We start from the raw sequence: 72,089 nt of genomic DNA on the forward strand, positions 1-72,089 counted from the left end.
TTTACAATATAAAATATGTCGAGAATTCCAAATCGACATGGAGACGGGTGCAAACAGAAAATACAATGTCTGTCCCTAACTCACAGTAACAGAAAACAGATGCAGCAAAGGAATTCTGGTTAATATGTTCTATGTAACATGATTTCAGCTTCCGGAAACTGGCGAAACAGTAGAGATTTATTGACCAGAGAATGCATCAATGCAAAGCATCAGTAGGCCAAGCAAGGCTTAGATGAAAGGCTGTATACACTTTTGCCATCGCTTCTGTATTGTTCCAATGCATAATTAAATGACGCAAACTAGAAACAAACTGCCTGTGTAGTCGGATCTTGGAGTCGCACAGTATATTCTTTTTTTCCTAATTTTTATTTATTGTTTGTGGGTAATCAAAAAGAGGTGGAATAAAAAAAAGTGAGTACAACATTAGTGAAAATCTAACACAAAATGCTTTAATTTTCTACTTTAAATGCATTGGAGATGTTCAAAAAGTTGCAAAAGTGTACATGGCCTTTACTTTTCAAAAGTAACTTTCTTGGGGGACACCCAGTTTTAGACTATCCATTCATGTTTAGGTTTTTGGAAATTCTATATAAAATAGTTTTAGGTAATTCATGTTTTATAAAATATGTTGTTTATTAGTAACTAAGATTAATATTGGGTCACAAATTGAGTGGCATTGGGTAATTGGCCTGATAATAGCGCATGGTCCTTCTTCATGCACAGTTATGAGATGTTCAATACATATGGTCTTTATTATGGATACCAAGGAATGTGTTTGTATTAGACATCAGCGGTCATTAAAGAAGCTCTCTAATCACAGTTTTTATCCCCTTAATATATTGCAGTCATCATATTATATAGCACTGGGTATTTACAATTGCTCATTTTGCCTTTCTACCCAGCTAATTCTTCTGCTTTACTTTAGGTCTAGGACATCACGTGATTAAAAAAGGACTAGCTGAATCATTCTAAGCTCTATGTAAAACAGGAGGTCTCTTTTCCCTGCATGAGTCAGCACTAGAACTACATGTCTACATCACTGCAAAGTGACTGACAGCGGGAGGAGCAAAGCAGCTGGGTCAAGAAATGAAGAGGAGGTGGAGCTGGGTTATCAGGGACTTTGCAGTGATGTAGAATTGTAGTTCTAATGCTGACTTATGCAGGGAAAAGAGACTTTCTGTTTCTACATAGAGCTTAATAGGATTCAGCTAGTCAGTTTTTAATCACGTGATGTCATAGATCTAATGGAGTAGAATTAACTGGGTACAAAGGCAAAATGAGTAATTGTAAGTACACAGTGCAATATAATATGATATTAAGAGCTTGAAAACATTTATTGGAGTGTTTCTTTAATGGCCATTGAATTGTACGTGAATGCAATTTGGGACCATATACTCTGTAAAATATTGTGCAATTAACCAGATATTGCAGCATTTTGTTACAATTCACACAACTGCTTATCTCATTTCTCAAGACCACATCACGAATAATACATGACAGCTGTCACTCCATTCATTTTACACATAGATTAGTAACAGATTTGCCTTAATAGTAACAGGTTCACCTAAATAAATACACAAAGTGTAAATCTTCCTCTTAGAGCCACTAAATAACACTCCAAAGCACTACGTGTACCTAACGTTTACGATACCATTTATGCAGTGGATGGATATGTTTTAATATAAGGTGGGTTACAAACAATAAGTGTAGCAGATACAAAACTGAATGCTGACCAATATCATCTCCCCAAGACTTAAGGCAACTATGTACATAGACTAAAAGGGCAATTTTGAAGAAATGCCTATAAACCATCTAAAAATAAGGATTCTGCGGAGAAACAGTTTTGTGTAAGTTATATACCCTTTTAATATAAGTCTTTGCATAAACAAAGAATATAAAACAGCTTCTAGGTATAAAAGTGTGCATCTCACAGATCTAAATGAGACTGGTATCTCATGTATTATCTCCGTTCTGCTTCTCATAACAATAGGATTAGAATATTTGATGCTAGAAGTAAAGACCACTGATCCCTATAAAGCCCTGAATCCATTGTGTGTGCAAATTGTATCAGGTAAACAGATAAAGACCCGAGACCAAATTGTATTAAGGTGAATCATTAAACTGCCAGAAAAAGAGGAAGTAGATATTACACACTGTACGTAATAATGCGAGCCGTCACCTACTGTATGAAGCCGACTCAAAAGTAACATGCAATACAAGGGTTAGTTAAATACTGACTTAAATAAATGGCCCACTAAGTAAAAATATAACAAGGCCTGAGATATAAACGTGGATACAACTGTATGATAGAAGAAAATACTAAAAAAAAGTGTCACTGTATTAAAATTATAGGAATTTTTTTTTTATACATGTGCGACCTGTGCAATCTCCTGATTTCAATAAAATTGTTTGGTTATTTCTTTTTTATCTTTTATCAAGTTTTTTTTCTTATTGGAATTTTCAAAAGTTTAAACGGAATATCTACTACGGAAACAGCTTTATTAACGTATTTGAAAATGGATTTTGTAAAGCAGGCGACCACTTTAACAAAGAATATACATTATTAACTGATGTAACAAAGTAAGAAAGGTTAGTTTCTCTTAATCACAAAAGGATAATGAATTGTAAATCATCTTTAGAATACTAAATATGTATTAACTGACATGTAAATCACATGACTTTGAAATAACATGAATGGTTTTTGTTTTATAACATTTGCTGCTTTTTTAAATTTAATTTACAAAGTCTGTTAAGCCTTTTTTACAAGTAAAATACAGATTACTTATGCTTGTCCACCATGTACTTATGAGAGAGAGAGAGAGAAAAATTTTGGGGGAAAATGGGGGTGCATCTTATAATGTGTATATACCTTCCCGGCCGCGGTGGAGCAGGGTCCCAGGGTCACTGCTGGAGGAGGAAAGAGTGGCGTGTTGCTGCAGGCTGGGATGAGGGGGTGTTCCGGTGTGCACCGCCGCGGGTGAAAATGGCTGCGGTTCTCTATGATGCGGGGGAGGGGCTCCGCCAGCAATTTGTGAAAGCTCAAAGTCCCCCCGCATATCCATTACTGCGATGCAGTGGCCTCTGGGAAAATGGGTACCGGGGGCGGTACATGCGCAGATTGAGTTCTCGGCAACGAGGTCTCGTCCTGATATCTTGGGACACGTGATCTCCGCACCAGAGATCTCAATCTGAGCATGTGCCGCCCCCCCTGCGGCCATTTTCCAAGAGTCCCCCACACATACGTTACTGTGATGCGGTGGCCTCCAGAAAAATGGCCACCGGGGGCGACGCATGCTCAGACTGAGATCTCGGCAATGAGATCTCAATCTGGGCATGCGACACCCCCGGCAGCCATTTTCCCGGAGGCCACCGCATTGCAGAAATGGATATGCGGGGGGGTGGGGCTCTGGGCTTTCACAAAATGCCGGCAGAGCCCCCACCACCATAGTCATTTTCACCCGCAGCGGAATACCCCAGTCCGCAGCAACGCGCCACTCTTGCCTCCTCCTGCAATGACCCTGCTTCACCGCAGCCACCACCCCCGGTAAGCAATAAGATGCATGGATTATAAGAGGCACCACCATTTTATTAAAGAAAGCGTTTTTTTTTTTTTACTATTTTTCTCCTCAAAAATTGGGGTGCGTCTTATAATCCGGTGCGTCCTATAATCCGCAAAATATTGTATGTATTGTATATATATATATATATATATATATATATATATATATATATATATATATATATATACACACACACATATGTGTGTGTTTGTGTGCAGTTAATATATATATTTTGACAAACTGATCAAATCTTTTTCCGTTGACATGCTAAATGTAACAGAATACGTATTGTTGTGCAACAGATATACCTAGCTATTAAAGAATATGAGAAAAAGATTGTTTTATATATATATATATATATATATATATATATTTAAAAAAATCCACCTATGTTTTGATATATTTAGTTTTGATATATATATATATATATTACCTCCACATCTTACTGACCAATTTGACCTGTTATCGGGGTTTTAGACCTATGAGAGGAGGTTCTTTCAAGGTTATAATATTAAAAACTAACGTCTAGGTAGCTATAATGCTCGGTGGAATTTGATTGCTCCTGATATCAGATTCCCAAAGAATTCCATTTTTCAAAAGCAGTACAAACCTATAATGCCTTAGTACCCCAGTGACCAGCAGCACAGAAATGATGGCCGTTTTGTTGTAATATTGAAGTTGAAAGCATTAGACAAGAGGAATACGATCAATATCATCTATCAGGGCTCTTGTAATGCATGTGACTTGCCCCTAAATTCTGCCTCAGGCGTATGTAGTGGATAACCTGTTTACACTACTGTCATCGTATCTACAGTATTTGTCACGGAGTTAGGCTGGTTTCACACTAGCGTTTTTTAGCGCAGCGCATCGTGCGCGTCCATGCGCATGCGTCCTACGCCCCTATCTTTAACATGGGGGCGCATGGTCTAGCATTTGCACGCGTTCGTATGCGGGTTTTTTTGTAGTGTGCGCCTAGGCGCGCCGGACGCAACCTGTTGCATTTTTGGTCCGTCCGACCCGTGTCAAAAAAACGCATACGTATGCTTGCGCACAGAATGCGCCAAAAAAATCACATTACATTCTATGGGAACGCAGACGTGCACATGGACATAAATTAATAAGTTTTGTTGTCAATTTGCATGAACATGGAGGTTGTCACCCAACAGATTTGAGAATATTTCTATTTACCATTAAATACAATTTTTTTCTTATTTTTTATCTATTTAGATATGTGAGATGATTTAATCTCCAAAGAGAAGTCCAACAATACTAGTATCAGGTAGAATACTTTGATTTAAAGGGAATCTGTGACCATTTTTGTCCCACCTAATCTGAGCACATGATGTAGTGGCAGAGACCCTGATTCCACTTAATGTACTGCTTTGATAAAATTAGTCTTTTATCACCAGGAGATCATTGCTAGATAACTAGTAAACTTGCTGTAATGTAATCCAACCACGTCCACTCCACTGATTGGCAGCTTTCTGCCTATGCACACTGTACACAAAAAGCTGCCAATCATTGGTGTTGGCGGGGTTATACATAGCTCAGCATTCAGAGAACTGCTAGATCGGCGGCTGATAAAACAGTGATTTTAACAAAACTGCAAAAAGCAGCCCAGTAAGTGACACATCACTGGAATCAGGGTATCTGTATCTACCCCTACATTATGCTGCTCGCAAACGGGGTAGGAAAAACTTTGTGACAAATTCTCTTTAATTATATAGGCATTTTAGTATAATTTCAAGGGTACTAGTGTAACAAAATGACTAAACCTTGTAGGAAACAGGATACAGGCACAGTATAGGCACCATGAAAAAACACCTTGACTTCACCAAAACCAGTACATAAAAGGTTTAGCTAACAAATTCATCACAAAAGTATAGAAAATAAGGAATATAGTTTTATAAAAAGCCTTATAGGAAGAGATTGCAGGTTACAGCTAAACCATCCGATAAAGAAAATAGCACGTCTCCCAACAGATTCCAACAGCACCGATGATGAGCCTTGTTACCAGTTGTCAAGGAAATCAAATCCAGACTTCAAGAGTACACTGCTAGTGTTAATCTGCGGAGGAAAGAAGAATTGTCGGAAAACGGTGACTGATTAAATTATTCATTGACATGTGAATGGTTCTGAAGCATTGTACATGGCTGTGTATGCTCTCAAATGCTATGCAATATATCTGATCCTCCTACAATGGGAATCGGCTAATGATTTCTGTCAATACTATGACTGTCTGAGGGTGGGGGTAAAAAAACTTGGATTCCACCCTGCATGTGAAAATTGGGTCTATAGGATGGGTCAGTGTTTAACTGTAAAAAAAATGATATTTTATCACAAAAATATACTTGTGACATGTTAAAGGAAACCAGTCACCAGTTTTTTGCCTTATAAACCATGACCACCACCTTTACAATCAGGTAAATAGGGGTTCTATAACCTTTACACCCACATAGGTGCCTCTGCACATTCTCCAAAAAGTGCTTTATTCATGTCCCCCACTGCATGCAAATTGTGTGGTCTGGTCCAAAGGGCGAATCTAGGTCACATTCAGCGCCGCCCCGGTCTTTTCAAATGCAGCCTCTTTTATTAGGATGTAAGTAGATGACATCTCCTACATCATCCACACGGTGGTCTCGTGCCTGCACAGTGGAAACAGAAACTGTCAGCACACTGTCATGTAATGTGCAGGCTCTGGCTTTACTTGTATGTCCCCAGCTCCCTGGCTGTTCAGTAAAGCAGAGTTAGTCGTGCCTGCGCAGGTCTCTGACTCCACTGCGCAGGAGCGAGATAGGAGATGTCATCATAATAAAAGAGGCGACATTTGAAGGGCCGAGCGCAGCGTTGAGCACGATCTAGATCAGGGGTGGGCAATTAATTTTCCCAATAGGCCACATGAGAGACCATGACTGTTGTGGATGGCCGAACCAATAGCATGAAATTCTACTCAATATTAATTTATTAATATTAATTGTATCACTTAATATTGAGCATAATTAAGAATGCTGACACCCCCCTATATATCTTTGAACCCCCCACAGCCCCTTATATTCAGCATGAGCCTCACACAGCCTACTACATATGCGGCATGAGCCCCACACAGCCTCCCCATGTACAGCATGAGCCCCACACAGCCTCCCTATATACGGCATGATCCCTACACAGCCTCCCTATATACAGCATCAACCCCACATAGCCTCCCTATATACGGCATGATCCCTACACAGCCTCCCTATATACAGCATTAACCCCACATAGCCTCCCTATATACGGCATGAGCCCCACACAGCCTCCCCATGTACAGCATGAACCCCACACAGCCTCCCCCATATGCGGCATGAGCCTCACACAGCCTCCCTATATACGGCATGAGCCCCACATAGCCTCCCTATATACGGCATGATCCCTACACAGTCTCCCTATATACAGCATCAACCCCACATAGCCTCCCTATATACGGCATGATTCCGACACAGCCTCCCTATATACGGCATGAGCCCCACACAGCCTCCCCATGTACAGCATGAGCCCCACACAGCCTCCCCATGTACAGCAGGAGCCCCACACAGCCTCCCCATGTACAGCATGAGCCCCACACTGCCTACCCATGTACAGCATGAGCCCCTCACTGCCTACCCATGTACAGCATGAGCCCCACACTGCCTACCCATGTACAGCTTGAGGCCCACAAAGCCTTCCCATTTTACAGCATGAGCCCCACACTGCCTACCCATGTACAGCTTGAGGCCCACAAAGCCTTCCCATTTTACAGCATGAGCCCCACACAGAATCCCCATGTACTGCATGAGCCCCAGTTTCTCCATATACTGCATGATGCCCCACACTTTGTCCCCATAAACTGCATGAGCCCCACATAGCCCTCTTATATACAGCATGAGCCACACAGTCTGTCCACATACTGAATGAGGCCCAACACAGCCTCCCATATACTGCATAAGGAACCCACTGCCTCTCCATATACTGATTGAGCCCCACACAGCCTCCCTGTATATTGCATGACAGTATACAGCCTTCCCATAGCCTCCCATTGTGCAGCATGTCACCCCCATAGCCTCCCCATGTGCAGCATGATACCCCCATAGCCGCCCCATGTGCTGCATGTCACCCTCATAGAATCCCCATGTTCACTCCCATATTCATACATACGAAAGAAAAAAAAACAAAACACCACATACTCACCTCGGTGCCGTTCCCAGGCGCCATGCTTCTGCTGCTGTCTCGACTCTCTGGCGGTACACAGCTGACGAGATGACATGACGTCATCGCGTCAGCTGTTTCACACGCTGATTGGTGGAGGAAGTGGCCAATGCTGACTGCGGGAGACAGCAAGCGGGCGGGCCGCACTTTGCCCAGGTCTGATCTAGATTCACCCATTGGGCCGGACCACACAATTTGCATGCAGTGCGGGACATGAATAAAGCACTTTGTTGTAGGTATGCAGAGGCAACTATGTGGGTAGAAAGGGGTTGTAGGAACCCGTTACATGATTTTAAAGGTGACGGCAGGGTATATAAGGCAGAAAATTGGTGACCTGCTCCCTTTTAAAGATTTTCTTTCTGAAATTTCTAGAGCTTTAGGTATAACACTATTTAGCTAGATATTTTCAGTCTCGCCACAAAAGTGCTACAAATTTAAATAAAATCTTGGTATTAGAGTAATCGGAGGAGAGACATAACATTTCATTTACAGCACAGCTAGCATGACTGCATTGCTAATGGGCACTGGCAGGAGATTACAGTCATTACGTTCCCAGTGTTTAAAATCGTATCTGCCAATTATGAACAGTCATTTCCTTCCACGAGGCACGCTGGCCAATTATCCCAGACAATTCTATTTCGCTGTGTATTTATTTATTTTGTGGATAACAAACCCTAGGAAAATTAGATTTCAGGGACCATGGATGTTGTGGCATCACAATGAAGACTCCCCAGTACAAAGCAATAATGAGCAGATGGCAGCTGATCTGCTGCTGTCGGCATCTGACCATTCCGTAGTATACTGCAACATTGTTTCCACAGCATAGTTGTGATTCTACGTAAAACAGGTCTGTTACCTTTTTTTTTGCTAATTTTCTTAAATCCAAAATAACTTATTTCATGCAGTAAGAGAGATGGACAGTAACAGTGCTGTAATATGGCCACAAATTGTATCTTCAGAGATGAAGAGGGCTTGAACTCTAGCGCCACCTATTGAAAGTATCAATCCTAAACGTCAATATCAAGCCATTAATGAGCCTGGCCACATGACTTAGGATAAAAATCAAACCAGATACTCCATGTGTAGACACGTTTCGAGGTGCTTGCCCCTTCTCAATGCAAAGCAAGAGGTCTGATTTGGATGGACGAAAAATCTCTGATGGGGGTTTAAGGGTTGACGTCTCTCCTTGTGGACAGTGCCAAGTCCATGTAAGGACACTTATAGGCCATGCATGCTCCTCTGTGAAATTAAATATGCAAAATGTCTCTTCAAATAGGAAGAGGCAAAAACTCTGGTTGGAAGTAGCAATCCTAAAAATAATATGGTCCTAAAATCCAAAGCATAGATTGCATACACAACACTACTATACCATGACAAACAGTTCCCACATAATACCTACATATAGTGCCTATAAAACAGTATGAAGACTACATCATTCTGCCATATAGCACCAAACAGTGAACGCACAATTCTACCATACAGTGCCAACAGAAAAGTGCTAAAATAGTGATCAAATCATTATCTAAAACTCCTACATAGTATTATAAATGGTCCTATGATTTGAATTAAGACTAAAGCGTTGGTAGGGCGGTATAGGTCTCTAAATGGTGGAGGCCCAAAGGCGATTGCCTCCTTTTGACTAATATTAAAAATCCACCTTGATTATTATCATAACTGGGTTCCTCTATCATCTACATGGAAAACATAGTGGGTAAACTTAGCTACATTTGCTGGTCTTAAATTAGCAATTTCCTCCACCCTTTCTTGTGGACTTGAGACATTTTTGTAATGTATAGAAGATTAGTCATCTGAGCATCCATTAAGTTATCATACAAGCCTGGCAAGCAGTGGCTTCCTCTGGTAAAATTACCGTATTTTGCAGATTATAAGACGCTCCGGATCATAAGACCCACCCAAATTTTGAGGAGAAAAAAATAGGAAAAAACCTTTTTTTTAATAAAGTGGTGGTGGCTTCTTATAATCCATGCGTCTTATTGTTTACCGGGAGTTGTGGCTGCGGTGGAGCAGAGTCCCAGGATCGTTGCTAAAGGAGGCAAGAGTGGCACATTGCTGTAGGCCGCAGGCTGGGATCAGGGCGTGTTCCAATGTGCGCTGTTGAGGGTGAAAAAGGCTGCGGCGCTCTGTGGTGCGGGGGGCTCCACCTGCATTTTGTAAAAGCCTGGAGCCCCCGCGCACATCCATTACTGAGATGCGGTGGCCTCTGGGAAAATGGCCGCCGGGGGCGGCACATGCTCAGACTGAAATCTCGGCAACGAGATCTCGGGTGCCGAGATCTCGTCTCCGTAGATCACGGGATGAGATCTCGTTGTCGAGTTCTCAATCTGAGCATGCGCTGCCCCTGGCAGCCATTTTCCCAGAGGCCACCACATCGCAGTAATGGATGTACAGGGGGCACCGGGAAAATTGCCGCTGGGGGCGGCACATGCTCAGATTGAGATCTTGGCAACAAGATCGTGAGTGCCATCTGCATCTGACAGAGTTCTCAACCTGAGCATGCGCCGCCCCTGGCAGCCATTTTCCCGGAGGCCACCGCATCGCAGTAATGGATATGTGGGGGGAACCGAGTTTGTACAAAATGCCGGCAGAGCCCCCCTACACCAATGAGCACCGCAGCCATTTTCACCTGCAGCGGCGCACATCCCAGCCTGCAGCAATGCATCACTCTTGTCTCCTCCAGTAGCGACCCTGCTCCACCGCGGCCGGTAAGTTATATCCGCATTATAAGGCTAGTTTCACACTAGCGTATTTTCCATGCAGCGCACGGCGCCACTAAGCCCCGCCCCCTGCCGGCTCCCTGCCCGCCCCATCCGGTCATCGCCGCCTACTATCGCACACGGCCGCATGCGATCTGCGCACCCTATCTTTAGTATAGGGTGCGCAGACTGTACGCTGGCCCTGCGTTAGTAGGATTTTAGCGTGCGCTGCGCACTTTTGATGGTGCGCCCGTGTGCGCCGAACGCACCATGTTGCATTTTGGCGCGCTCGGCGCACCTTCAAAGGTGCACAGCGCACACTAAAATCCTACTAGCGCACGGTCTGCGCACCCTATGCTAAAGATAGGGTGCGCAGATCGCATGCGGCCATGTGCAATAGTAGGCGGCGATGACCGGATGGGGCAGGCAGGGAGCCGGCAGGGCTTAGCGACGCCGTGCGCTGCATGGAAAATACGCTAGTGTGAAACTAGTCTAAGACGCACCCCATTTTCCCCCCAAATTTGGGGGAAAAAAGTCTTACAATCCGAAAAATACTGTAGCGGTTTGCTGTGGGTGTTGCACACTGTTGACCATCGGGGGGGGGGTGTTTGTATTCTGCAATGGAAAGCCTATAACGAAACAACTATGCAACAGAATCCAAAAGAACCTACGGATACATAAACCGTTTCTAACGAAGAGAAGCAATTTCAAAACCCTTTATATTTCAATTGTACTCATGCTCAGCATAGTGCATAGTGAATATCTCTAGTATTTTCAGAAGGTAGAGGGACAAGTGCTTCCCGGTTTTAGCACAAGATCTGTCTCTCATGGTTTTGTCTACCATAAACCATATTCTAAGAAGATGAACAGAAATTGCAAGAGAACATTTGTTAACAAGTCTGACTATTTGACACATCTTACACTGACCTGTGAAAACAGCTGAGGTCCTGAAGAACAAGCCTCATTTTCAGGTTCCTTACTGATCTCTGTTACTGGCAGCATTCGTGCTGGTGGCTCTGGAAGAAAGACATCATCTAGAGTGCTGACAGAAGACTGACTTTGTCTTGGTGTCTGCAACGCTAAAGAAACACTACTTGGATTGGTTGTCTTTGGCTGCTTAGTGACCACAGATGGCTTTTCAGACACAAGAGACTTCTCAGGTTTCTCCGCCTTTGTAACTTCCTTCTCCTTTGGGAATGAATCTTGTCTACAGAAGATGGGAAGTGGTTTCTCTCCCTTTTCTAAGGACTTTATTTGACTGGGTGTCAAAGACTGAAATTCTGACGGTGAACCTTCAACTCTAGAACGTTCCATGCTTATTTTCCAAAATGCCGATTCTTCTTCTTTTCTGACTGGTGTAGACCCATCACAATTAGGTGTCCTGATTCCCTGAGATGGCTTGGCTGCTGAACTTCCAAGTGGAGTCTTAATTTGGTTGCTTTGGTTGGCCGATTTGGGAGTTTGCTTCTGCTCACTCTGTACAATAGTGCTTGCTGGTTCTTGAGAAGTCAACGAGGCAATACTGAAGTCTATCTGACTCTAATGAGAAACAGAAGAAAATGAATAATGACATGTTGTTCCTATTCAATAATTTACATCATCCATTGCCAATAACAGATGAAGATAAGGCTGGTGAGTGTAACACAGGGAGCTTAGATTAGTGACACCACTCCAGTGGTAAAATAAAATAAAAAGCACTGGAGTGGTGCTTTCATTACATACAGCCATCCGATTACTAATCCAACACCACTATGGCTAGCCAACTGGCTGAAAATACCAAAACATTTAGCCAAAGGCAATAAAAGTGGTAAAATGATTATTTACCTGCCAAATGTCCTGCTGCGCTGTTGACTAATGATAATCTTCATTTATCTGGTTACAGCAACGAATGCAGCAGCCAATCAATGCCCTCAGTGATGCATGGGATTGGCTGCAACCATCACACAAGTCATTCCTACAGTCAAACATTTGAAGACTGTTGACAAACTAACAATACCTTCCCTGCCAATGGACAATTTTTTGTTATGTCTGAAAATTTTTTTGGGGGGTACCAAAAATAGTTAAAAAAAACACTAAATGTAGAAATGATGAAAGTAAACAATTAGTTTAACTAAGGTGATTGTCAGTCTTGCAGAGAAAAGAACGGGTTAATTATCTTACAAAGTCCTTTACTTTCACTGGAAAAAGACTAGCGGTCCCCATACACAATAGATGTAAGTCAGCCAAACTTGCTGATTTTAGCAGGACTGGCCAACTTTTTAATGTTAATGAAGGCCTCCCCTGCTTTTCCCCAGACAGATAATGTCAAGTTAGATAAGCATTAGGCAGTACAAAATCAAGTGCGGGATCCTTTTCTCCTAAGTAGAGATAAGCCACTGCCAAAGTCTGGCCCGTGTTTTAATGGGGTTGTGCACTCCTCGGACCACCCCTTCTTGAAGACTAATTTCCTTAAGGCCACGTCTCACATAGCGAGATCGCTAGCAAGACCACTAATGCGTCACCAATTTTGTGACGCAACAGCAATCTCACCTACGATCTCGCTACATGTGACACATAGCAGCGACCGGCCCCCCACTGGATATCGTTGATCGTGCTCGAATGTCCTGGGCCATTTGTTCATCGTCGGCGTCCCGTTGGCCAGCATGCATCGCTGTGTTTGACGCCGACGAGCGACCTTGTTCTCGACGCAGAACTCCGGGATGCAGGCTGGAATCGTTCAGGATAGCTGCTGTGTGACAACGCACCAGCAATCCTTACCAGGTCGCATCGTTGTCGGGATCGCTGGTGCGTCGTTGAAGAGATCTGCCTGTTTGACATCTTACTAGTGATCATTTAGTGACGCACCAGCGATCCCTACCAGGTCGTATCGTTGTCGGGATCGCTGGTGCGTCGCTATGTGAAACAGGACCCTTAGTGTAAAATATACTGTGAAACAGATGGCTCTATAAAGAACCTCTCCTCCATTGGTCAGTCTGGAGCAGACCATACATGTCAAATACATATTTAGGGAATAAAAAAAAATATTGGAAGTGCTTCTTTAAGTTAAGCACTATATTCTTTAAATATGACAAATGGTCATTTTTTTTACTTTTATTTAATTCCCACTGCTCCATTATTTTTCTAAATCAGTAATACAGAATACTCGAGGGAGTAGCGGGAATAAAATAAAAGAGAAAAAAAAGGCCACTTTTGACCTGGTGACAGGTCACATTAGCTCCATAGGCTTACAATGTACAAGCTACGTCCGGCTCAGTGTGATCTGGGGAGTCAGAAGTCACCTGAGAAGAGAACCAGAGCAGTGCCAGAAACTGGGGAACATGACAATCAGTAAGTATTTGGTTGCACTTACACTACATTACATAGATATTTAAACATAACAAAATTATGACGTACCATTGAACGCGGTCTGCAGCGTTCGGGGGTGCGTCACGAAGTAACACATCATGCCGATTTCGGCATGCATTTGGATGCGTTAGTATCATTGCGGCCAATGGGTGCATTAACGCATCCATTACATAGCGTTACTGCCGCTATGTAACGGATCCCGTTGAATGCAGGGCCACTAACGCAATGTGAACCTAGCCTAAGATGTAGGAAAGGGGACAAGGGTGCTCCTGAGCCTCTTCCCCTACCCTGCAGGCCTGTATTCTGACACCCCAGCTTGTAGATGAATTTGTTTCAATGTTAACCCTATGACTTTTAAAAATGTACACGGATGGAACACGCACGCCATCCATGTGCGGTACTTGTTTACAGGGACCCATTGACTTGCATGGGTCCGTGTGATCGGTGCTGTTGCTTAAAAACGGACATGTCATCGTGTTTTTCCCATGGACACACGGACCGTGAAAACACGCTGACATGTACATAGATCCATTCATTTGAATGAGTCTACGTGTGTCAGTGTCTCTGGTACGTGAGAAAACTGTCACCACACGTACCAGAGACACTGACGTGTGAAAGTGGCCTTAGGCACCTCAAATATCATAGATCTGAAACTTTGTGAGGCTGCAATTGGCAATTTTCTGTGTGGGCAATTTTCCGTGTGGGAATTTTTGAGGGAACCCAAAATAGTAGTGCATGCAAGACAATCCAGGAATCTCACAGAATGGGAAGAATCTTTCAAGGAATAATGGATGAAAATCCCACAAACAATTCAAAGACTCTTGGCTGGCTTCAAAAAGCATTTACAAGCTGTGATTAGGGATGAGTGAATAGCTTTGGATAACTCCTTATAGTGCTTACTGAATAGCTGCAACGGTAACCCAGATACCTGGAGCGCTCCCGATGATCAGCTGTTCGGCGCCGCAGCTGCGTGCGGCTGTGTGACAGTCACAACACATGCATGGAGAGCCAAACAAACAGCTGATCATCGGGAGTGCTCCAGGTATCCGAGTTACCGTTGCAGCTATTCGGTAAGCACTATAGCTATTTGGATAAGAAGTTATCCAAAGCTATTCTCTCATCCCTAGCTGTAGTACTTGCAAAAGGGGGTGCTACTAGGTACTAGCCATGCAGGGTGCTCAAACTTTTGCATCTGCCCGTTTTCCTTGTTGTAATTTTTGAAACGTAAAAAATGACAATATTTTTTTTTTTGCCCGAAAATGCAAAGGAAATGTCTAACCGTTAAGCCTTTTAGAGATCATTTCAACTTCAGCTTCCTTAACTGGTCACAATACCAGTAATATTGACCAGGGATACCCAAACTTTTACATGCCACTATAAATAGGTCTCTAACAGGGCTGTGGAGTCGGTAAGCAAAACCTGCGACCGACTCCTCATTTTCCCTTACACCGACTCCGACTCCCACATATATTGCTTATATTTAAGTGAAAAATTTATTGTAGTACAATGTGAACATCAGACATATAATCACTTTTATGATACAATAATCAAGATATTTAGATAGAACATAAGATATATTTATTGGAATACAACTTTAGAACACAAAAAACTGTAATAAGTTGCAAATATGTAATACACTATGTAATATCGATTACATATATATATATATATATATATATATATATATGTATATATATACAGTTGTGGCCAAAAGTATTGACACCCCTGCAATTCTGTCAGATAGTACTCAGTTCCTTCCTGAAAATGATTGTAAACACAAATTCTTTGGTATTATCTTCATTTAATTTGTCTTAAATGAAAAAACACAAAAGAGACTGAAGCAAAAAGCAAAACATTGATCATTTCACACAAAACTCCAAAAATGGGCCAGCCAAAAGTATTGGCACCCTCAGCCTAATACTTGGTTGCACAACCTTTAGCCAAAATAACTGCGACCAACCGCTTCCGGTAACCATCAATGAGTTTCTTACAATGCTCTGCTGGAATTTTAGACCATTCTTCTTTGGCAAACTGCTCCAGGTCCCTGATATTAGAATGGTGCCTTCTCCAAACTGCCATTTTTAGATCTCTCCACAGGTGTTCTATGGGATTCAGGTCTGGACTCATTGCTGGCCACCTTAGAAGTCTCCAGTGCTTTCTCTCAAACCATTTTCTAGTGCTTTTTGAAGTGTGTTTTGGGTCATTGTCCTGCTGGAAGACCCATGACCTCTGAGGGAGACCCAACTTTTTCACACTGGACCCTACATTATGCTGCAAAATTTGTTGGTAGTCTTCAGACTTCATAATGCCATGCACATGGTCAAGCAGTCCAGTGCCAGAGGCAGCAAAGCAACCCCAAAACATCAGGTAACCTCTGCCATGTTTGACTGTAGGGACCATGTTCTTTTCTTTGAATGCCTCTTTTTTTCTCCTGTAAACTCTATGTTGATGCCTTTGCCCAAAAAGCTCTACTTGACCACAGAACATTCTTCCAAAACGTTTTAGGCTTTTTCAGGTAAGTTTTGGCAAACTCCAGCCTGGCTTTTTTATGTCTCGGGGTAAGAAGTGGGGTCTTCCTGGGTCTCCTACCATACAGTCTCTTTTCATTCAGACGCCGACAGATAGTACGGGTTGACACTGTTGTACCCTCGGACTGCAGGGCAGCTTAAACTTGTTTGGATGTTAGTCGAGGTTCTTTATCCAACATCCGCACAATCTTGCGTTGAAATCTCTTGTCGATTTTTCTTTTCCGTCCACATCTAGGGAGGTTAGCCACAGTGCCATGGGCTTTAAACTTCTTGATGACACTGTGCACGGTAGACACAGGAACATTCAGGTCTTTGGAGATGGACTTGTAGCCTTGAGATTGCTCATGCTTCCTCACAATTTGGTTTCTCAAGTCCTCAGACAGTTCTTTTGTCTTCTTTCTTTTCTCCATGCTCAATGTGGTACACACAAGGACACAGGACAGAGGTTGAGTCAACTTTAAGCCATGTCAACTGGCTGCAAGTGTGATTGCCAACACCTGTTAGGTGCCACAGGTAAGTTACAGGTGCTGTTAATTACACAAATTAGAGAAGCATCACATAATTTTTCGAGCAGTGCCAATACTTTTGTCCACCCTCTTTTTTATGTTTGGTGTGGAATTATATCCAATTTGGCTTTAGGACAATTCTTTGTGTTTTTTCATTTAAGACAAATTAAATGAAGATAATAATACCAAAGAATTTGTGTTTGCAATCATTTTCAGGAAGAAACTGAGTATTATCTGACAGAATTGCAGGGGTGTCAATACTTTTGGCCACAACTGTATATTGTGTGTATGTATATATATATATATATATATATATATATATATATATAATATCCCTATGTAATAAAATATGTAAGTGGCAAAAAACAGTTGTCAACAAAAACATACTAAATAATATTTGTGCAGTCTATGAATTTGTTCTAAGAAATAGAATTGCCTCCATCAGATTCTCCTTCATAGATGACCTCAAATCTGATCTAATAATTTTAAGGCTAGAGAACAACCTCTCTACACTAACATGGGTTGGTGGTAAAGCCGTAACCACATGGGCAACATCTCTAACAATTTCTGGGTATAAAGGAATTGCCTCATGCACAGTCAGTTTTGATGAACGGTTGAATTTTTCTATTTCTTTGAGAGCAAGTGAAACATTTTGCTGAAATATGGTCAATCTGCTTGCTATAGGAGACAGAGTGAAATCTTTTTCCTTGCGGCAATGTTTTGCCTGCTCCATGTTATCCAAATACTTGTCAAAGTCAAACTCCTCATCTGATGAGGATGAAGATATGGCAGCAGTAGCACTGTCAGGACCCAAGTCCTCTTGCGCCTGGCAGTCCTCCTGTAGGCCACTTATCCTAACTGCTATCTCAGTCAGAGCTCCTTTTCCTTTTGTAAGCTGTTGATCATCAAGCAGTATACGATGACTTGGGTCCACATAAACAGCTGCCAGAAAAATTTTATTTACCAATAGCTGTGTCTCTCTCCGGTTCATTGAAGCATAAATGCCATCTGCGATTAAACCTCCTCTTTGGGACAGGCAAAATAGCAAGTTCTTCCACTCCCTTATGAAAATGCTAGGAGTTAAATCCTCAGCTTGTAATTTTTTAGTCACGGTAAATGGGTGATAAAGCAATTCCTTCAATTCAGCCACCTGTGTTCATTGACCTTCATTTAGAGTTACCTGAGGGGTGGCCATATCTATAAGAAACAGTTTTAGATCAAGCAATCGCTCAATCATTAAATAAGTACTGCCCCACCGAGTGGCTTGATCGACAATTGCCCCTTTCCCAGCAAGTCTCTTCAAGATGGAATCAATTTTAGGGGTTCTGGTAGCAATAACCAATTTCCTCACTTTTCCAATCAGATTTCGAGCATGTCCCTCCTGCAGACTATCTCTTATTGCCAGCTGCAGCGTGTGCACAACTTTCTCACTTTCTCCAGCTCGGGGCCCAGGAATCGGATCCTGTGCAGGGCAGGTACCCCTCCCCCTCCTCTCTCTGGTGAAGATGGCAGAAGACAGGATAGAGGAGGGGAGATTGCCCCCTGTAGTCTGGAGCCAGTGCAGGACGGGAGCACTGCAGCATACAAGTGAGTTTTAATAGGTGCGTGCCCCTGCTTATAGGGGGGGCAGCTGCCCCCCTGCCGCTCGCTGGCTACGGCCATGATTCACACACAGCGTTTTTGCGGATCCGTTTTTTTGCAGTAAAATGCAGTGACTCTGGGCATCCTAGAAAAGTCAATGGGTTTCAAGATATGACATTCAGACACATTGTTTTGTGAGGATCCGGTTTTGGGCTGAATGAGCATGTCAGTTTGTGTGGTGTTTTTCTAATCTGCTTTTGCTATTGAAAACATTATCTATGAGCTCAAAAACCTTTCAGGTGATGCGGTTTTTTAAAAAGTTGATCTGCTTTTGCAGCTGAAAAACGCAGGAAAAACGCTGTGTGTGAATGTAGCCTTAGATCAGGAATAGAACAGCCATTTATAGGACATTTCATAACTTTCCCAAATTCCTATGAAAAAATATTCAGCACATTCTGCATTGAACTATTGTACCCAATTTATTATATATTTTAGCTCCGACTCCACAGCCCTGGTCTCTAATATGGGGACCTGCCAAAACGAACAGCATCCTTCTAAGTATTTCTTTCACAAACTCTGTCAGCAAAAGCCACTTTTAAGATTTTCATACCCCCTGGTACTTTTAACGGTATGCCATCAGAAAATGTCCTATTTTTTAAACCAGATTTTTTTGTGTTAAATCTGTTCAGGAGCAATTTGGAGATGAACAATGCTTTTTCCAGCATGATACCACAAACATTACACAGGTCAAAGATGCTAAGTGGCTCAGTGAAGAAAACATTAAAATTTTAGGCCTATGGTCAGGAAACTCGAGAGGTTCTCGATGGGTTTGAGATCTTTGGTCAATCCCCAAAAAGCAGGAGTACCAACAAAACCTTAGAAATTGTGATAAACTCTCAAGCTTCGAATAGACAAGAATGGGTTTCCATCAGTCAGGATTTGGTCCAGAAGCTGATATCTAGCTGACATGGCGAACTGCAGAAGTCTTGTAAAATAAGGGACAACACTGTAAATATTGAGACTTTGCAAAAACTTTCGGTAGTTGTCAATAAAAGTTTAAAAACTCCTGAAATGCTGATAGTCGTACTTCAGCAACCTATGAAATAATCTGTCTGAAAGATCTAAAATCACTGAAATAGTAAAAGTGATGAAAGCCAAAATTTGTGGCAGTCGCAAAGTTTTTGGCCATAACTATACATAAACACAATGGTCAGATACAGACACAATCTTTGCCTGTGAAAGATCATTGAGCTTTAAGGGCAGAGTCCTCTCTCCTCCTGTACCCGTCGTGACTGCTATCGTTTAAGATTACTGTACTTTTTTTTAACTATGTATACCCCTCCTCACATGTAAAGCGCAATGGAATAAATGGCACTATAATAATAATAATAATAATAATAATAATAAGTTACCCAGCATTGTCTCTACTGATAAGAAAACTGGTCTAAATTCTTCCTGAAAGGATAGGAAGTCTAAGCTTTAAGAAGTCTCACTGGCAAGTGTGAAAATTCTAAGATTACTATTTTTTTCTTAATAAAGACAGTGTTGGAAATGAAATATGAAAAAATGCCAACTTTTTCTTTTTAAAACATACATGTCACAACAACCTTATTGAAACAATGTGTCATTTTCTAATGATAAGATACCTTTAAAAGTACCAAGGTGTAAATAATATGTCAACTTAAAAAGTGACATTCATGGTCAGACTTTGTGATAAAAGCATTTAGCAGGACCCAGCTCTTTATCTCCTATACAGGGGTCTGACCTATGTTTAATGGGCCCTTGGATTGTAGCTAAAATGGCAGCTGTCTGGTGGAGCGAGTTGAGCAAAAAAACAAGTGAATTAGATAAGAACCATAAGTGAAGAAAATGAAAAATCCAGAACCAAGACAGTGGTCTGGGGAAGAAAAAAAAGTGAGGTCAGGCAGTCCAAGTGTCTATGCAGAAGGGCATCTAGGGGATAATCCGAGGAACTGCACATCACAAACCATAGAACTATTATAGCAATATAATTGGCAAAAGTGACAGGAAACTGGAGATTTAAATAGAATATGGGAAGTACATATTTACCAGCAAAATAACTCATGGACTGGTCCACTGAGCAGCCCTTGTAATTGGACAGTCAGTAGGACTAACTATATAACAATGCTGTAAATTACATTACTTGGGCATTGCCCAGACTGCCCAGCATCAAAGTAAGTAACGCTACAAGGGTAGAGGATAGTTGTGACTGGACGGGCTTTACGCTGCTTCTTACTGTCCAGACCAGGTAATGGATAACAGCTAAACTGCCCAAAGCCAAACAGAACTATTCCGAAATATATGCTACGGGGGTGTATTAAGGTTTAAAATAGTATTGTCTGCAAAAGAGTAGGAATTTTCCAAACATTGACAGACACCAGATTGGAATGTGAATATATAAACTTCCACATACCAACATCTGGAAAGTCCACTAGTTAAATGTGAGCGTGTCGCAAAAAAAGATTTTGTTCAAAATCGAGCATTTCTTAGCTTTTTTAACACTACCACCTCCATAAAAAGAAACATGGCCTTGACATTCCACTGCCAACTACAATGTCAGTGTGTTATCTACTGCAATCCTACAAATTATAGAACCTCATCTTCAGCTTGCTCAGCTAGTCAGCTCTAGCTTGGAATGCTTTCTACTTCTGTTGTCCTCAGACCAAACCAAGGAGGCCGGGAACAAAGGCTCCTAATAAAGGATTCTTCTGATCTTTTTATACACTGTTAAATGTATTTTCACGGAGCAGAGATTTAAGCATCTGGCTGACAGGACTTAGATGAAGGCTAAGAGAAAAAGTGTGCTGCTAGGCTGTGGTCTCCAACCTGTGGCTCACAAGACATTTTAAAGGGAACCTGTCACCTGTTTTGGCCACTATAAGCATTCTATAATGCCCCCGGTCCGATCTGCAAGATAAGAAAACTAAGTTTTATTATACTCACCCGGGGGGGGGGGGGTGGCGGTCCGGTGCGGTTCACTCCGATGGGTGTTGCAGGGCCTTGTCCAGCGCCTCCCATCTTCTTGAGATGCCGCCCTCTTGCTTGCTTCCTCGCTCCCAGGATTGCGCTCCTGCGCAGACGTACTTCTCTGCCCTATTTAGGGCAGAGCAAAGTACTGCAGTGCACAGGCGCCAGGAAAGGTCAGAGAGGCCCAGCGGGATTCCGGGAAGTGATGAAGAAACAGGAGGGCGGCATCGCAAGAAGATGGGAGGTGCCGGACCCGGACCTGCGACACCCATCGGACTGGACCGCCCCCCCTTATTTTTCTTATCTTTCAGGTCGGATCGGGGGCTTAGCTACAGCATTATAGAATCCAAACACCCGCTCCATAACGTATATATCCAGCAACGTTTGCAATTGCAGACCAATGACGCCCCAGATGTGCTCTATGAGATACAAGTCTGGAGATGCTGCAGGCCATGGTAGCATGTTTTAAGCTACACAGGCTTCTCGCAGTAGCACAAGCAACATGCGGCCTGGCATTGTCTTGTTGAAAAATGGCTTCATATTATGGAGTGACGTAATATACAATAACCAGACCCCTATTGTATTCTTTCTAGGTACACTAACATCTCGGCATTACATTGATTTTTTTTTTTTCATTGAACCTGTGCTATTGCCATTTTTCCAAAGTGTCCCAGGACCTGTTTTTAAACACAACGCATCTCTAATTTCTATAGTCAGCAATTGCAAAGACAGCTGCCAGCAGTGTATTTTGATAATTTGCATGCTCAAGTGCATTAAGGGTGTTTGGAGCGGGTTCAGGAGCTGAGCCCACTCTACACACTGCATATGCTGGCTACATTACATAGCCAGCATCTGCTTTTAATTGTAGCCATCAGCGCTACCGCCAGAGCTGTATGTACACTGTCTCAAAGTAATTTATTTAGGAAAAATATATTCTTCACATGCTGCAAGCAAAGCCCCTTTAAACTCAATTGTAAAGGGCATCTGTTAGTAGGATCAAGCCTTGCTACAGGTGAATATGGGCATGTAAGTCATAGAAAGTGGAATAAAATGATATCTTGATATCTGTAATCTGAGGTCTTATTCCAAATCCATTTTTGTTATACTGTATGTGAGCTGTTAAGAGCTATAGCCTGGACACTGATCTCCATGAAACTCCGCCTCAAGAGCTTATTTTAAATAAAAGAGAGTGTTACCAGGGTGATGTGTAATGGTGGCTCTCTGCGGAGCTGTGATTATACCTGACACATCTGTGGGTTCCTCTCAGCTTCTATCTCTGTAGCAATATTACAGAGCTGCAAGAGCTGCTGCAATTGTGTTTGTAATGAGACAAAGTTCAGTTCCACATTAGTTACAGGTCTCACTCTGGTCTCACTCCTTTCATTTAAAGGTTAATCTGCAGGTTAATAGTGTTATTATACTGTCCGGCATCTGCACGCAGCCGAATGTAGAGGGAGAAAATGATCTTTATTCTTCCCAGCAGCATTCGGCTTCAGTCATGGGGGTATAGGCGGTGCCGGTTCATTCACCGCTGTGAGTATACTTAGCGGCCACTGTAACAGCGCCCACTATTTCCTGACAGATGAACACAATTTAGAACCAGTTTGGGAATTTAGGTTAGTGGCACTGGCGCTACACAAACGCTGAAATTAAAACCCCCTGCTGGAGTGGTGCTTACTTCTGATCATAAAAAATCCAAAAAGAAAAAATAGGACCAAAGAGCAATAAATAAAATACGTAAATTTTGTTGTTTACAAAAATTGAATAGAATAAGTAATATATGGTATATAACACTATGAAAAAGGGAATCAGCGACACCTAGATGCCACATTCAGACTGGGTCTGGTATATAAAAGGCAGGTTAGGCCTCTTTCACACATCAGGTTTTCGCCGTCAGGCGCGATCTGGCGCTTTTGACAGAAACCGGATCCGGCGAAATGCAATGCCGGATCCGGTTTCCCCCCCATTGACTTGCATTTGCGCCGGATCGCGCCGGATGGCTATGCGTTTCATCCGGTTTTCGCCGGATCCGGCAATGTGTCGCGATCCGGCGTCTGGAAAAAACGTCTACTGTAACGTTTTTTGTCTCCGGCGAAAAAGCCGGACACGCCGGATCCGGCGTGTCCGGCTTTTTCACACAATGAAAGCCTATGAGCGCCGCAATGCGCCGGATCCGGTTTTTTGGTCTGAGCATGCTCAGTAGCTCTGCCCACAAGACATATATAAAAGCAAGACAGTGGGACCCACAGCCACACCCAACATGCCACCCAAGAAAGCAACCAAGCGAAGCAGGAGAAGGCAGGAGACCACTGCAGCACCATCCGCACCACCACCACCCCAAATGGAGCAGCAAATAGAACATGCTGAGGAGGGGAGGCCAGCAGCAGATGAGAGACGGTAATTATCAAATAACCCATTCCTCCAAACTAGGGCTATTGAATATCAAGATATTCATTGGCCCTTTGTTTCTCTTTATTCAACAGCCGCCCAATAGATGCAGCAGCAGCAGCAATGGCAGCAGCTGGAACACCACCCACAGGCATGGAGTGTGGCCACCAGGAAGACAGCACATCATCTTCTAGGAGCCCTCCCTCGCATCGTCCGCGTTTGACGGTAAGTTTTTATTTCCAAAATCCATCTTCTCTGTAATATATGTCTATTCATTGCCTTTTATTTCAAAACAGGAATCACAAGATGAAGAGGAGCTCCCAGAAGAAGAAGGAAGGGGTGGACAGAAACCTGGAGTGGGCTCACAATTGGTAAGTTTTTTGCATCAAACGCAGAAACACAACATCACACTACACACAACACATAGAAAACAATGTTCTGCAGACCACACACAGCAAACAAATGCCTACATCCAAAGACATAACATTTTTTGTTTTCTTCTCTAGTCTTCCCAATCTGGTGCTTGGCCAAGAGGTCCTCGCAGTGCCTCCCAGGGTCGTCGGCGACAGCAACGCGGCGGTCACCAGCGTGTAAGTATAAATATTTTTGCTTTGTTTTTTTGCACTTTTTATTTCATTTCTTTTGTGGAGGCTAATTATGTTATTTTTGTCTTTTTCTTTAACAGCCTTCACAGCGTGCTCCCGACTCTGACGGTGAGGATGGAGGGATTGATGTGGACCGCCTCATCGATCTCGTCAGAGAAAGGGAACCGCTCTGGAATATGGCTAACCGCCGCCACGCTGACCTGATCGTTACCCGACGACTCTGGGAGGAAATCTGTTCGCTCCTTGTGGGCCGCTGGGAGGACCTCGAAGCTCGGGCCCAGATTAAAGAGCGTAAGTATATACAGTACCGGTTGCTTGATGTAAACCAGTGTTTCCCGAACTCCAGTCCTCGTGGTCCCCACGGATCATGTGTTCAGGATTTCTATTTACTATGGAAATCCTGAAAACATGACCCCTGGGGACCATGAGGACTGGAGTTTGGGAAACACTGATGTTGTATACTAACCACTCCTTTCTCGTTTCAGGGAACAGAATTGTGAATCGGTGGCGGTCTGTGAGAGATCGTTTCAAGAAGGAGTTCAATAAAGAGATGCGGGCCCCGAGTGGATCTGGAGGACGCAGGAGCAAGTACAAGTACGCAGAAGCCCTGTCGTTCCTCCGGGAAACAATGGTCACCAGAAGGTAAATATTACACACCACATGTGAAAAAAAATGTTATATCTAAATTTTTTTTTTTAGCCAGGGCCATACCATGTCAGTATTTTAATTGTTTTTTTTTCTCTTTATTCCACAGCACGGTGAGCAGCACTCGGGAGCCGGCACGATTGGACCCTTCTGAGGCGATCCCTGAGGAGACCGGCACCGAGGGACACTTCGACCGCCCCGGTACATCTGCACCTTCCCAGCCTTCCCACACATTCGACCCATCTGTCCCATCCACCAGCACAGGAGCATCGTGGCCGCCTACATTACATGAAGCTGCTGGTGAGGAGATCGCTTTCCCTTTACCCCACCCTTCTGCCCCTGCCACCTCTAGTACACCTGCGGGTACTGGGCGGCAGCGGCAGAGGGGTCAGGAAAAGACTTATGCGCCAGAGTTCTTGCATCTGAATGCATCTTTCCAGAACTGTCTAAAAGTCTTGTCAGAGCAAATCTCCGCAGGCTATCAGCAGATCAACTCCAGCATTCTGGAGGTGAAGACACTTCTGCAAACCATGCATTCAGAAGCAAGATCTTCGCCAAACCACACCTTTTTCAGGTCTGTTGTGGAGCGCATGGAAACGCTCTCTCCTGCCCAGCAGATGCATGTAATGCATTCATGCCACGCTGCTCTCCAGCAAGTTACCTCCCAACCTCCTCCTCCTCCCACCACAGTAGTTCCTCCACCTGCACCCCCTCCAGCCACTTTCCATCCTCCCCCTCCTATTACATCTACACCCCCTCCAGCCACTTTCCATCCTCCCCCTCCTATTACATACCATCCACCTCCAGCCACTTTCCATCCTCCCCCTCCTATTACATACCATCCACCTCCCCAGCACCATCCACCTCCCCAGCACCATCCACCTCCCCAGCACCAGCAACCTCCCCAGCACCAGCAACCTCCCCAGTACCAGCAACCTCCACAGTACCTGCAAACTCCCCAGTACCAGACATCTCCCCACTTCCAGCAACCTGCCCCGTACCAGACATCTCCCCACTTCCAGCAACCTGCCCCGTACCAGACATCTCCCCACTTCCAGCAACCTGCCCCGTACCAGACATCTCCCCACTTCCAGCAACCTGCCCCGTACCAAACTCCTTCCCCATACAATTTGCCATCAACATCATCTGCTCCTACAGTCCCTGCCCAACCCTCCACTCCACCACCCACCACCTCTTCTGCTTCCCACATGTCCACCCATTCTGTAGTTTTTTCCACACCTTCACCTCTAACTGTTCCTTCCCCACCACGATCCCATTCCTCTCTCCACACTCCCAGTGTCGAAGTGTCCCGCAGCCCCTACAGCAGTATTTCCACCACACACTACACAGATTTATAATGTGTGTATTTAAATAAAAATGACCAGTTTTATGGTTTCAGTTTTATAGTTTCAAAGTTTTATTAAACAAGTTTATTAAAATTTTAAAAAAGTTTACTAAAAAAAACATTTTTCAATAAAAGTTAAATTATTTTACACTGGTTGTCTGTCATTTCTTTCTGCGGCGAAAAAGGTTAAATACAGGGTATTTAAAAGGTGAAATGGTATTCAAAACTAGGTATATAACTGTGGGTAAATTTTAGCTTTTTGCCACAGTTGTGTTCCTGGTTGTGTTTGAAGCAAAGTATTTCACCTAAAAAGTTGTGTTTATTGTTGGTGATTTCCTAACAATGTACACAACTTTTGTTAAAAGGTGAAATACTTTGCATAAAACACAACCAGGTACACACCTGTGGCCTAAAGCTAAAAATAGAGACCATGACAAGATAGCCAACTTTGGTTGGCAAAGGTATATACTGTTGGTACAGAAGGTACACAAGTTTGGTTAGGGCACAAATCTTTCACACTCTGTCATCCTGCCAGTGTACTCTGCCTTGAGGTGACATAAAGTATAGTGCAAAATTGTCCCTCATTACTGAAACCGTCACAGAACTTCTAGTGGTAATGTCATGGTAATCTTGCAAGGTGGTTTCTTCAGAGGTGTCCTCAATGGAAATGGGTTCCTTGCAGATAACAAAATTGTGGAGTACCACGCACGCTTTGATCACCTCGTCCACAGTTTCTGTCTTGAGGTTGATCGCAGTCAATAGGACCCGCCATTTGGCTGTCAGAATACCAAAGGTACATTCAACCATTCTTCTTGCTCTTGTGAGGCGGTAATTAAAAATGCGTTTTGGTCTTGTCAATCCTCTGCTAGAGTACGGTTTCAAAAGGTGTTCTGACAGCTGGAAGGCTTCATCCCCTACACAGACAAATGGCATAGGTGGACCAGATGTTTGCGGCAGTGGTCTAGGTGGTGGGAACTGGAAGGTGTTTCCATACAGTTTACGCCCCATGGCAGACAGTTTGAAAACTTGAGAGTCATTGGAGCGGCCATAGGCCCCAATATCAACCGCAATAAATTTGTATTCCGCGTCAGCGATGGCCATGAGGACAATTGAAAAATATTTCTTGTAATTGAAATATTCCGATCCCGATCCAGCTGGCTTTACAATGCGGATATGTTTCCCATCCACAGCGCCCAAGCAGTTGGGAAACTGACATATCTGTTGAAACTTGTCAGCAATTTCAATCCACCTCTCTGTTGTGGGCTCTGGTAAAAACTCTTCAGCTAAGGAGTCCCACAGTGCACGGCATGTGTACTTCACAATTCCAGATATGGTGGAAATCCCGAGTCTGTACTGGAAATGCAGTGACGAAAGGGATTCTCCAGTTGCAAGAAATCTGTGGGGAATTAAAAAACAATAAATTAGTTTTAAATCACAGCATTACATACCAAAACTGACCTATAACACTTGGAGATACAAATTACCACCAACAAGATTGCAGTGAAAGTGTGCTCTGATGCGATCATATCCAATAAATGTGGCTTACCTTAAAGTCACCATCAGACGCTCTGCGGGTGAAACAGAGAAGCGGCAATAGGTGTCCGCTTTTCTTATGAGGTGTGCAATGCGCTCCACCAAGTAATCAAAATTCTCCATTTTCATCCTAACATATCCAAAAAATTTATCCGGGTTTCGTCGAAGGTCCATGCATAGTGTAGAATAGACCCCACGCGTCATTCTCTTGGCTGTGATGGGGTGGATCCACAAACGTCGTCTACGATGCCTGATGCGCTGCTGTCTCGCTCTCTCCTTCTCCAGAACAATCACCCTCAAACGATTTGCCTCCGCTGTAAAATCCGCCAAATTCTTCAAAATATTTCCAATGACAACATCCATCTTCGCCAGTAACTTGCTCTTCTCTCCAACCTGCACTTTCTCCTCTACAACCTGTCAAAGAAGGGCTGTAGGAACATGCTATATATAGTTTTCCAGTAGCCAATCCCGTTCGGAAGGCCACAAGGGTCAATTTTAAAAACCGGATCCGGCGTAATCCGTCGAAAAACGGATAGAAAAACGGATGAACCGGATGAGACGGATCCGGTTTTGTCTGTCCAGAAAAAGACGGATCAGCCAGAAAACCGGATCCGTCACATCCGGTTTTACGAAACATTTGCCGGATCCGGCGTTCCGGCACGACGCCGGATCGCGCCTGACGCCGAAAACCTGATGTGTGAAAGTAGCCTTATTGGTGAAATCCATATACAACATATACCCAAAGAATATACAATTGGCCATAAAAGAACAGCAAGTGTTTAGATATAAATAAACAATAACCGCCAGATAAGAAATTTATAAATAGTTGAATAAGCAAATATCTCTCAATTATTGAGTATAAAGTGCAATAGTACAATATAAGTGGTCCAAAACACGGATCTACAATAATAGTGCATAAGAGAAAATATTGCCTTACAGCGAAAATAGCGTTCAATAATATGATTCCCTTTTTCCTATTGCTATATAACATATATTACTAATCTATTCAATTTTTGTATACAATACAATTTACATATTTTATTTATTGCTCTTTGGTCCTATTTTTTCTTTTTGGATTTTTGCTGTACTCTTATGGATGAGCTTTTACGTATTTAGCCTTTTTTGGGATTATTACTTCTGATCATGACAAATTAAAATTAGAACTGAGCTTAGACTAACATTCAGGAGAATACAAGAGGGACTACTTACTTAGACCACATGTTGGGATTAATACTGAACAGCAATGAGCAGCTTGTAATGTATTGTAATACATGCAAGTGGAGCACCCCACAGGGCCTTAGGTTACTCGGTACTGGGCCGGTCAGTTCTTAAAGGGGATGTCACGGCAGCAGTGACCCGGTCCGTGGCCCTGGGCATCCAGTAAAATTAATAAAAGATAATGATGATGGGGTAGTTGATAGGTGATTTAGTCGTGACGCCACTCGTGGTATTCGGCAAGGGTAGCCGACGCTGCAATGCAGATCCTCTGGGATGGTGTTAGGGCAGCAAAGATGATTAAGCTCTCCACAGGTAGAGCTGTGTCCCTGGGCAGTTAGGATGTTATAAGTAAAGATGGTGGCTGTGGTGGTGAGTGTGGTGCAGGGAAGGTGAGACGCTAATGACAAAGCAGGATGCAGTTTACAATATTTTACTCACAGTTCTCTTGTGCACAGATGCCTGCTTAGTGCCATGTCCTCCAGGTGAGGGATCCAGCAAACTCCCAGATAGATTGAGATACACCTTTCCAGGACTCCTTTCTGTGTTTCACTCCTGGCCGTTTCACTGCACTGGTTTCCACTACTTCTGCCCAGCACCTTCACAAACAGTGTCCCCAAGCCGGCAGCCGCGGACCTTGTCGGGCGACGTCCTCTGAGTCCCCTTGCTCCTATATGGCTGCCTTTTTGGTGAATGAATGTGGTTGTGGCTGAGGTACGTACAGTTACCCCGGCCTCCGGCTTGCTAGCTGAGTCTTGTAGTCCTCCACTAGTCTTAGGGGCCGGTTCCCCTATTGCGACCTGGTCTCTCCACTTCTGGATACGGGCCCCACGGGTGGCTTCCGCACTTCCCGTGCACCAAGGACCCTTTCTGTCCTCCCAGAAGCTTCCTTCAGGCTCCCCTCACAACTCTCTCTCTAGCTTTTCCTACTGCAGTCCTTCTCCTCACCAACTGACTATCACTGCTAACTCACCTTCTAAGATCCTCCCCTTTTTCCTACCTTGCCCACCCACTCTCTCACACCCTTTCCTAGCCAGCCTGGGGTGAGGCCATCCTCCCCAAGGGTACACCCAGATGCCCAGACTGAACTTGTCTGTGTTGGGTGCGAGTGTTAAAGTCCTGGGTAGTGCTCCCTTCTTACCTGAGGGTAGGATACTACACCTCTGGATGAGATGCACTACCTCTGTGGCGACTGGCCCCTCAGGGGAACCACACAAGCTACAAAACAGTTAAAGAAATGTTTCTCTTCATATGATTCTTACAATTTTATAAAAAAGATATCCATAGTCTTTAAGACGAAAAATTAAATTCAGTTTTTCCCAGTTATAATGCGGAAAGCTCAGAAGTCTATTTTTACATGTTATTCAGTTAGACGGAATGTATACTATTTCACAAGCATCTAAGGCCTCTTGTGGCCAGAGGAAGCTGTTTAGTTTGGCAGGCTGGAGAATTTTAAATAGCAGAGAGAAAGGAATCTTATTCTGTCTGTTTGTACCTGAACATTAAATGAGAGAAGAACCAGAGAGACTGGCCACAAATGTAAAAGGTCCAAGTCTATGTAAAGCCAATATGGACAATAGTTTATGTCTCCTGGCCTACTGAAAATACACATCTGGCTTAATTAAGATCAAATGCTGTGTTGTCACACTATGAAATATATTTAACTAAAGTAGTGTTGAAAGTAGTTTTACTTTTAGGAAGCATATATATACTGCTCAAAAAAATAAAGGGAACACTAGACACTCTTACTGAGCAGACACATGGATGTTAGAGACCTTCCTATCATTTTTACCTGTTTATTCCATTGGCACAACAGCAGGAGAAAATGAATCACAATCAGTGTTGATTTAACAGACGTGTGACTGACTTGGAGTTACATTTTGTTGTTTAAGTGTTCCCTTTATTTTTAATATATATATATATATATATCAAGCTCAAGTGTGTGTATGTATGTATGTATGTATGTATGTATGTATGTATGTATGTCCGGGATTGGCATCCGCACCATCGCAGCTACAGCCACAAAATTTGGCACAGTCACACGTCTGGACCCCGAGAGCGTCCTAGGCTATGCTGTGAGGTGAAATTTTAGCGTTCCAAATCACCAAACAATTTTGCCCCTATCTACATAATGGGGAAAAAGTGTGTGCATAACAAGCCCCGCCCCTCAGTATGATGTCACAATGGTTGCCATGGCGACGCTGATGTCATCATAGGTTGCAAGCCCCGCCGCTCATTATGATGTCATAATGGTTGACTATGGGATGGAGGATGTGTGATGGGTATATGGGCACTGGACTATGGGATGGAGTATATGTATGACGGGTATATGGGCACGGGACTATGGGATGGAGGATGTGTGATGGATATATGGGCACTGGACTATGGGATGGAGGATATGTATGATGGGTATATGGGCACGGGACTATGGGATGGAGAATATGTATGATGGGTATATGGGCATGGGACTTTGAGATGAAGGATGTGTGATGGGTATATGGGCACTCGACTATGGGATGGCGAATATGTATGATGGGTATATGCGCATGGGACTATGGGATGGAGGATGTGTGATGGGTATATGGGCACGGGACTATGGGATGGAGGATATTTATGATGGGTATATGGGCACGGGCCTATGGGATCGTGGATATGTATGATGGGTATATGGGCACGGGACTATGGGATGGAGGATAAATATAATTTGCTATAACTAACCACAGTTAGTTACTATGCCCGGGCTGCGCCGGGCTCTTCAGCTAGTATATATATATATATATATATATATATATATATATATATACACACACACACACACAGACACACACACACACTTACTCTAGTTTCCCAGGAAAACGGTGCTGAATGTTCATCTTGCCAAGTAATATCCTACAATAGAAAAAAGAGAGTGGAATGAATATGCTGCCAACACATTCACTATTTTTATTTTCTGATCACACTCTTTTTTTAAAAAAATACTGGCAATTTATGAAGTTGTAAAAAAAAAACAATAAAATAATAAATTTACTGATATACTTAAAAGCTACACATATCAGGAGGATAGCCGCCCTTTCCGTCTGCTCTTAAGCTACTGGAAGGGTCTGGTTTTTATAATAAACTGAGTCCAAAAGCCAAACACTTTATACAAGCTATTGACACGCAAAAATCAGGAGACCACTTTGTCACCTTACCTTATGGACCATTTAACCATTGTCGTTGAACTTTTAGTTATTTTTTTAAATGCTACCTATCAAACACAATATTTTTTTTACCTCTGTAGTTTAAAGTTTCACCTTTTTATATAAAATATGTCTCCTTTTCAGTTTCTTATTTGAAAATTTGAAGTTTCAATTGCTTTATTTGCATTTTGAGATCATATTTTGGGACCTTCTATAACCCCTAGTATTATGCCAATGTAATGTACTCATAGCTTCCCAAAGACTAGTTACTAAAACAGACTTTAGATAAGCTAGAAAAATACATATTTGTGTTAGAGCATCTTTCATTTATATTTTAAGGCTGCTCCAACTAAATTACAGAGCTGCTGTCAGATCCAAATACAGACACAAGGAAACACATAAATATAGGTTTACCCTACCATACTTTTGAACAGAGCATGAGGACAACCAGAAAAATGCACTCTCCATTCCTGTGTTTATTACTGTGGTGCCAAGCATGTAAGACGGGAAGCCGCAGAGGACGCCTAGTGTATGGACTTAAGGCCCCGTCTCACATAGCGAGATCGCTGAAGCATCACTAATTTTGTGATGCAACAGCGATCTCGCTACGTGTGACACAATAGCGGTGACCAGGCCCCCGCTGCGATGTCGGTGTTCGTGCTCGAATGTCCTGGGTCATTTTTTGATCGGTGGTGTCCCGCTGGCCAGGATGCATCGCTGTGTTTGACACCGACGAGCGACCTAGTTAGCGACTCAGAAATCATGGACGCAGGCGGGAGTCGTCAGAATCGCTGCTGTGTGACAAGGTCCCAACGACCGTCGAGGTCGTTATACGGATCGCTGGATCGTTCATGCGTCGTTGGGTAAGTCTGCCTGTTTGACAGCCATGTAGCGACCATGCAACGATCCTTACCAGGTCGTATCGTTGTCGGGAATGCTGGTGCGTCGCTTAGTCTATATCTCAGTATGATAACAGCGATGTTAGGATTCCATTTAGCTACTTCTGCTTTAAATAAAAGTTTGCATAAAAGATACTTAAATGATCTATTACATGTCAGTCTGGATTTATATGTGAGGGTTTATTCTGAGGTTCAAAATTGCTCAGTGAGCTCCAGTGATGTCACTCATCTAGGCCTTTTTGGTTGGCTCAGGTGGCAGCACATCGCCAGAGTATTCAAGTAGTTTGAAATCCTCACTACCATGTTTCTAAACTCTATATGCCACAAGACAACTCTATTTTTATCACAGGGCTTCTTTACATATCTCTCAAAGTGAGTCTCCTGACAGACTCATCCCTGCTATGCTTCAAACTCAGCACTGCTAATCCACGGTGCCTGTTCACACACTCAGCTCTGCTGCTCCAAGTTTCCGGTCCACACTCGGATGTGCTGTTAGGGGTTACCTATCCATATTATTGGCTCTGCAGCTTCACATGCTGTCTAGCATATCCAGCTGTTGTTCCATGCGTCATCTGACTTATCCGACTTATCCAACTCGGCTGTACCTCAGTGCTATAAAAATGCTGCCCACAGGAAAGTTGGGACTTTTTACTATAGAGTTTGACATCCAGAGATCTAGAAACAGAGATTGATAGGCAAATCCTGCTAATTTATAGTTAAAATTACCTATTGCTACTATGCGAATAATACAAAGAAGTTAAAAAAAATACTGTAAATAAATAAGTAGAGGAAGATCCCACTAAACTTTCATGAGTCTGTCAACAGATGTGGCCACTCAGGTAATAAATGTGCTGAGGCTGGTTTCCATGCAAGCCAGCCTAGCTAAAGAAAGGGGAGTTTTCTACTAATTGATTTGTAAGCCGTTTCTTTATTTCCAATATGGGTTGAAACATGCAGTACATCAACAGTAACAAGTAAGAAGGAAATTTACAAAAAGGTAGAGCTGAGGATGTTAAATAATGTATCATCTCTGCTGTATAATTACTATGTTCTCTAAAGGCTATGAAATTACCAGGGCAGATGGCTCTCTGGCCGCACTGAACACATCAAATACTCCACAGCTTCCTCAGGGTTTCCAAGATATCAGAGAATCCCAAATCTTCAGTGTGGCATCCTATACTTCTAACTGACCCAAAGGTGGCCAGACAATACATGACCAAGTTGGATCTCTATTGTTTAGAACTTACTCTGGAAGTTAAATATATATACAGCTCTGGCAAAAATTAAGAGACCAATGCAAAATTTTCAGTTTGTCTGATTTTTCTCTTTATAGGTATATTTCTGAGTAAAATGTAAATTGCTCTTTTATTCTATAAACTACTGACAACATGTCTTGGAATTTCCAAGCATTAAATTTTGTATTTATTTTCAGAAAATGAAAAACGGTCGAAATAAAAAAAAAAAATGCAGAGCTTGCAGACCTCAAATAATGCTAAGAAAACAAGTTCATAATCATTTAGATCCAACAATACTAATGTTTTATCTCAGGAAGAGTTCAGAAATCAATATTTTGTGGAATAACCATGATTGTTAATCACAGCTGTCATGTGTCTTGGCATGCTTTCCACCAGTCTTTCACACTGCTTCTGGGTGACCTTATGCCACTTCTGGTACAAAAATGTAAGCAGTTCTTGTTTGTTTAATGGCTTGTGACTATCCATCATCCTCTTGATTACATTGCAGATTTTTTCAATGGGGTGCAGGTCTGGAGATTGGGCTGGCCATGACAGGGATTTGATGTGGTCGTCCTTCATCCACACATTGATTGACCTAGCTGTGTGACATGGTGCATTGTCCTGTGGGAAAAACCAGTCCTCAGATTTGGGGAACATTGCCTGAGCAGAAGGAATCAATTGTTTTTCCAGGATAACCTTGTATGCGGCTTGATTCGTACGTCCGTCGCAAAGAATAACCTGCCCAATTCCAGCCTTGCTGAAGCATCCCCAGATCATCACCGATCCTCCACCAGATTTCACAGCGGGTGCAAGACACTGTGGCTTTTACGCCTCTCCAGGTCTCCGTCTAACCATTAGACGAGCAGGTGTTGATCAAAACTGAAAATTAGACTCATCAGGGAAGATTACCTTACTACAGTCCTTAATTTATGGTCTTTGCCAAACTTCAGCCTGACTCTCCTTTGCTTCTCATTGATGAAAGGCTTTTTTCTATCTTTACATGACTTGAGCCCTGCCTCTAGCAGCCTGTTACAAACTGTTCTTGTTGTACACTTCACCCCAGATGTCATTTGCCATTCCTTTTGTAAGTTACTTGATGTCATCCTGTGGATGCTGAGTGGCATTTGAATAAGATGACGGTCATACTGGTCAGTGGAGAGTCGTTTTTGCCCTCTGCCGGTATGTAGCTTTATTGTCCCTAGTATTTTCTGCTTGACCTTGTTGTAATGAACTACCGTCTTAGAAATTTTAAGGATGGAGAAAACATGACGCTCACTGTATCCCTCTGCTAGTACAGCCAGAATTGAGCCCTTCTTTTCAACTCCTTTTTAATGGTTAAAAGTTATTTTTTTCATTCTTATTACTTTTGGGATATTACTAGCACTTGTTTTGCCATCCAGTTTGTCCTATTGCAAGAGGATTGTGAACACCACAGCAGGGTTTTTTGTACTTTCGCTCGTTAAATAAGATTTGGTTCAGGTGATCACCTAATCAGAAGCACATTAAGTGGAATGAGCTGTATTCTGGTTGGAATTCAACCGACACTGGAATGGAATGGCTGTCAGACATGTAGAGAAGCTGATTTTTATAAAACTGTGCAGGAGTCTCTTAATTTTTGCCAAAGCTGTATAGTAGAGGGGGAGGCCAACAGAAACAAACCAAGTTGGAGAGATCTAGGTTGGAGAGCTCCAGGAGATCAACTGAACTGATTAACCCTAGCACTGCCAGCAAGGGAAAAAATGTGGACTATTTAAGGCTATGTTCACAAGTTGCGTCTCCACAGGCAAAACCTGCTTTCTTGGCTGTAAAGATGCAGGTTCAAAACAGCAGGTTTTGCTGAGTTTTTGCTGCTTATTTGCCATGGTTTTATGGTCTCTTGTGCATGCTCATAAAGTTTAGCGCCCCCCACAAAAAAGATGATGGAACTTCCTTATGGTTTTGGCACCAAAAATGCAGAAAAACATGATATCTGTTATTTGCTGCGGTTTTGCACTTACCCATTGCTTTCTATGGTTGAAAAAAATACTGCAACAATGCTGAAAGAAGTGACATGCTGAACTTTTCAAAAACAGCAGTTGTCCCTATCAGTCAGGAAAAAAAACAAAACAATGTGTGTGCATGAGATTTTCGAAATCTCATAGCTTTTGCTGGTACTGTAAAACTCAGCTTAAAATCTGCATAAAAAACAGCAAAAACATATTGTGTGAACATAGCCTAATAAGATGGTGAAGCAGTTCTAATCAATGCAAGAGTTTGTGAAAAGAGGCACTGCAATCTTAGGGCCGCTCTCTGTCGCAGATCCCCGTGACAGAATGCTTACCGATTTAGATTGTGAGCCCCATCTGGGACAGTGATGATGATGTGTGCAAACTGTAAAGCGCTGCGGAATATGTTAGCACTATATAAAAATAAAGATTATTATTATTACCGATCGCCATATTCCAGTTTCCTCTACTGGCCCACATGACCTGAATGATCGGATCACACAGTGGTTTAGGTGTGGTCCAGAAGCTTCAATGTAAATCTGAGCAATGTTCGGCGTTTAATACACTTAATCTGCGAGAGAAGCTACTGCAGATGTTGTGTGCACCAACAATGCAGCAGAGTGTTCACATGTGCCAGAAGGGGAGTTAAGCATTCAAAGTTGGGTCTTTTAGGTTATGTTCAGCATTTTTTTAATGAAAATTTTCAGCTGCGTTTTACAGTACCAGCAAAGTCCATAAGATTTCAGAAATCTTGTGCACACAGCTTGTTTTTTTGTCCTCAGTATTTTGTGCTGAACCTTGGTTTTTGTCAAATGCAGCATGGCAGTTCTTTCAGCATTTTTTTTTTCAGCATTTTTCATCCAGTGAACGCCATGAGTAAGTGCAAAAAAAAGGTATCAGATTTTGCTGCGATTTTGGTGCCAAAACATGAAGTTGAATCAGATTGTTTTTTTATGCACTAAACTATCAGTATACACAAGAGACAAGTGTACTCTGACAAAAACGCAGGAAAAAATGCAGCAAAATCTAAGCAAAACCTGCTTTTTTGAAGCAAGTTTCTTACTGCCAGGCACCTAATCATCAGAGGTCGGATTATTATAACTGATAATACCTCTATACATAGCTGATAACACAGGATCCTCCAATCACAATAAGGCCGGAGTCACACTAGACGAATTAAAAAAAAAACAAAAATACGGTACGTTTTTCATGGACGAGAATCGCACAAATGTTTCATGAACAGTGACAGTGATCTGTATGTCATCCGTGTGCAATACGAGGATGCGATTTCCTCCCATCAAAGTATCCGTGTGACATCCGTACGGCGAGATTTTCTCACCGGCTTGCAAAATGGACATATAATGGGTCCATAGCCTCAAATATTTGTGAAAACATATATACAGTGTGTGTGTATGTATATATATATATATATATATATATATATATATATATATGTCAGTGAGACACACACATATATATATATTTCATACAGAGGTAGATAGCAGAATAGGTGAAAAATCAATTGTCGGCATCTGTAAAATCATTACAGAACCCGACAGGATATGAGACATGGTTCACATACAGTAAACCATTGCATATCCGTTATTTTTTATATGTCCCTCACTAAAAATGTTAGTAGAGTGTGTTAAATTTTGGAGCTGTAAGTGTTAAATTAAAGGATTAATTCACGGAAAAAACTGGTGTGGGCTCACGCGCAAGTTTCTCTGCCAGAGAGGGCAAGCCAGTGACTGAGGGGAGATATTATTAGCCTAGAGAGGGACCATTGCTTTTGGGCCCCCCCCCCCCCGGCTAAAAAAATCTGCACCCAGCCATCCCTATAAGATGCGTCAATTCCGGCACTTACCCGCTCTCTTCCCATTGCCATGTAGCCGGTGGCATATGGGGTAATAAGGGGTTAATGTCACCTTGCTATTGTAAGGTGACATTAAGCCTGGTTAATAATGGAGAGGTGTCAATAAGACACCTATCCATTTTTAATCCACTGGTCTGAAAAGGGTTAAAAAACACACACATTAAGAATAAAGACTTTTAATGAAATAAACACATATTTTTTCCATCTTTATTTCACTCCCAATCCATTCAAAGCCATCGTTCTCCTGTAAAAAATCCAAAATATAAAAGCAACAATATCCCCTACCTGTCCGCTGTACAGTCAAGAACCACGCTGCAATCCATCTGAAGGGGTTAAATAGTTTACAACCGGGACCGGTGCGAATGCGACGGCCCGGCTGTAAACCACGGAGGAATGAAGGAAAAGCTGCCTGTCCAGCCTCCCCGCCTGACCGGAGATGAATTGATTAGCGTGGGAAAGGTTCTGAACATATATACAGTATGTATACACACACACACTATGTGTATACATGTATTCTATCTATTCTATTTTAACATGTCAGTGTGATTTTACAGTATAGCACACTGAATTGCCGGCTTTTCTAAAGGACACTGGTGCGTATTTCCCACAAGTCACACATCTGGTCCGTGTGTAATCCGTTTTTTTCTCGCACCCATAGACTTGCATTGGCGAGTCTCAGCCGTAATACGGTGCAAATCGCAACATGCTGCGATTTCACCTGCACGTATAATATGGGTGAGAAAAAAAAGGATGATGGGAGCTGCCCCATAGAGTAACATTAATCCGAGTGCTGTGATTTTTTATCGCATAGCACTTGTCTGTATTTCTCTCTAGTGTGACTCTGACCTTACGCTGACCCTGGTTTTCTCTCCCTTTTGAAATGACCTTTGCACAAACTCATTAGATGCATCAATACACAAGATTGAGTTGAGGTCTATTCATTGAAGATAATGTACATGTGGATTCTTTGAAACAACAGTTAAAGCCTAAAAAGAAACCCAAAAGCCAGGGTGAAAGTTGCAATATTTCAATTTTTTTTTAATAAAAATTGTAATAAGGAGACATTAAATCACCCAAATTAAAAAATAAAATACAAATCTTTAACCAAAATGCAATTTTCTGATGACCCATTCCCTTTAAGGAGAATCAGTACCTTTCAAGATCAACTAATTCCAAATAAAAAAAAAATGCATAGACATTCTGGTTTTAGTACTGGCCCAAGCAAGTTATACAAGAGAGAGAAGCACAATAAAGTGTCTTCCTATAATCCTGAAAAGAACGGCCTGGGTACGAACAAGACTTTGTCATCACAACCTCCCCTATATTACATTGTCCATCACTGTGATTATACATCACTAGATTATGGCCCGATGCTATCGCATTGGGAGGATGCGATAGCATCACACCTCTTGCCATGTTAACCCTCAACACACACACACACACTCCTCTCACCTTTCACCATCTCCACTCACTCTTTCACTCCACATACGACCCCTTCTCTCACTCCGTCTCTCATACTCACGCCGTCATCGCCGCTGCTCCACGATCCCCGACATCTTCTTCCGCCGGCGCCATCCTGGATCTAGACGTTGTCCACGCCGGCGACATGTTCTTGCGGCGACGCCATCTTGAGTATCGTGAAATCCCGCGATAGTCAAGATGGCGTCGCCGGAAGAACATGTCGCCGGCGTGGATGACGTCGGGATCCAAAATGGCGTCAGCGAAATCTCGCGAGTTTTCGCCGACGCCATTTTGGATCCCGACGTCGTCCTCGCCGGCGACATGTTCTTGCGGCGACGCCATCTTGAGTATCGCGGGATTTCGCCGATCCAAAATAGCGTCGCCGCAGGAACATGTCGCCGGCGTGGATGCCGTCGGGATCCAAAATGGCGTCGGCGAAATCTCGCGAGATTTTGCCGACGCCATTTTGGATCCCGACAGCATCCACGCCGGCGACATGTTCTTGCGGCGACGCCATCTTGACTATCGCGGGATTTCGCCGATCCAAAATGGCGTCGCCGCAAGAACATGTCGCCGGCGTGGAGGACGTCTGGATCCAGGATGGCGCCGGCGGAAGATGTCGGGGATCGTGGTTCAGCGGCGATGACGGCGTGAGTATGAGAGACGGAGTGAGAGAAAGGGTCGTATGTGGAGTGAAAGTGAGTGGAGATGGTGAAAGGTGAGAGGAGTGTGTGTTGAGGAGTGGTGTGTTGATGGGTTAACATGGAAAGAGGTGTGCGGTGACGTCACCGGTTACAACTGGACGGAAGTTGTTACAACCGGAAGCTGCTTAGGGCATTTATTATTATAGATTGGAAAGTTGATTCAAGGTGACAGGAGTATTTTAAGCTCAAGCACAGAGGACATTGTATGAGCAAACCATATCTCACTGTGATAATCCAAACTTAACCCTTTATACAACGAGTCAATTTCTAGAAATCCCATGCCCACTATACATGCACAGCAGTCAGCGGATCACCTGTGGAGACTGACATGTGGCGCATCTTTCCAGACCGCAGCATGCCTAACTATCTTGCGGAGACGCTAATCTCCACAAGAGAAATTCCACCCATAGAATGTATTGGACGCGGTGGATCCACACGGTTCAGTGATCAGATGCGGAATCACCTGCGTTCAATAGACGGCAGCGCTTTAGACGCAGCGAACATTCAATGTCTCCAAAGCTCTGCTAGTTCTGGATCGTGGTAACCTAACTGGTGTAGAGTTTAGCTTCTGTCCAGGATAAGCAAAACTTAATAACACCTTCCTAGTGCGTGATGCAGGGTGCCTTCCGCTATCATGGCAGCGGAGGGCCCGTTAGGCCTATGGCTTGGTTTCATAGAACGCTGTTTCGACTATACTCTATACTGCAATACTACAGGAGTGTTTAGGATTGTACTGTAAGATTGCAGTATAAAAATCTAGCAATCGTAGGTTCAAATCCTCAAAATCCACTAAAAAAAGTTTTTAAAAATATAAAAAAAAAATTATAGCACTATTTGAATTAAGCACATGTCAATCATTGATTAATTTTTAGTATTTTTTTGAGGAAGATAGGGAATGCAAGAAAAATATTTTTAGCTCATGAGTTGTTAGGATTGAGGCAATGCCATGTATTTGTTTTATCTTAAAGGGGTTTTACGATCTTAAACTAGAAGTCTGCAGTTACTCTATGTGACTACAGATTTCTGAATTCTCACATCAAGGGCACAGTGAGGATTGTCCGTCCTGGCGAAGGGAGCGGGTGGTCATGTGACCTCAAATATGGAATATGCATATTCCTGGTCACATTCCAACTAGACTATGTCTGGCCTCGCTCAATACACTGGCATCTAGGCGGCATGTGACCATATGCATGCAAATCACACACTTGCGATCACACGTCCATCACTCCCGGCACCAGAGAATCATCTCCGTGCGCACTGTGTATGATGTGAGGATTCACAATTCTGCAGTTATATATAATGGCTGCAGACTTGTAGCTTGAAGAGGTTCTCCACTAATTTTACATTGATGAGCTATCTTTAGGATAAGTAATCAATGTTTGATCAGCCACGCGGCATCCCCGCCGATTATTACTATTGTTTATTTATATAGCGCCATTAATTCCATGGTGCTGTACATGGGAAGGGGGGTTACATACAAAGTTATAGCTATCGTTACATACAAAGTTATAGATATTGTTACATACAAAGTTATAGATATCGTTAACAGTAAGGGTAAGTGCACACGCTGCGGATTCACCTGCGGGTTTTTTTCCACGGAAACGCAGGTAAAACCGCAGGTAAAGTGACCTGCGGTTTTGCTGCGGTTTTGCACCTCTACTATGTTAAAGGTGTGAAACCGCAGCAGAATCCGCAGAAACAATTGACATGCTGCGGAAAAAACCCTGCAGCTTTTCCGCAGGTAAAAAACCGCAGCGTCAGCACTGCGGTTTTGAAAACCCATAGGCTAACATGGTGAAGTACCATGTCTGCGGAACTGCTGCAGTTCTGCAGGGCCAAAACCGCAGCAGAACCGCAGCGTGTGCACATGGCCTAAACAAATTTACAATGACGAACTGGTACAGAGGGGTGAGGACCCTGTCCTAGCGGACTTACACTCTACCGGATAGTGGGGAAGAGACAGAAGGTCGGGGGTGCAGCAGCTCAGGCAGTGGTGAGGCGGCAGAATGGTTATTGCAGGCTGTAAGCTTTCCTGAAAAGATGGGTTTTCAAGTTCCGTTTGAAGGATCCGAGGGTGGTGGATAATCGGACGTGTTGAGGCATGGTATTCCGGAGGATAGGGGATATTCGGGAGAAATCTTGGAGGCGGTTGTGTGAGGAACGAATAAGTGTGGAGGAGAGTAGGAGGTCTTGGGAGGATCGAAGATTACGTGAGGGAAGATATTGGGAGATTAGTTCAGAGATATAGGGAGGGGACAGGTTGTGGATGGCTTTGTAGGTCAGTGTTAGTTGTTTGAATTGGATTCATTGGGGAATTGGGAGCCAATGGAGGGATTTGCAGAGGGGAGAGACGGGAGTAGCGAGGAGAGAGGTGGATTAGTTGAGCAGCAGAATTGAGGACAGACTGGAGTGGTGTAAGAGAGTTGACAGGGAGGCCACAGAGGAGAGTGTTGCAGTAGTCAAGGTGGGAGATGATGAGGGCATGTACAAGAGTTTTAGTAGATTGACGACTGAGGAAGGGACGGATTCTGGAAATATTTTTGAGTTGGAGGTGACAGGAGGTGGCAAGAGTTTGGACGTGTGGTTTGAAGGACAGGGCAGAGTCGAGAGTTACTCCGAGGCAGCGGATTTCAGGTGCGGGAGAGAGCGTGATGCCGTTTACCATAATAGATAGATCGGGTAGGGAAGATACGTGAGATGGAGGAAAGATAATGAGTTCAGTTTTGTCTACGTTGAGTTTTAGGAAGTGAGAGGTGAAAAAGGAGGATATGGCTGATAGACACTCCGGGATTCTGGACAGCAGAGAGGTGACATCTGGGCCAGAGAGGTAGATCTGAGTGTCACCTGCATACAGGTGGTACTGGAAGCCATGGGACTTTGAGTTATCCTAGGCCAAGTGTATAGATGCAAAAAAGTACGGGCCCCAGGACAGAGCCTTGGGGGACTCCAACAGAGAGGGGGTGGGATGAGGAGGTAGTGTGGGAGTGGGAAACGCTGAATGTGCGGTCAGAAAGGTATGAGGAAATCCAGGACAGAGCAAGGGGGAAGAAAGAATCTGTAGGCAGAGTAGGCAGTGGTCAACTGTCAAAGGCAGAGGACATGTCAAGAAGGAGGATGGAGAACTGTCTGTTAGCTTTGGCTGTGAGTAAGTCATTAGTAATTTTGGTCAGGGCAGTTTCAGTGGAGTGGTGGGGGCGGAAGCCAGATTGCAGGATGTCAAGGAGGAAGTTAGATGAGAGGTGGGAGGAAAGTTGAGCATGGACATGCTGTTCGAGGAGTTTGGAAGCAAACAGGAGCAGTGATATGAGGCGATAGCTAGACATAGCAGTTGGGTCAAGGTTTGATTTTTTTGAGGATGGGTGTTATGGTGGCATGCTTGAAGGCAGAGGGGAAGGTACCAGAAGTTAGGGATAGGTTAAAGAGATGGGTTAGGGCTGGAATGAGCATGTTAGTGAGGTTGGGGAGCAGGTGGGAAGGGATGGGGTGAAGTGCACAGGTGGTGAGGCGTGATTTGTAAAGGAGATGAGTACGCTCTCCTTCAGTGATGGAGAGGGAGGTTATTAGGGAAGGGCAAAGGTCTGGTATGTGGAGCGATTGGGGTGGTGGAACTGTAAAGGTTTACCTTGTTTGGTCGATCTTGTTTTTGAAGTAGGTGGCAAAGTCCTCAGCAGAGATGAGTGGAGTTGGAGGTGGCAGTGGTGGGCGGAGGAGAGAGTTGAATGTGCTGAACAGTTGTTTAGGGTTGTGGGATAATGAAGATACAAGGTTTGTGAAATAGGTCTGTTTAGCAGAGGTGAGGGCTGATTTAAAGGCAAGTGTAGCTTGTTTGAAAGCAGTGAAGTTGTCAGGCAGGCGTGTTTTCTTCCAACGCCGCTCCGCGACCCTGGATTCTTGTCGAAGTTTTTTGGTGAGGTTGTTGTGCTAGGGTTGCCTATTGGTTTGTCGCACTTTACCATGCATGAGAGGAGCGACTGAGTCTATGGCTGATGTGAGGGTGGCGTTGTAGAAAGCGGTGGCACTGTCCGTGTTGTGGAGTGAAGATATGGAGGACAGAGGTAGAAGAGAGTCTGAGAGTCTGTGGATGTCTAGGTGTGCGAGGTTTCTGTGAGGATGTGCTAGTGGCTGGACATGGGGGGCAGGTGAGGAGGACAAGAATGAGAAGGTGAGTAGATGGTGGTCAGATAGGGGGAAGGGAGACGTTGTGCGATTAGATAGGGAACAGAGGCAAGTGAAGATGAGGTCTAATGTATGTCCATCTGTGTGGGTGGCTGTGGAGGACCACTGAGTAAGTCCAAAGAATGAGTTAAGTGACAGGAGTTTGGAGGCTGCTGGCTGGTGGGTTTCAATGGGGATGTTGAAGTCTCCCATGATGATGGTGGGGATGTCAGAAGAGAGAAAGTGGAAGAGCCAGGTGGAGAATTGGTCGATGAAGGCTGATCAGGTTATATCAGTGTTGTGGCAGGAGCCGGAAATACTCACTTGTGGAGATGCTCCGTCTTCTGATACCCAGCCGGGTACTGCACATCCGCATCCTATTCAAATCAATAGCATCCTGTGGCGGCCACTATCAGAACAAGGATAACAGCTGATCGGCGTGGTTGCCGTGTGTCGGACCCCAACCTATCAGACATTGACGACTATCTTAAGGGTAAGTCAATGAAAAAGTAGTGCACAACTGCTTTAAGATTGGACAACCCCTTTAACACTTTTGCAGGACAATACCACACTTTTTTTATGTGAACCCTTATTTCTTTTTCACTACATTTTTGCTCAAATATTTTGCTTAGTCCGAATTCGGTGCTCCATAATGAGATCTGCTGATTGCTGATGTAATGTATGTGGTGTAGTTATTATACCAAAGGACTTTGGTCTGTCCGAAATTACTGAACCGGCAATCTATTAGGTGGGCCAGCCCATACTATAGATCAATACAGATATACATCAAGAAAGCAGACAAAACTTGGCATCTTCGTTAAGAATTCTTTGATAATTTTATTGATACTCCATTAAAAATTTGTCACAGCAGGACAGCGATACATGTTGCCACATAAATGTTACAATTAAGACTGCCACGTTGAAACGTGTCAATATGTATCGTTGTCCTGCTAGGACTATTTTTTTGGAGCTGTGGAGTCGGTAAGTAAAACATCCGATTTCCCCGATTCCCTACTCTGACTCCACCAAAATGAACACCGTCTCCGACTCCATAGCCGGGGATTTTTTAATGGATTGTCAATAAAATGATCAAAGAATTTTTAATGGAGATACCAAGTTTTTTGTTTTCTTGAAGTATATTTGACTTCGACCTGGTGAGTTATAATTTGTTTGAATTATCAAACACTGATAAACTATATACAGTAGTTTGGTTTTTTTTACAGTTTTTTTTCATTTCCACATTGTACTTGTGCCGTAAAGTTAGGAGATGTCGGTTTTCAACCATATTTCTCAAAATTTTTGGATTAAAATTTGCTGGCTTTTATAAAGCAGCAGAAATATTAAAAGAATAAATGTGCACACGTGAACCATCCAAAAACAGAACATGTGACACGTGTTTTTAATATGATCCACGGACTAGAAAACCGTCGCTATAGGGAAAATTCCAACAGCAAAAAGATCCGGTAAAATCCAATGATTTATTTGAAGAAATATATAAGAAATCAATTGCAACCATAACCACCACCCATGAACATTAAAAAAGCAGGCAGACGCGTTGTGGATACATGTCCTTACTCATTACAATGACTGTGTTATGACTGAGGGAGAGGGCTCCTTCTGTCACCCCATGCGATCACTCACTGTAATGAGTAAGGACAGGCAGCTACAACACGTCTGCCTGCTTTTTTAATGTTCATGGGTGGTGATTATGGTTATAATTGATTTTTTATATATTTCTTCACATAAATCATTGGATTTTACTGAATCTGTTTGGTGCTGGAATTCGTTTTGTCTTCACTGAATACTCCGTAGTTTCCGTTCAGTGGATTTCCTAGGGGGAGCGGACTTTAGCATTTCTCTACAAATAGAAATGTTATTCGCATAAAAATGTGCATATAAAGGAAGCATGTGTGCTGATACAGTTTTTACAATTAAAAAAAAAATGAAAATTACATTGGACTTTAACAGTGTGAATGAGGCCTAATAGCTATACAACCATGGCAGGCTTTGCCCTGATTCAGACAACTCATCAGTGCCACCCAATCACATCATGGGGTGACAGAAGGAGCCGTCTCCCTCAGTCACATCACATAGATGTCTCAGATGCTACTGGACAGAACCGATAAGGTTATCTGAAAAATATAGTCAACATACGGTATATTTATTTTTCTTATTATATATATTCTGCCAACTTCTTCTCCCATCCCAGCCGACATGATATAGGACCCTCTAGTTGCATCATTTTACACTCCCCTAACGTGGCAGGTTGACGACCACTTTGAGTAGGTAATAGTGAAATGTTGTGGATGGATGAAATCTGTGCCTGACTGCATTGTTTACTTCTGGTAATGGCCTCAGGGCTAAAGGCCCCTTTACATTTAGCGATGCAACAGCGATCCCGACCACGATACGACCCGGTCAGAATCACTGGTGCATCGCTAAATGGTTGCTAGTGAGCTGCCACACAGGCAGATCTCACAGCGATGCAGCAGCGATACAGCGGTTGTTACTTACCTTTCAGACGCGGCGATCCTGACGTCCTCCCGTCCGCGTCCACGCGTCGCTCGTCAGTGCCAGCAGGAAGCGCCCGACGAGAAATGGATGTAGACGATCTCGCGCGATCAGCGACAGACAGCGGGGGAGCCGGTCGGAGGTAAGTATCACACATAGCGATATCGCTAGCGATATGGCTGCTGCGTCACCAAATCGGTGATGCTTTAGCGATATTGCTAGCGATATCGCTATGTGTAAAACCTCCTTTAGACCAGGCGTAGGCTGCTGCTTAGGGCACCACCTCAGAGGTGAAGAAGCAAGGGGCGCAAATTATCAAAGGAAAAAAAAAGGAATGAATCTACAACCCCAGTGCTGTGCTGTGCGCTGGTTTCTTATTTACCTGTTGCAAGCTGATACTGCCTATGTCACTACAGGAGCGTGCCGTCGGTCCTGGCAACTCTCAGATCTGCTTGATGCCGCTTACGCCCCGAGCGCAGGCACCGGGCGCAGGCTGACTACGGAACACTGCATCTCTTCTCTTCTGAAGCAGTGTTCAGAAGTCATCGCAGCCTACTTGTTGGTGGTTTCCATCTAGCAACAGGTTATTCCTGTACTGCAAGAGTAAAAATGAACTGACAATAAGTTACAGATGAAGCAAATAGACTGGCTGTCACCTTGTGCACTCAGGGCTGATCAGTGGCATGGAGGGCGGCCACACTGATCTGTGCGGCCAGGTCTGATCGCTCACAGCATTACCCACTTGTGGAACATGGTCATTATGGATGATCATTTAAAAATATATAAAAATAAGACTCTGTTCACACTGTCATCAAGACTTCTACCTGGAAGCATATGACAGATCTATCACTTTATGGGGTGTAAGTGTCTAAATGCCTATCTAATTAAAGCGTGCAGACTTTTTCCCGGCCTTTAACTAATGATGGCGAGAATGCTACGCAGCCTCATATTGCCATGTAAACACGATGTAGTTTGTCCCATAATATTTGTATTATAAGCAGATCTTGTAGTCAGTCATGTCCCCATCTCTCTCACCATGCGGCCCCCAACACTGACATCAGGCGGGTGTGAGGGGCCAGAAGGTACAACTGTCCCAAACCTTTAACCTTGTCAGTGCCAGCGACATGTGACAGTCCTATAATATCTGACAGATGACAGCAGAATCATCTGATCCCTCCAATATATTACATCCCCTTCACATGTCTGTGGTTTCCTCTTCTGAATCCCCCGCAATACTCTTGTATACATGTGTAGTAATACTATACGATTAAAGGGCCACAGCCAAACAGACCCCAGCGATGGCCGTCACCCACAGTGCATGGAGACCCCTAGACTACTGACTATGACGGCTGATTGGAGGCTGATAGCAGAGAGGATCCATCAGGTAGATAAACTGCGCACGGCTGCCGCTAAGCCCCACCCCCTGCCGCACCTCCGCCGGTAACTCCGCCTACGGGCGCAGGACACTGTATGCGTCCCCTATCTTTAGCACTGGGGACGCAGGCATGCGATTGGCGGCGCATGCGTCCTTTTAACGGTGCGCCGACCAGCGCTAAACGCAACCTGTAGCAATTTGGTGCGCTCGGCGCATCGTCAAAAGGACGCATGCGCCGCCAAACGCATACCTGCACTCGGCCTGCGTCCCCAGTGCTAGAGATAGGGGACGCAGGACGCATGCAGGGTCCTGAGCCCGTAGGCGGAGCTACCAGTGGAGGCGCGGCAGGGGGGGTTAGCAGCGGCCGTGTGCAGCCCGACACTGCGGCCGTAAACGCTAATGTGAAACCGGCCTTACATGTGGATTTTGCTGCTGATATGGGGCAGATTTCTCCTTTTCTTTTCAAATGGTGAAATAAACGCGGATTCTGCACAAATATCAGACACGCAGAGGATAGAAAAATGCAATAAAAGGAAATTTCCGCACCACAAGAAACGCATCGTGTGGAGGAGAGTGTGCTACTGTGAAATGCTGTGGATTTTGCGTGCGGAAAATTCGCCATGTGTGATCACAGCCATGACTAGCATCCATGGGTCTCTGTGGTGCCCACCTCCCTGGCACAGCACCTACCTCCTCCCCAAAGTGCACCACCTTCTGTCCGGTCTGGGTCTTGAGCACCGGGTAACTGGGCACGGACTCGGTGTGGCCGAGGCTCCGGTGCAGGGCATATCTCTTCTCCAACTCCGGGTCCACCATGCTCTTGTCTATGGCTTCGTCCTGCTCCTTGGGCTGCATCTTCTCCCACTGGGCACCATAGCGCTCCCGCACCCGCTCCTTGTCCTGCATGATCTTCTTCGTCATGGAGTTCAGCGAGGAAAAATAGGCAAATCTGTTCCTCTCCTTCTCGTCCAGGGGTCGGTTCCCCGACACCGAGATCCGGGCTGCGGCTATTGCCGCCGCCATAGAAGCCATGTCCTGTGTCCTTTGTGTGGGCTCGCTGTGTCCCTGACAGCCTGCAGCTCCACTGGCACCGAGCAGACGGAGGAGCAGCCTCACAGTCCTCCTCCCTCAGCTCCTGTACATGATTCTGCAGGAACAGTCACTTCCTTTATTCTCCTTCCCTCCTCCTCCGTCCACAGACACACACGCCAGCCTCCATGTCTCCTTCTATGTGGCTTCCTCTGGGCTCAGCACTGCCCTCCTCCAGCCTCCCGGTGCCAGTCTGCTCTGCCCCTACGAGACCATTGTCACAGATGCTTCCACACACACAGACCTCCCAATTATGATACGAGGTCCCCATCACTACAGAAGCAAATGTTATCCTCACCTACACATTCTGCTGGAGAAGCCATGTTCACACAGTCAGTATCTTACCTCAGTATTTGTAAGACAAAACCAGAGGAAAAGTATAATAGAAACCCGTCACCACTTCTATATTTATCACCCACTCCTGGGTTTGGCTTACAAATACTGAGGTAAAATACTGACCAAACACTGAGGTAAAATACTGACCAAACACTGAGGTAAAATACTGACCAAATACTGAACATGTGAACGTGGCCTTACTCAGTGAGTGAGTCACTCTAGTGCCAAACACCACCAGTAAAGGTATACAGATAAATGAGCAGAGCGCACCGCCAGTATATAAGGAATACCAATACTGAACTTGTGCTACATATTGTAGTGAACTATAGTAACAATATCGAAAGAAGAAAAAGAAGGACATGACAGTGTGCACACCTTATCTAAAAAATCAAATCAATGCTTATTAGTAGAAAAATGGACAAACATTAGAAAAGTGTACCCTGTCAACACCTGATATAATGTATAGCTTACATAAGTCAAAGTACTCCACATATAATATATATAAAATACCACAAATAGAGGTCCTGAAATCACTGGTATAATTCCAGTTTAGCCATTTTTATATTTATATAATGTGCAGTAAATCATAGAGCTGAGGTATAGAGCCAATAATAGAAATAATGCACAGGCATTGGAAATTCAGTCATGCACCAAGGGATGCACAGGAGAATTATCATATAACATCAGTGGTATAGATTACACCATAGGGATTTTATAAAGTCCTAAAAAGGAAATAGGACTAATGTAAGACTCTAACAACCATGCACATAGCAAATATAAACCCATGCGTCATGGCTATACATAGCAATACCATAAAGATGGTTACATGAAAATGATGGAGAGGAAAATCCCCTGTCCCTCTAAAAAGCTCCTACCTCATGTATAATCAGCAGAATAAGCAAAGGGATAAGAAAGAGGCTAGGTAGAGAGAGGGACATACCCAATGGCACCTATAATATGGAGACCCATAAAGCTGCATGGAATACCCTGAAGTAGTAAAGCATGGTGGAGCAGGAAGGAAGCCCCACGCATATCGCCATGTCAAGCAAGGCTTCATCAGCGAAATAAGGTCCATGAGACCACAGTGGTTTAAATACATTCCTAATCATGAATAAAGTACATTTGGTGACTGATAGTTGCCTGTAGTGGGTGGAGAAATGGCCGTGCGCCAGGGCAGAGGTGTGTGCTCATCACCAGCTGCATGCGTGCACAGAGATGTGGAAGGTCAGCGTGGCTAACCATTACCAGTGAATATAATGCTAGCAAGAGTGGAAGAACCCATCTGAAGCTAACGCACGTGTGCAGGGATGCGAAAGAAACCCAGGCTAACTACTCACAAAGGATGTCATGCTGGCCAGGGCAGGACATCTGCCCCGTTGCCAGCTACGCGCATGAGCCAAAATACGGAGGCAGCCATGTTTAACCCTTTCAAAGGGACAGATTATAGTGGCAAAAATTACCTGTTTAGTACTTTGACTTATGTAAGCTATACATTATTTCAGGTGTTGACAGGTGTGGAGACACAAGGGGTCGGCAGGCGCCTCAGTCCGCTAGCCAAAACCGCATGGACCAGGGATTGTCATGCCGAACGCCCGCTCTCCCTTTAAATTGGGCATAATGCTACTCAGACAATACAGGAAGGGGGTAAAACAGTGTGGCAATAGTTTATTGAACCATAAAACAGCTAGACAGCATGTAGAACAGTCCCAGCAAAAAATCCCAAGATGGTGCACATTACTGAGTGTCTCCACTGACTCGTCAGGACAGTGGCAGCTGTTAATTAAGAGCTCCCAGGGTTGACTACCACATCTGTGGCTCGCACACAGAAAGGAGTGAACAACAAGCATAGGAAAATGATAGTCCATTCAGGTACAAGGCCAGTTGGTCGAGGGTTACAACTTGGCTTCATCCTCCAGGGTTGACTACCCCACCTGTGGCACACACACAGAGAGGAGTTAATGACAAGCTTAGGAAGATGACAATCCATTGAGGTTCAAGACAAGTTGACCTGAAGATCACAACCTTGCTTCTCCGAACATCTCCATGGAACCAGACGACCGGCAGGTCCCAATCCTGGATTTCTCCAAACGTATCCATGGTTCAGCGATGGTCAATGGAGCAGATCTGTTTTCTTCTAACTGGGGCCGAGGTCCCCTAGATTGTTTCCTGTAGAAGGATAGATCCGTGTCCCTCGTTATGGAGCCATGATTTATTGGCAGCAGTCCTGTAGGGTCCCCTGGATGTTTGGATGCCCTGGCAGAATCTCTGTCTGTCTCTCTCTCTCTCTGTCCCTCATAGAGGCATATCACCTCTTTTTATGTTTAACAAGTGTCCTTCAGTCCAGCATCACAGATAAGGGGAAGCATGGTGACAACCAAGTCGCATTGTTTGATTATGTAATCTACTTGCATCGATTTTCCTCCTCCCTTTTTTGGGAATGCCAACAAACTGTCTAGCATTGACAATGTGTGTAATCAACATAAACATCACTATTCATTGGCCATGCATTACTGTTTCGCAAAGATAACAGACAAATGGTAGGAGATAATATTAGAGGTAAATATTCGTTCTACAAGAAGAGTCAATACTTCAGAAAACAGTTTATGATTCTGGGCCTACACAATTTACGTCTGGTTAATTAAGATACAATGCTGTGTCGCCACACCAGGGTATGCGGCTTTTAAATGTTCTTTAATGTTTGTCCATTTTCGCCTAATAAAAATTGATTGGATTTTGTAGATATCTCAGGTGTGCACATTGTCATGTAGTTCTTTTTTCTTCTTTAGATAATATAATTACCAATAGAGGTGACAGTACAGAGCAGATGTGGAAAGTGCCCAGAATGGCACAAGCTCATGCCTGGCTTACTGAGCACCCTGGCATCAGTCAGGGTTATATACCACCATCCCTGGATCGGACTGTTGTGCTTTTTTAGTTTTAGAGAAGGTAATAAAGCATTTGCCAGACACAGCGCTCAGGATGGGCAAGTCAGAATCAGGGTAGGGCTCTGCGCACACTTCTCCATTCACCTGGAAAGTGAAGATTGTCCTTTAGGCTTAGTGATGGTAAGCACTGGCATACCTATTGTATAGTAGGCTGAATTATGACAAGCACGTGAAAACTAATACATACTTTTTTCATTCAGAAAGCTAGACTATTTTCACCCATAATGTATCCATTTTTTTATGGCCATGTGTCATCTGTATTCCATCCTTGTGGTGTACGTATTTGTACATCAACAGTTTAAACAGTACATGACAAAATATAGTTTCCAATGTTAATAATGGTAATATATCCATAAAAATCAGATGCTATGGGGTTGATCTGTATGGGATACAATTTTTGTTGCACACTCAGACTTGAATGGGCGAATCTCATCCACAACACAAAAAAAAATAATGCACAGTCATGCACTACCAAAACTACCAGATAAATACAAAAGGAATCAGCTTTATTCTAAATAGCACATTTAAAAGAAAAAATTTAAATGGAGTTCTTCTTTCAGTTGCCATTGCTCCACCGATTCTGGAAGTTTTTCTTCTTTGCCTCTTCATTCCAAAGTTACGTCCCATGGAAATATAGAGCAGCATTTTCCCTTCAGCCAAATGGGCGAAGATCACAAATGTTCTTGGTGTGGGTAGTGCTTTGATTGGCCATCATCAGAGTAGAAAAGAAAATGCCTACAAATAAATTGCAAGCTTTCGAGATTGAGAGTCCTCAGTGGTTGATACCTTTTAATGGCAATGTGGTACCATCTTTTCAGTTAGCCATTAAAAGGTATCAACCACTGAGGACTCTCAATTCTGAATATTTTTCTATCTACTGGCTAACATGGTACAAAGATATACATCTTTCCTGTACAAAGAAATTTTGAGATACACGTCCAGTTGGTGGAAGGAAAAATGTGGATCTACATTTCCAGGTTGGTTTAATTTTGGAAAGGATGGGCTCAGAAGAAAAAGAAACCTGTACCCTTGGCCCTACCCCAGACACTGTTCCCCCGTACACATGCTATACTAAAGGCCCCAACTTCTATGGAGGTTTTTTTGGACTTTGTGCGCTGCTTGACACAATACACAATTACTAGTGCATTAAAAGATCGATATTTTATTCTTTTTCCCAACGCGTTTCGAAGTATAGACTACTTCTTCCTCAGGAGATGACATACATGAAAAAGTAGCATTGCTTCCAGATTAAATACACTTCACATTTGAAAATTGGCGCCAATAGTCACATGTTTTTTGAAAGAAAGTCAAAGTTCACACTGTGACGTGCAAATCTATCACATGATAAAACTCGATCATTGATTTCTATATAAAATAACAGTATTTCTTTATTAAATTCACAGATAAAATGTATAAGAAAAAGAAGAAACGAAAAAAGAAGAAAATGGAAAAAAAGAAGAAAAAAATCATACCAGAAAAAATCACGAACCAGTCTGAGAAAGTTCAAAAAAGGGGGAACCAACAAGACACTCTAACCACCGGACCAGAGCGTGGACAGCTTTCGTATATGCCGGTTTCCAAGGTAAACAGCGGGTATCCAGGAGCCGTGGCCCAGGCTGATCGAGCACGATCAGCGATAACCGGCAGGGGGGCCGGTCACTGATCCCCATCACGCACAGCAATCTCGCTGGCGAGATCGCGGTGGCATCACGAGTTCGCTGTGTGTGACGGGACCTTTAGACCCCCACTCATCTAGAAGTATCATTGCAACTAATTATGTGATCTTTTTAAATTCTTCTGATTGTTCTTATCTGTAGTTTGTGTAGTGTATTCTTTATGGCCTGTGCCCTTATCACATACCGTCTTTTATTTTGTTTGACTATGAATAGGTTACTTAGATCTTTGTTCTTTAGGTAATTAAGAGGACATTAGTCAGACAGGGAGAGATTCTGTACCCATGCAGATGGGAGTTAATTGCTTTAAACAGAAACAAAGTATTGTATGAAAAATGAAAGAAAGCGTTCCATTGTGCGGAGCTCAGACTGTACGAACATTGTCAGATATCCGGTAAACTTTGTTTCCTGTACATGATAGATGAATATCAGAAAAGGCAGTCCATCTAGGGTATATGGGGGTGTCCTGACTTTCCAGATGGCACATGAGGGAAACAAGCATGAAGGGTATGTGCATACGTTTAGCATTCATAGCAGATTTTTATGCTGCAAAAACCATAGTGTTGGCAGGAAAAACACTCTGTAAAATACACACGGTTTCGCATGTGTTTTTGATATGTTCTTTTTTGCATTTTTCCCATTTATCTGAATGTGTAAAAAATGCTGCAACAATGCAGAAAGAATTGACATGCTACAGATTTTAAAAAACGTTTCGAAGATTCAAATCAGCAAGGAAAAAATAAGCCACATATGGATGAGATTCCAGAAATCACATTTAGTTTTTACTGGTACTGTAAAATGCTACATTTTTTCTAGAGCAAAAATGCAAAGTGTGAACAAGCCCTAAGGGTATGTCTCCACGGTCAGTAAACGCTGTGGGTTTGACGCTGCGTACATCCGCAAAGTCAAACCCGCAGCGCCCAGATGTTACAGCATAGTGGACTGATGGGATTTCATGAAATCCCATGTCCACTATGCGTTTAGAGACGCAGGTGGCAGACCTGTGTAAACGGACATGCGGTGCATCTTTTTAGACCGCAGCATGCCTATTTACGATGCGGAGACGCTCAGTCCCCGCAGCGTAAATTTCCCATAGACTATCATTTGATGTGGTAAAACCACATCTAATTATTAGTCACATGCACAATAACTGCGGGACCGCAACTTACTACGCGTGTGAACTAATTTAAATAATGTCTTACCTTGAGACACCGCCGGAAGTTCGCGTCCACTGCAGTTGTCGCGATGACTGAGTTAACCGTGATAACTGCCATGCACGTGACCGCCGGGGTTATCTCCCGTCACTAGGCTGGTTCTCATGGTCAGCTGACCGTGAGGACTGCAGTGCAGGTGACCTCTGGAGACTGAGTAATCTCCGGTGGTCATCTACAAGGTCTGGATGTCAGGCTGAGCCAGGCATCCAGATGTAGCAGAGCTGGAGTCGGATTATTATATTTTTCAGGAGATTGAAGGTGTTGCATGGATTAGGTGTATAATAAAAAGGGAAAGCTGTGTTATATTTCGATAAAATACTTTATTATGGCTTGGTGTTTATTTAGCATGTAACTATAGGATTAGTAATTGATAGGTGACTTTATAGACACCTCTCCATTACTAAGCCGTGGTCTTGATGTCATCGGACATGCAGCGCGTCTTTCCAGACCACAGCATGTCTATTTACGATGCGGAGACGCTCCGTCCCTGCAGCGTACATTTCCCATAGACTATCATTAGATGCGGTAAAACTGCATCTAATTATTAGTCACATGCGTATTAACTGTGCAAACACAGCTTACTACGCATGTGTACTAATTTACATATGTTGAATCTTGTGTCACATCCGGAAGTACGTGACACAGGAAGTTCCTGAAAGCAGAGAGAGGTCAGTAATATGTAATGTCCTTTCCTTTTTTTTTTCACTAAATATTTTTTTTTTTTTAAATAGTGTGGGGTCCCTCTTTATTTGTTAACCAGCAAGAGTGAAGCAGACTACTGGGACTGGTATTTCAGGCTGGTAGGAAACCAATAGCCATGAACCTTACCAGCCTGATAATACCAGGCCGCAGCACTCTGCTTACCTTGGATGGTTAGCAAAAATAGTGGGATCCCCTCCCAAAAAATCAGCATGGGGTCCCCCTATTTTTTGTTAACCAGCCAAGGAAAAAAGTAGACAGCTGCGGCCTAGTAGCTAGACTGGCGAGGCCCATGGATTTTGGCACTCCCCAGCCTAAATATAACAGCCTTCAGCAGCCCCACAATTGGCACATCCAAAGATGCACCAATTGTGGCACTTTACCCAGCTCTTCCCACTTGCCCTGTAATATTTGTGGGGTAGATGTCAGGTTTCTTTTTGATTTAGAGGACTCCACTCCAGACTCATCAGGTAAGGGACTATTTGCAAAATTAAAGGAGAAATCTGAGTATTGATAACTGCGGTGTTCATGCTGAGTGATTTTTCTTTTTGAATTCATTTATTGTACGTGTTAGGCTAGGTTCATATTGCATTATGGCGCTGCGTTCAACGCATCCGTTACATAGCGGCATTAACGCTTTGTATCGGATGCGTTAACAACACCCATAGACGCCATAACTTGGCGCATCGCTAACGCATGTCATAATCGGCATATGTTAGCGATGTACCGCATTCTGTGACGGACCCTCAGACGCGGTCTGCAGTGTTCAAGGGTCTGTCACTGCTAGCGCAGATGGAGCATCTGCGCTAGCGCGACTGCATAACGCGATCAGAAAAAAGAGTAGCATTAGCGCAGTCCGTTTAACGCATACGTTGAATGGACTGCTCTAACGCAATATGAACCAGGCCTTATAGGTTTGCGTTTTGGTATCACTTTTTGAAAGTATTTGAATCGTATTTAATAAAATAATATTTTAGTAATTAGTCCTACCCTGCTTTTTCTGAAACCTTATTGGACTGGTGGTCACTGCTTACTATTAGTTTTGACTGTGTGCACATACCCTAATATATCTACAAACAGGAAATCACTTTTTTTTCCTTCCCAGAAGCCAACTTTCAATTAGCTTTATTTCAAGTAACAAAAAAACAACTGAATGTAATGAAATAACACATCAAAAACGCATGCGGAAAAAAACCACATAAAAAACCCCATCAAGAACGCAGGTGACCTGCCAGTGACCTCAGATGCAAATGTGGTGCAGATTTCATGTGCGTCAAATCCTAAGGCCTCTTTCACACTTCAGTTTTTTGCATCAGTTCAAATCCGCCAAAAAGTTAGAGAAGCGGATCCGCTCTCAACTGATGTGAACGGATGGCACAGGATCCGTTTTCAGACGGATCCTGAAAATGTGGAAATTTAAAGGAACCGATGGCGAGAGAGAGAGAGAGAGAGAGAGAGAGATTTTTTTTTTGTCCGGCACCCAGAAAGAATTTCGGGTTAAATGAGTGTCTGGAGGATCCGCCAGAGAAAAAAACGTTGCAAGCTCCGTTTTGAAATCTTTGAGGATTGTGACGGACAGCAACTTTTGGCGGATCCTCAAAAAAAACGGATGCAACGGACAGCAATCCGTTACAATCCGTCATTAATGGAAGTCAATGAGGAAAAAAAACGGATCCTCAAAAGAAAATTGAGGATCCGTTTTTTTCAAAACCTGGCGGATTGTGACTGATTGTAAAAAACTGAAGTGTGAAAGAGGCCTAAGCAAATCCTGAGCCAATCCTGACCGTGGAAACATACCCAAAGGCACCTTGGGTTTTAAGATGGTTGATCCTTCTATTCAGGGACATACAAGATACAGCACATCACATATCATGATTGCAGTCATGTTGTATCAAACACCAGAACAAACACTGTTTGTAGGAGCCTTAATGGCCAAGCAATTAATTGAAGTCACTGGGCGTTTGTTTACTGGCCAGATTACACAGGGCTATGGATGATAATGGGAACCAAAGCTATACTGCCCATCAGGCAAGGTGTCTACCGTATTTTTCGGACCATAAGACGAACTTTTTGCCCCCAAAATTGTGGGGGGTGCATCTTATGGTCGCAATATACTTACATCCGTCCATGGCTGGTGGTTGGTGCGGGTGCTGCGGGGCTCTGTGGTGTGGTGGTGGCAGCGGGCTGTGCTCCGGTGCAGGGGTAGCGGCTCTCTGCGCTCCATGGGGGGCTCCTCCGGCATTTCCTCGAAGCCCGGAGGCCCCCGCACATCCGTTACTGGCTGCTGCCATGTTGCGGTGGCCTCCGGGAACATGGACGCCGGGAAGATGGCCGCCAGTCCGGGGACGGCGCATGCGCGGGATCAGATCTCGTCCCGAGATCTCGGAGACGAGATTCAAATCTCGGCAATGAGACCTCTTCCCCCGAGATCTCAGGGCGACATCTGAACCTGCGCATGCGCCGTCCCCGGACCGGCGGCCATCTTCCCAGCGTCCATGTTCCAGGAGGCCACCTCAACATGGCAGCAGCCAGCAACGGATGTGCGGGGGCCTCCGAGCTTTGAGGAAATGCCGGCGGAGCCGCCGCCCCTGCACCGGAGCACAGCCCGCCACCACCCTCATCCCACAGAGCCCACCTGCCCCAGTTCAGCACAGCTGCCCCAGCACAGCCCACCTGCCCCAGGCCAGCCCAGCTGCCCCAGCTCAGCACAGCCCACCTGCCCCAGCACAGCCCACCTGCCCCAGCACAACCCACCTGCCCCAGCACAGCCCAGCTGCCCCAGCACAGCACAGCCCAGCTGCCCCAGCACAGCCCAGCTGCCCCAGCACAGTCCAGCCCAGCTGCCCCAGCACAGCCCACTTGCCCCAGCACAGAGCCGCCGCCACTGCACCAGCCTGGACCACTGAATGACCCCTGTGACCTTTCCTCCACCTGTGCCGGATCCCTTCCCAGGTAAGCTGAATTCGGACTGTAAGACGGACCCCCATTTGACACATTATTATTTTTTTCCCTATTTTCCTTCTGAAAATTGGGGTGCGTCTTATGGTCCGGGGAGTCTTATAGTCCAAAAAATACGGTATATTGGGCTTCTTGTGGGATAAAAGGGCACTGCTGCGGTTTCTCTATGAATCCTACTCTATGGGCCCCCAGAGACGGCAAGACCAGCGCTTAGGGAATATTGACTGAGGAGCCAACTTGGGAGCAGCGAGTGCCTGGCATCCAGCAAGCACTACCCTCATTCAGAGTAACAAAGCTCGCTCACTGCTCCAGTACCTACAAATAGTGCAAAAGTAGAGATGACTGTCTTTGCTTGTTGCACTCTGCATAGGTGAAAAGCTAAATAACAAAATATTTACTATGTTTATACTGAGCACTTTGTAATTTAAGCCGCTGCCTATGCAGAGCGCTGCAGCATGATAAAGTCATCTCATCTGCATAGGCTGCAAAAGAGATACTATATGATAGGTCGCATAGCTCTTAGTGCGCAAAGACTAAGGCCTCGATTCATCATTACTGGCGTATTGCATGCCATTCTTTTTTATTACAATCTTTATTTAAATTTTAAAAATTTCCAGAAAGAACATAAATTACATAAGACAATAATATCACCAGTGACAAAAACAGACAAAGAGACCAAAAACTGACAAGGAAGGGGGGTGGGATGGGAAGGGCCAAGTAAAGGGAAATGGGTAAGGGGGGGAGGGCATGGAAATGGGGGTTTAGCTGCTGATACCTGAAAATTACAGTTTAATAAACATAAGTATAGATAAACAAAAGGAAAGACACTCTCTAAAACCTTACATAACCATCTAAGAGTAGGAGACATCTCTCTCACTGGTAGGGAAAGGAGTGGCAAAACTAGAATGGGCCCACAACCTCCAAGATTTACTGATTTTTGATCTGGAGGAGCTGTCAGAAGTAGGATAATTGTCATGGCGGAAATGGACATTAATTTTATTACATAAGAGCCTAAAGGACGGAGAAGAGGGAGACTTCCACCCAGCTGCAATACACTGTCTCGCTGCAATGAGAATATGAACCACCATTCCTCTTTGATCTAAGGGGATAGCCTCAAAACCAATATTAAGAACTGCTAAAGCAGGGGTGGATCGAATTTTAACCTCAGTGACTTCAGATATTAGCTCGAAAACACGATCCCAGAAGTTCCGGATTAAAGAACAGAACCACCAATTAAGCGCCATTGATCCTACAGAACCACATTTTTTCCAGCATAATGGAGATACATTTTGAGCCCCATGTGCCAATCTATTAGGCGATAAGTACCATCTCTTTATGGATGGTTTTCAGTTGCTCTAAGTGATTTATGCAAGGTGTCTATTTAAGCAACCAGTTAGAGGCCTCTTGCCACTGTGAAGCCGAAAAGGAGAGTAAGTAAAAAGAAGCAAGCTCATCGATCTTGAGAAAGCGCACAGAACTCTGTTCTGATGAGATGCGGTCAACGAAAAAAAATTGCAAAAATGTTTCAGCTCTTCTTATAAAATATTCCTTTATTCCATGAAAGTTAAAATACAAATGGCTCCTTGGACATCATAATATCGCACATGAGGACAAGCAACGCGTTTGGATCGCTGCCGCAATCTTTATCAAAGCTAACACTCCATTGTATCCACAAACATTAAAAAGGACCCAACACCAATCAAATGTCATAATCACATCACATGATTAAAGGTCCTGGTGTGAATGTGATTAAAGTCAATAAATTTGACAAAATCAAGAAAAAATAACAGAAAATCATCTAATTTTGCATTGTTACATATCAAATAAGTTAAATAATTCTTCGATATAGCTTAATAATGAAACATGATCTCATTTTTCTTATTCAAACCATCAGGGAATCTAGTCCTGAGGTTAAAAATCCAGTAAGCCTCACGTGTGAGTTAAACTCTCCAAATGTCACCTCCCCGTGAGGGTTTTTTGCAATTTTTCAGAAAAGGAGAGGCCAAAATCTCGTTCCCATTTTCCCATATATCGCCACTGCTCCACATGACTGGAGTTAACAATAATTTTATAAATAGTGGAGAGGCCTTTAGGGGACTTAACAGATCCGACAAGGTATCTCCCAAAGAGGACCAAACCGGCCTCTCAGCAAACAACTGAAGGGGACCAAAGAAATGTGTGATCTGGAGATATTGATAAAAAAATTCAATTTCAGATTATGTAATTTAACTAAGGATTCAAAAGACAAAAGATTTTTGTTTTGGAGTATGTCAGCTAAGGAGGAAATACCCACGTCCACCCAAATACGCAGGTGGAGACCTCTGTAATGGGAGGAACATCTCCAGTCTTCACACAACTCCTCCAGGGAGATAATGAAGACAAGATAATTGGGAGAACCGGAGCAAACTGAGTAGGGGAGAGTAATTATGCCTCCAGGAGACTCTTAGTAGAACTCCGCCATGCAAAGCAGTTTTCAATTTGTAGCCATCTATGGGGGGACTTTTGAGTTTGAGACCAACAATCCTTAATACTCTCCAAAATTGCCTCCCTATGATACTCTAGAACATTAGGAGTTTCCAGCCACCCCTGTTTAGAACTCTGAAACAGATTTATAAGCAACTCTGGCCTTTTTTGCCCATATGAATTTCCCTATGAGAGACTGGAGTTTTTGGATTGAAGAGCTAGATACAGTGCCTTAGGAAAGTATTCGACCCCCTGGAACTTTTCAACCTTTTCCCACATATCATGCTTCAAACATAAAGATACCAAATGTAAATTTTTGGTGAAGAATCAACAAGTGGAACACAATTGTGAATTTGAATGAAATGTATCGGTTATTTTAAATTTTTGTGGAAATTCAAAAGCTGAAAAGTGGGGCGTGCAATATTATTCGGCCCCTTTAACTTAATACTTTGTTGCGCCACCTTTTGATGCGATTACAGCTGCAAGTCACTTGGGGTATGTCTCTATCAGTTTTATACATCGAGAGACTGAAATTCTTGCCCATTCTTCCTTGGCAGACAGCTCAAGCTCAGTGAGGTTTGAAGGAGATCGCTTGTGAACAGCAGTTTTCAGCTCTTTCCACAGATTCTCGATTGGATTCAGGTCTGGACTTTGACTTGGCCATTATAACACCTGGATATGTTTATTTGTGAACCTTTCCATTGTAGATTTTGCTTTATGTTTGGGATCATTGTCTTGTTGGAAGACAAATCTCCGTCCCAGACTCAGGTCTTTTGCAAACTCCAACAGGTTTTCTTCAAGAATGGTCCTGTATTTGGCTCCATCCATCTTCCCATCAATTTTAACCATCTTCAATGTCCCTGCTGAAGAAAAGCAGGCCCAAACCATGATGCTGCCACCAACATGTTTGACAGTGGGGATGGTGTGTTCAGAGTGATGAGCTGTGTTGCCTTTACGCCAAACATATCGTTTGGCATTGTTGCCAAAAAGTTCAATTTTGGTTTCATCTCACCAGAGCACCTTCTTCCACATGTTTGGTGTGTCTCCCAGGTGGCTTGTTGCAAACTTTAAACAACACTTTTTATGGATATCTTTGAGAAATGGCTTTCTTCTTGCCACTCTTCCATAAAGGCCAGATTTGTGCAGTGTACGACTGATTGTTGTCCTATGGACAGACTGTCCCACCTCAGCTGTAGATCTCTGCAGTTCATCTAGAGTGATCATGAGCCTATTGGCTGCATCTCTGATCAGTCGTCTCCTTGTTTGAGATGAAAGTTTAGAGGGACGACCTGGTCTTGGTAGATTTGCAGTGGTATAATACTCCTTCTATTTCAATATGATCACTTGCACAGTGCTCCTTGGGATGTTTAAAGTTTTAGAAATCATTTTGTATCCAAATCCGGCTTTAAATTTCTCCACAACAGTATCACAGATCTGCCTGTTGTGTTCCTTGGTCTTCATGATACTCTCTGTGCATCAAACAGAACCCTGAGACTATCACAGAGCAGGTCCATTTATAAGGAGACTTGATTACACAGAGGTGGATTATATTTATCATCATCATTAGTCATTTAGGACAACATTGGATCATTCAGAGATCCACAATGAACTTCTGGAGTAAGTTTTCTGCACTGAAAGTAAAGGGTTCGAATATTGCACCCCCCCACGCTGGATAATTCCTCTCTCCCGTAACCTCCGGTCCATACGAATGGCCTGGGTTATGGTCTCCTCCAGGGAACTGGGTGGCAGATGGAGGCATCTGAACTGGCATCGCAGAGTCATCCCAAGATACCTCAGTAGACCACCGTCTAAACTCAGAACAATACCGTTCAGCAGTGAGTTAACTCTGGGAGAGACCCATGATCATGTCCTCTGCTACCCTGACCCGGTCTGGTTCATCATAAATTAGTCCTAAAACCTCAAACCTGTCTACAGACATATGTTCAGGGGCATAAGCAGGTAAAGAAAAAGCCCAGGTTAGAGGCCCCTCCCGGAGTAATGAAATAATTATTCCCACCCGTTGACTCTCCTCTCCAGAGGATAGCTTACAACTTTCTCTGAATGCAAGAAACCTCTCCTCTCCGGAGAAAGTATCAGGAACCCTGGCCGTAGGTTCAGGAGACTGTAAGGACACATCAGTGGGGTTAGATTGTCTAACAGCTGATTTAGTCATGGAACCCTGAAAAGATTTAACAGTCTGAGTAAGCTCCCGCTGGAGTTGGTTGCGAGATGAAGCAAGAGCCCTATGTTCCATTGACAAATTCTGCATCATTTGGGAAATATTGGACACCTGATCCACCAAATTACAAAGCGGATCCATGATTAGAGAAAAAAAAATGCAAAATCCCCTTTAAATGTATAGGTAATCTATAATGTTGTGCTACTGCAGTGCAGTATAGCGCAACCTCCCCCAGGGGGTGCTGGTGAGGGAAGAGAGGTTGCACACACAGCATAGCAACACTGAGCAGCAGCACAAGAGCAACCAGGTGGCAAAAAAGTGGTTACATGAGCAGAGTCAGAAACAATCAGGAACAGAAGTACCAGAGGTCACAGCAGTACACGTGGTCAGAAACAAGCCAGGGGATCAGCAACGGTCGGAAGCGGATAAGAAAGACAAAAGATAGAAGCAGGTCCGAATGCAAGCCAAGTCAAAACAAGGGAGTCAACAAACGTACAGGGAAACACTGAATCAGAACAGAGAGAGGGAATAAACAGACACAGGGCAAGTTAGGGATCACAGCAGGACAAATCAGGATATACCAGAGTCAGATACACACGCTGAAGGCAGAACTATAGCTGACACCACTTGCAGGATGCAGCGGAGCTAAATAGCAAACCTGAGACCAGACTGAGGCTGGGAAAAGTTAACCTCTGATTCAACCAGACCGGGAACATGGAAAGACAAGACCCAAACCCTGGTCTGGATCATGACACAAGCTATGCATGTTTGAACACTCCAGCAGTGAAGGATGGCCACTACCACTTTCCCCCAAGCCTGTGGTGGAATGCCTAAATGAAAAATTGTGACCTATAAGAAAGGAGGATCTGCCTGTGTTCAGAGAGATAAAGAGAGAGCCAGAGATTCTGCCGTGACAATAAAACATTCAGGGGACCCTACAGGACTGCTGCCAATACATCATGACTCCATCACGAGGGACACGGATCTATCATTCTACAAGAAACAACCTATGGGTCCTCGGCCCTGGTTGGAAGACTACAGATCTGCTCCATTGACCATCACTGAACCATGGATATGTTTGGAAAAAGCCAGTATTGGGACTCGCCGGTCACCTGGCTCCATGGAGATGTTTGGAGAAGCCAGGTTGTGGCCTTGTAACTCAATGGACTGTCAACTTCCTAAGCTTGTCATTACTCTGTGTGCATGCCACAGATGGGGTAGTCGATCCTGGGAGCTCTGAAGCAACAGCTGCCATTATCCCGGCAAGTTAGCGGGTGAGACTCTGTAATGTGCACCATCTTGGGGTATTTGCTGGGACTGTTCTATATGCTATTGTGTTTTGGTGGTTCAATAAATTATTGCCACACTCTTTTACCCTCACCCTGTGTTGTCTGAGTAGTGTTCTTCCACGGGGAGAGAGAGCGGGCGTTCAGTGGTATGAGCCCTGGTCCATGCAGTCTTTCTAAAGACAGCTGAGTCAGCGGATGAGAGCACCCACTGACCCCTGGTGTCTCCACTGGTACCAATAAAAATGTCAACTCGTCTTGCACAAAACGAGCCCTCACATGAATGTGTCAGCTGAAATATGTGAAAATTATAGCTCTCAAAATATGACGATACAAAACTAGTTGTTGCAAAATAAAAGATTTTTTAGTGTGTGACTGCAGTCAGACAAAAAATAATTGCAGATGAAGAATAAAGTCGTCTATTCACTTATTCAGCATGAGAAACGACGCAAAAAATAGTAAAGTCAATTCTTCACCTGCTGTTGATTTTTTCATTCTGCTTCCCAAAGATGGCAGTAAGGCCAGCTCACATTCATCCTGCACTGAGGGCTGATAAGATTTCTGAAATACGCAATTCACACGGAACCACAGGCAAAGATTCCCTATAACACGGTCTGCCACAGTTTTGTTCTCTTCTGAAAAAAAGACATCGCTGAATAGAGGTAACTCTGCTGCCTCATTATAGTGAATGAATCCTTCAGGGGTTTCATCTGAATCATGTCACGCGGAGATTTAGATGGAAACCCAAAGTAAGTGATCAGCGTAGAGCGCCTGATAAATGTGATTTTAAACGTTATGTAAAATATTCCCAATAAAAGCTTAGACTCAATCCACAAAAAAAATCCCCACTCACGTCTGTCATCTGTCAATGGAAATATAGGGGGCTTCCACGTTACTGGTAGAAAAGAGAAATGGCTCCTAGCCCCCACAAAAGAAATTCAGCAAATTCTGCGCTCCCAAATCCCCCCTCCTTTATGATCCCTACAGTGTACATAAACCACATTTAGCATCCACAAGTTTGGCATTTCTGGAGCGATGATGAGAGTCTGCCTAGTTTACAGGTGCGTGTTTCCAGAAGCATGAGCTGGGCACCACAACTTATGTACTGGTCATTACAACAAGCAGTTTGCATTTATTACTCAGCAATATCCACTGCTGTTTGTTTCTGGAAGACACCCATAGAGTCAAAATTGTCACTACACCTGTAGATAAATCCCAAAGGGGTATAATTTCCAAAATGTGGTTGAGGTGGGATTCTTCTTCTGTGCTCTAGGAGCCAAATAGCACTCTGTCCTACCAGAGTCTCGCCGTGTGGCTAAGCAGTATTATACAGCCACATGTGGGGTATTTCTACATTCAGTAGAAATTGTGGGACAAATTTTGGTGCCATTTTTACCTATTTCCCAGGGTGAAAAGTAAAATCTGGGGCTAAAACAAAATTTTGGTGGTAAAAATGTAATTATTTCTTTCTTCACTGCCCAATGGTATAAAATTCTATGATCCACCTGTGGTGTGAATATGATCACTGCACCCCTAGATGAATTCATTGAGAGGTGTAGTTTGTAAAATGGTGTCTCTTATGGGTGGGGTTCTGCGTTTCAGGCACAATAAAAAATTGGGGCTAAAATAACATTTTTGTTATAAAAAAAAATGTAAGTTTTTTTCACGGCTCTATGTTATAAACTCCTGTGAAGCACCTTGGGGTTCAAGGGGCTTACTACACACCTAGATAAACTCCTTGAGGGATCTAGTTTTCAAGACGTGGTCACTTGTGGGGGTTTCCACTGTTTAGGCACATCAGGTGCTCTCCAAAAGCGATAGGACACCTGCACACCATTCCATAAAAATCTGCATTCCTAAATGTCACTCCTTCCTCTGTGAGCCCTGCCGTGTGCCCAAACAGTAGTTTATTATTATTTCCATGGCTCTATGTTCTAAAACTTATGTAAGGCACCTGGGGGTTTAAGGTGCTCAGCACACATCTAGGTAAGTTCCCTGAGGGGTCTAGTTTCCAAAAAGGTTTCACTTTGGGGGGGGGGTGTTTCTTCTGTTTAGGCACATCAGGGGCTCTCCAAACGCGACATGACACATGCAGGCCATTCTATCAAAATTTGCATTCCCAAAATCACTCCTTCCATTCCAAGTAATGCCGTGGTCGCAAAACAGTATTCACCACATCTGAGGTATCGGCGTGCTCAGGAGAAATTGCACAACACAATTTTGGAGTCCATTTTTTCCTGTTACCCTTGTGGAAATAAAAGAATTTGTGTTTAATCCATGTTCGGATTACGCCTTATCCAAGCACGTTCGCACATCACTAATGTGCATGATCGACCCGATTGTCTCCTTACTGGTGACATCATATCCAACAGTGTGTGGCTGCAAAAAATATTGTGTCTCTATGCAAATGACTAGTCATAGCAAACTTGGAATATTGTGTACAAATTTGGGCTTCACTATATGTGGACATAACTGAACTACAGCGGGTGCAGAGAAAAGTGTCCAAAGATCTTCCAACAGCCATAACTTTTTTATTTTTATGTCAACATAGTGCTATAAAAGGATTGCGGGATTGATTTTTCCATACAGCATACTGGAAAGTAATTCCAAGTGTGGTGAATTTGCAAAAAAAAAAAAAGTGCAGTTCCACAATAGGTTTAGTTTTTTTTCTATTTACCACGGTTTCTAAATGTTAAAACTGACCTTGCCAGTATGAATCTCAAGGTCATTACAAGTATGCAGATACCAACTGTAAGAAAAAGTTCTTACTGAGAGCTGGAAGAGCCAGACAAAAATGCAGACGATCTTCTTATCAAGCTGAGGTCGAAGTTTATTAAGAGATACACGGCAGAACAGGTACAGATAGTCAGTGAAGTCGAAGCATGCGGGCACAAAAACAGGAATTCAGACGGGCAGAGATTCGCTGTGAAGTCTGGCAATGAAAAGGCTCCTTGCCCTGGCCATGGTGTCATAAAAGTCATTAGTATCTATAGCTACTGTGCTTAATCTTATCCCTGCTTCCAGGCTTGATCCATAAATTCATGCATTTGACATTTTAATGAGTTTGTTCTCTACCAACATTATCACGTATACACACATTGACCATATATTTGTTAACCCTAGTCCCCTATTGATCCAATTTTCCTTTATGCTCGCTTGCCAGGGTTGATAGCAGACATGATCTCATCTCACATCCTCCATTTCGAAGTACATCTTATTAGTTCTTTTGTAAAAGTTGAACTTTCACAAGATGGCTGCCTGGTTCATCATGGCCGCTCAGTATATTATGGCTGACCATTCTCTTACAAGTCCCCCTCTTGTATTCTATCCAAAGTACAACATACAGTGCTGTAATATTCATGGGTGAATTATTGAAAATAAGAATATTGAGGTAATTCAGCGCTTTATGCACGTGTGTGTGTGTGTGTGTAAGGCAAAAGTCCCTAAAAATACCACAAACACATAATAAAAAAATAATTCAAATATTAGTCCCCAAAAAAATAAACTTATTTTTTGCACAATAGTTAAGTCTATTGGTCTTTTTCTTTTCATTCTTTGGCTTCTGGATTTTCCTGATCTTCTCCCCCTTTCACACTATCAGAGTCCCACTGTATAGTGTGAAACATCTTCTCCTGCTCATCCAATAGGTTCATGGTCCCAGGAGTAAAATATGAAAATCTTCAGCTGACCTGGAAAAAATAGAAAAAAAGTGGAGTATCAGTCTTTACCAGAAATCTCAGTAAAATAATTAAGAAGTGTACACTGATTGATAAGAACAATTTTAACACCTTTGTAGCTTGAAATTTGAGCAAAGACTTAATCGTTGTTGGGATGTAAGGCACTAGCCTGTCATTAACCCTTTTATAGTACAGGCACTCCCCCTCAATGGGTAGGGACTCAAGGGAATTGAACAGGGATGAGTCTCCATCCTTCTCCTGTGCCTTTACGAGATCTTGACGAGGAGAAAAAACAAGGGGGGGGCTCTCTGGGTTTTTTAGTGACTGCAGCAATGACTTCTTGGGGATATTTGTCATCGCCCGTAAGGGCAGCTTCCTTGGCTGCGTGGTCTACATATGCATTGCCAAGGATGTGGGGTCAGGAGTCAACCTCTGGCGCCCTTCAATTTTACAGAAGGACCATAAATTCGGGAATTCTTTGCCCTGCTGCTCAATTTGTTTGAGAATGTCTGCATGTTGTAAAGGCTTATTCTGTGAGTCAACCATCTCCCTCAGGGACCATACATTGAGATACAGGGTGAGGGAGGAAACAACATAGGCACTGTCACTGAAGATATTCATTGGCTCTTTACACACAAGAATGACCTGTAGAGCTGGTTCCAATTCAGCTTTCTGAGCAGAAAAGTGACCGGGGAGTTTATACTGCAGCAGCAATGGCTTAGCTGGAAGCCACACTGCGAAGCCTGTGACATAGTGCCCCTCATGCCAATATCGAGCTCCGTCGATATAGGCATAAGGGATTCCCTCCTGAAAATCTGCTCGGAAGGGAGAGGGAGTGACATTAGCCTGTTCAATTTGACAATCGTGACTTTTTCGGGCATATTGCATCATCTGGGCTGTTATATTTCTCACCCACTTTGACTTGTAAGTCTCTAGTCTCAAAATCAATGATCCATTGGGCCATTCTCTGTGAATGAATACCTGAAGCTTTTCCCTTGCGGGGTTTGTAAAATTAAAGGAGCAAATCCCACTATATGTCTCACTTGATTCATAGTCCAGTGCATGCCCAGTAGGTGCTTCATGCACAAAGTGAATCCTTTTTCCACGGGGGTAAGCAACCTAGAGTAGTAACCTAGGGCGTACAACTGACTAGACACTTTTGGGCTTTCTTTGGGCCATTTTTGTAGAAGCACAGAAGAAATAGAGACATCACCGGTGTGAGTCAGAATGTAGAAAGGCTGGGAAGGATAAGAGTTAACCAATGCAGCAGCTGCCGTAAGGGCGCGCTTCAATCCCTCAAACGTCATCAACAGATTTTAGTAAATCATACAGTGGTTTAGCCAGATAAGCAAAATATTCAATAAATTCTCTGGAAAAATTGCTAAGACCCAAAACTTTTCGGAGCTCAGTAATATTAGTTGGTATGGGGACAGCTTGAATAGCTTTAACCCTGTCATGCATGGGTTTCTTTCCTTCTGCTGAGACAGACACACCCAAAAATTAAACCTCTGATTTCATCAATTGTACTTTGTCTAGACTCATTTTGAGTCCTGCATTTAGTAAAGCCTGACAAACATTTTCAAGGGTCTCTTTGTGTTCACATTCATCGACGGTTTGAATCAATAAATCATCCACATACTGTAAGACTTTGTCTCCGTAGCCAAGGGGTTCTAACACCTGAGCCAATGCCTGATGGAAATACACAGGAGAACTGTGAAATCCCATGGGCAACCGCGTGAACAAGTATTGCATAGTCTCAAAAGTGAATGCAAAGCGGAGGGCAGATTCAGGTGTTAGGGGTACTGAGAAAAAGCCATTTGCAATGGCCAAACAAGAAAACACTTTACAATCACTCCTCAGCTGTGACATAACTTCAGGGACAGATGCAACAAGGTGAGCTGCTGAGAGAGTGTACTTATTTACAAGTCTCAGGTCTACCACCATTCGAAAACTGCCATATTCCCTTTTTACAGGTAGAATAGGACTGTTACATGGAGAATTACCTTTCAGACCAACACCTTGCTTCTCCAATTCACTGACTGCAACCCTTATGTAAGGGATTGCGTCCTCAGGAATACGGTACTGATGCTGGAAAGGTGGCAGTTTTTCACCATCAATTTTAACCTGAGTTTGCATTAACTCACAATCAGTTTTCTTTGAGATCCACAATTTAGGGAACCTTTGCTTCAATTCATTTTTCAAAGCATCATTGTCAGCATTTTCAACATTTTCCTCAGTACATAATCCAAAACTAGCAATGGGTAATTTGTGACTCTCCTCATCCTCCTCCACAGGTATAATTACAGAACAGATAGTGGCTTCTTTATTCCGCCACAAGACTTTGTTACATAAATCAACAATTCCTATTGCTCCCAAAACATCAGTACCCAAAACAATGGACCGTAACTGTGGGTTTACCCAAAAAGTGCATTGAAGACCCCTTTGCTTCGATCCCCCTGTGTCCTGAAATCTCAGGTTCACTGGACGACTATTTACAGCTTGAATGCAGGAGCCCTCAAATCCTACCAAAGTGGTAGTCTCAGGCAGTCCAGGGGGTGACTGCAATTTGTGTCGTCATTGAAACTGAGGCTCTTGTATCGATGAGGATGTCTTCCCATGGAAGCCCCTCTATTCTTCCTTTGACATAAGGTCTCCTGTCCTTGCCCAGGGAAAGGTAGGCAAGGAGGGCAAGGGGAACAGGGGGAGCACCCCATCAGTGTTAACTGTGGTGGGAAGCCCGAAAAATCCATCATCCCCATCTGGACACGGCTTCCGCCCAACAGCTGCAACCTCCGCCCCAAAGAGATCCTTAGTCAGGGTCCGGTCCTCATGTTCCCGTAGCTCCCTAATCATCGGAGCATAGGGACGAGGAGGCGTGACCCCTTCCTGAATAGCATGGACCTCTGGGCAAGGATGAGTGGGAGCTATCGGGGAAGGAGCAGGAGGCTCCTGTGAGACTGGGTTAACCATTTGAAGACCATTATACTGCTGATACTGCCTAGGGTCATTCACTGCTGGA

At 43.6% G+C, this 72,089-nt stretch overlaps 2 protein-coding genes across 2 annotated transcripts in view; both read right to left on the reverse strand.

The window, feature by feature from the left end:
- Positions 1-1,841: 1,841 nt before the first annotated feature.
- On the reverse strand, positions 1,842-49,801 carry CUNH1orf198 (chromosome unknown C1orf198 homolog). Its single transcript, XM_073557638.1, has 4 exons — positions 49,242-49,801; positions 32,013-32,063; positions 11,423-12,034; positions 1,842-5,627 (listed from the first exon to the last, which is right to left on the reverse strand). Exons 1-4 carry the CDS (start codon positions 49,581-49,583, stop codon positions 5,571-5,573), a joined length of 1,062 nt encoding a protein of 353 aa, XP_073413739.1. The 5' UTR covers positions 49,584-49,801; the 3' UTR covers positions 1,842-5,570.
- Positions 49,802-68,210: 18,409 nt separating this feature from the next.
- The window catches only part of TTC13 (tetratricopeptide repeat domain 13), a 193,075-nt gene continuing 189,196 nt past the window's right edge, over positions 68,211-72,089 (reverse strand). The window contains exon 23 of the mRNA XM_073557640.1: positions 68,211-69,082. Within this exon, the coding sequence (XP_073413741.1) occupies positions 69,043-69,082 (40 nt within the window). The 3' untranslated portion in view covers positions 68,211-69,042. The remainder of the gene's footprint in view (positions 69,083-72,089) is intronic.

The sequence above is a fragment of the Dendrobates tinctorius genome, unplaced genomic scaffold, assembly GCF_039654945.1.
Source record: "Dendrobates tinctorius isolate UK_male_01 unplaced genomic scaffold, ASM3965494v1 ptg000250l, whole genome shotgun sequence".
NCBI classification, from domain to species: Eukaryota; Metazoa; Chordata; class Amphibia; order Anura; family Dendrobatidae; genus Dendrobates; species Dendrobates tinctorius.

Bases quoted from the DNA above. Each gene is read 5' to 3' on its own strand.
- CUNH1orf198 (XM_073557638.1), bottom strand. From the start codon at position 49,583: ATGGCTTCTATGGCGGCGGCAATAGCCGCAGCCCGGATCTCGGTGTCG. The intron at 32,064-49,241 runs GTAGGTGCTGTG...TTTCTATTGTAG, and splicing joins TGGTGCACTTTGGGGAGGAG to GATATTACTTGGCAAGATGA. The intron at 5,628-11,422 runs GTCAGTGTAAGA...TTTCCTCCGCAG, and splicing joins GACCTCAGCTGTTTTCACAG to ATTAACACTAGCAGTGTACT.